Source organism: Syzygium oleosum, unplaced genomic scaffold, assembly GCF_021117445.2.
Source record: "Syzygium oleosum isolate NSW1041296 unplaced genomic scaffold, Sole_v2.1 Sole_v2.03, whole genome shotgun sequence".
Taxonomy (NCBI): Eukaryota; Viridiplantae; Streptophyta; class Magnoliopsida; order Myrtales; family Myrtaceae; genus Syzygium; species Syzygium oleosum.
In genome coordinates, this window is record NW_026607487.1 from 12,682,353 (window position 1) to 12,754,441 (window position 72,089).

General features: G+C 40.7%; 4 protein-coding genes across 9 annotated transcripts; 2 read left to right on the forward strand and 2 right to left on the reverse strand.

Annotated features, from left to right (window-relative positions):
• The first annotated feature begins 9,604 nt into the window (after positions 1–9,604).
• On the forward strand, positions 9,605–11,202 carry LOC115670849 (probable transmembrane ascorbate ferrireductase 3). Its single transcript, XM_030592216.2, has 4 exons — positions 9,605–9,876; positions 9,965–10,013; positions 10,458–10,657; positions 10,794–11,202. Exons 1-4 carry the CDS (start codon positions 9,718–9,720, stop codon positions 11,052–11,054), a joined length of 669 nt encoding a protein of 222 aa, XP_030448076.2. The 5' UTR covers positions 9,605–9,717; the 3' UTR covers positions 11,055–11,202.
• Positions 11,203–23,118: 11,916 nt separating this feature from the next.
• On the forward strand, positions 23,119–23,937 carry LOC130137739 (probable transmembrane ascorbate ferrireductase 3). The gene is made up of 2 exons (XM_056309719.1): positions 23,119–23,375; positions 23,512–23,937. The coding sequence occupies exons 1-2, from the start codon at positions 23,178–23,180 to the stop codon at positions 23,581–23,583; spliced, it is 270 nt and encodes an 89-aa protein (XP_056165694.1). The 5' UTR covers positions 23,119–23,177; the 3' UTR covers positions 23,584–23,937.
• A 282-nt stretch (positions 23,938–24,219) lies between these two features.
• Positions 24,220–30,466, reverse strand: LOC115670847 (protein OBERON 3). Of its 4 annotated transcripts, none has more exons than XM_056309716.1 (3): positions 28,141–30,466; positions 25,667–26,201; positions 24,220–24,710 (listed from the first exon to the last, which is right to left on the reverse strand). In XM_056309716.1, the coding sequence occupies exons 1-3, from the start codon at positions 29,996–29,998 to the stop codon at positions 24,560–24,562; spliced, it is 2,544 nt and encodes an 847-aa protein (XP_056165691.1). In that variant the 5' UTR covers positions 29,999–30,466; the 3' UTR covers positions 24,220–24,559. The 4 variants fall into 4 exon arrangements, with proteins under 4 accessions (XP_056165691.1, XP_056165693.1, XP_056165692.1 ...); XM_056309718.1 differs by having other exon boundaries at positions 24,220–24,690; positions 28,141–30,465; XM_056309717.1 differs by having other exon boundaries at positions 24,220–24,696; positions 28,141–30,465.
• Positions 30,467–42,413: 11,947 nt separating this feature from the next.
• Positions 42,414–46,462, reverse strand: LOC115670729 (zinc finger protein 4-like). Of its 3 annotated transcripts, XM_030592077.2 has the most exons (3): positions 45,963–46,459; positions 45,437–45,625; positions 42,414–43,617 (listed from the first exon to the last, which is right to left on the reverse strand). In XM_030592077.2, exon 3 carries the CDS (start codon positions 43,529–43,531, stop codon positions 42,812–42,814), a length of 720 nt encoding a protein of 239 aa, XP_030447937.1. In that variant the 5' UTR covers positions 43,532–43,617; positions 45,437–45,625; positions 45,963–46,459; the 3' UTR covers positions 42,414–42,811. The 3 variants fall into 3 exon arrangements, with proteins under 3 accessions (XP_030447937.1, XP_030447940.1, XP_030447936.1); XM_030592080.2 differs by lacking the exon at positions 45,437–45,625 and having other exon boundaries at positions 42,414–43,584; positions 45,963–46,462; XM_030592076.2 differs by lacking the exon at positions 45,437–45,625 and having other exon boundaries at positions 45,963–46,456.
• Between the last annotated feature and the right edge of the window lie 25,627 nt (positions 46,463–72,089).

The window sequence follows — 72,089 nt, forward strand, 5'->3', positions numbered from 1 at the left end:
TTGACCACTAAAAACGCCAAACTGGTACATTTGTGACAAATTTACCCTCTGTTAGTATCCGTTAAATTATATTAATATCACGAAAATCACAAATTGGTAAACTTGCGACAAACAGAGGGGTAAAACCCAAAACCGGTACACATGTTAATTACCACGTGTCATTAAACTTAGCAATTTGACAGTAAAATTTAATGGAAACTAACGAAGGGTAAATTTATCACAGGTGTACCAGTTTTGGGTTTTTGGTGGTCAAAAAATTAATTCTGGTGTAAAATTATCGCAGGTATACCAGTGTAGGGTTTTTGATGGTCAAAAAAATAGTTCGGGGTAAAATTATCACAGGTGTACCAGTTTAGGGTTTTTTGTGGTCAAAAACATAGTTTTGGGTAAATTTATCACAGGTGTACCAATTTGAGGTATTTCGTGGTATTAACCAAAAAAAAAAAAAAACCAAAGAGTTTGAGAGTAAGCATTACACAATCTCCAAGATCTTTTTTTTTTTTTAAAAGAGAATAGATTCTCCATTTTTCTACCCCATATCCTATTTTGAATTGTGGGTGCACTTCAATATGGACGGTTCTAAAGATCGTGCGACTCATAACGTCCAGATGTGTTCTTGAAGCGACAAGCATGTGGTGAATTATCTCTTCCCTCGGCCAAAAAAGTGTCTTGCTGAAGGCTTACCCTAATCCAATCATCTGTTTCTCTTTGAGGGCCAACAGCTTGTTATCTGGTTCGCTGATGGAAACATGAAGCTACCCATTTATGGTCTCCCTCGCCATGCCAGTGCATGTGAAGGAGGAGCCACAGCCACGAGTGCTTTTGACCTAGCGAGAAATGCTCGTGAAGATATTTATACCTGCTTGAAATCGTGGCCTTCGATCTCGACGAAAGATACTGTTCCCCCATTGTTTTGTGGCTTGCCAGTTTCGACAAATTTTCTTGGTGGTTATGGAACTTTTGAAAAAGGTTTTGGTCTCATTCATAGCGTGCACTAACCACTTATGTCACATGCGTTCTGGCTTAGCTGTTAAGCACGTTTTAACGGCATAATTTAAGTCCTACAGTCAAAGGTTTATGTCCCATTGAACCGGAAGAGAGGACCGCACGTATCTGAATATCGTAGGAGGAGGAAAGATCATCGTTAGTCAAAGGAAACTTTAGACAACATAAGATAGGGTATTATCAATACATATACCCACAGGGACTTACCTTAAATCTTAATCTTAATTAGCAAATGAATAATCACAATAACAAACCCAAAAGCCCATGCATGGAGTGACATGCACAAATCCACATGCATTGTATGTGAATGCGATGCTCCGCACGAGCTTATGATATATTCACTGAATTCGACACAAAAATAAAAAATTGGCTTAGAAGTTTGAACCCTAGCAATGTGTTGTTATTTTAAGGGATCCCCATCTGGCCAAAGACATGCATTCCTGTCAAAACCAGGTATATCTGGTCTCCCTCCTATCTGAAAAATAGAGAACAAAAAAATGTTAATTTTTTTTTTCATAAAAATACCAAATTTCGTCAAGATGTCGTGTGATACTATCGACTGTCTTACCAAAAAACAAGTAAATTGCCAAAATATATGTGTCAACATAGCCTCGAAATGAATCGATAGGTAATTATTGCGATAGCCCTAGTTTCGGCTAAACGGCGCTTGGAGTCCTCGCATTTTTAAAAGTTACTCTAACATGCTAGGAAGGTTCATCGGATAAAAGAATGTAAATTACGTGAATATCGACGTTGTCGATTTTTGGTCTAAATTATTGTATGTTTGAAAATTTGAAGATAGAATAGATTAGAGCTTGGGAACTTATAATGTGATTTGTCGTTTTACATTATACAAATGATTGAGCAGGTATATATATATAGAAATCACGAGCTTCCACCGAAACCCTAGCTGTGGAGCCATAGGGGAGAAGACAATACGATCCTTGTGGAATGTGGTAGGGCACACATCTATGTAGTTTCTATTTTATTCGACCGCTCAAGCCAAGAGTCAATTTATTAGATCATAGAGCACCCCCGTTGGCCCATTTCTCATCATTTATTCCCGACATCTCAAGCACATGAAGACAAATTCTAACTCATGAATTTCACCACCCCATCTCTCTCTCTCACTCTCACTCTCAAATTAGCTTGCCATTGAAACTCAAAAAAATTTTCTAAATTCAGGTCCAAAATATGAAATCATCGTACTTGCGCTTTCTCTGCAGACCACCACCCTTTGTCAAAAGTACCAATAATCACATGAAAATGCATCTAGATTTGAAATTCAATCCGATGTTCGAAAAGCCATTGGCACATGATATTTAGAGAAAAAGAAATTTGCGATTCCTATTCTCCCAATTTCCTTGACCCACCTGCTACGTCCCTCCAAAATGAGTGAAAAGAAACAAAAACAAAGAAGAAGACAGGTTGGTTAGGCTGAAATCTTACAAAACCCTATGGACGGACTCATCTTATAAAAAGTTTTATCAGGTCCACTGCCGGCGTAGAAATTAACTTTAACACTTACCATTGAATTAATGCGCGAAAGAGTTCGGCTATACAGCTAAGAATACAAACGGATATGTCGCTCATCCGACGGCGTTATGGTGACGGTCGACCCAACAACCGCTTTATAAAATGTGACATTGCCCCTTTAAGTACCAGAAGAAAACAGTGCATGGCTGTGAATATGGACAAGAGGGGGGCGGTTTGCACAGAAGGGGGACTTCGGGAGATGAGAAGGTTCCTTTATCTTTTGGAGGAAGTATAATATCTGCAGAGGAGGACATGGATACCTTAAATTGCTCAATCGGCAATGTACCATGGGGGGCCGTTTTGGGCCCATTTGGGAAAAGAAAAAGGGTGCATGCAATTGGAGGAGAAAGATAGGAATATATAAGAGTAGGCTCCACACGCTTAATGGCCCTTTGTTGACCTGACATGACGGTCCCTTTGTCACAGCTCATCCTCCTCTCTCCCCCCCCCCCCCCCTCAAATTCCAATTCTTTTGGCCTTGTGGGGCTCGACCATGATCTGGGGTTTGCGGTTTAGTTGGAGAAATCGGATGGAATCGATTGTGATTAGGGTTCATTAGTTCGACGAGTTCGAATCGATCGGAATTGGTTCTATGCGTTTGGATCGAAGTGTTCGTTTAGTTTTGCAGTTCGTCGAGGAAATGAAGGGTCGCGCGGATTTTCGAGTTTCGATCGAACGGTTTTCTTGCATCCGTTTTCTCTCGTACACGAGCTCTTAGAAATGGGACACCCCCACTCCGTGGAGGATGAAATGTCCATTTGTTGCTCACGTCAAGGTCCTTTTCTAAGCATTAAAGTCAGTGCGAAATTTCCTAATCGATCATTATTTTCGTTTGTATCGAGGACCATGCTAAACAACGACGCGGAAACACTTGTTACTTAATAGGGAATTGTTCTGTTTTTACGCGAGAAAATTTAGTGCGTTGAAAATTGTAGATTTGCTCTATCTTTCTAGCTTCAACAGCTACACTAAAATCTCTATGTTACAATCGAAAAAAGGCAGAAAAGAAAAATGTCATGATCAATGAAGAAGAGCGTGGCGTCTTCCATTTGCTTTGGCATGGGCTATACACAGTGGACTGGGCCACGTTTGGAGTGGACCAGAGCTGTAGCCCCTCGCTTTGTCAATTTGCTCATATGTCACAAACGGTCGCCCTCGTCAACCATCGAATAATGCTAAACGGTTAATATGACCACATCAATTACGTGTCAAAGATCTCGGAAATCAATCTTTTGTGCTCTCCAATATTCACTTAAAATGTATATTATAGAGGAATTGCACTGCAAAATCGAGACCCTTTTCGGAACATCTAAGTATGAGTGGGTTCTCCGTTCCAAACTCGACATATGTGCAACTACCAGGAGCCCCGATTTTAGGTTTGTGCGTCCCGCGTTGTAAAGACAATCGTGAAATTCTAGGAAGCGATCGCCTCCTTTAGATCTTGTTGCCAACAGTGAGGCTTTAGATGACGACAAGGAGACAAAGCTTGTGCTCATAGCTCCATTACCGGCTTTGGCTGTGAGAGAGAGAGAGAGAGAGATCATTGGCAATGCCTAAAAGAAAGACGCCGGGGTCGACGGTGGTGCGATGGAGGCTAGTGCTTGTAGCTGTGGGCGATGCTGATGAGAGGGCAAAGAGAAAGAGATTATGAATTTTTTTTGCATGGAGTAAATAATTTCTAGATTAAGTTTACATGTGTATTAATATAGTAATATGAACGCACACCACATATCCCTCTATTGATTTGATTTTAGCTTATCTTATTTTTTGCTAGAAAATATTAAAAAGGGGATTGATCGAGGTCTACGTGTGCACTCCATTTTAGATATCCATGGTGTCGATTTCATGTCAGTATGGATCACAATTATATTGGAATGGATATTATGTGGATAGGACATGTAGGATTGAATTGCACAAGATTGGACGTGTTTGGAGAGGTACAAATCCATCATTGTCAATCGTGCATCGACCCTGTGGGCACAAGGGGATCGAAAGTTCCATACGAGAGAATAATAAAAGCAAAGTACAAAATACACACGTACATGAATTTAATGTCCATCGGATAATTGAGAATCCATTTGTTACTCTCCTTCACATTAATTCTTTTATTGCAATAATTGATCGGATCTTTTCTCATTTTAGAGCACGTAGGCTATGATTTCTCAAATTTCCACTCTTCATATAGATAATTACAACATACAAATCTATTAGGGTTGACTTAGTGATAAAAAAAAAACCAGGACACATGCTTGTGGTAAGATTAGGACGCTCGACACAAGTTCGACTCGAAATACTACCTAGTCCAAACGATCTCATGTTTGAATCATCCATCCGTGCTAGGCTGCTAGCAAACATGCTTGAAATTCGATCAAGGAATACATTACAACGAATCATATCAAAAAAATGTGATCAAGGACAATGGTTATACAAATCAAGCAAAATTATAGAGAGGGAAAGGTGACATTAGATACAGCTTGAAATCACTAGAGACGAGTGTAGATTAAGCTAAGCGAACATGCTTCGCGTTGGACAAAGATCCTTGGGAACTACAAAAACGACGGCTCAAAAGCATGCCAACATCTTTACGTGCAAAACAAGTTTGTGCGTTCTCGGACGAAAGGAAAGTTCGTGTAGAATGATCCCAAGCATCGATTCACGGCCTTTTCTGGCGAACATCTCCTCGACGAGACGAACCCAAGTTTGCTGTTCATTTCCCTAAATTTCAACTCGTTGTCCCACACCCATGTCTTACATGCATGCTGGGATTGGTCTGTCACGAACTCGACTTAAGCAACAATGTACACCAACATATTAGGAATGGAAAAGTTTGTGCGTGATAAGCTCATTAAAGATCAGTGGGCCAAAGAGAAAAGGAAGAGAGAGAGGAGGATGAAGGGGTGGGTGATGATGAGATATGTCCCAAGAATCCATCACCAAACTACTTTGCTCGCGGACGGCTCGAAAATGAATGCTAAGCTGACAAGCACTACTAACTCCCATCATCAATCTATTCCTTTGTCCACACCAGATTTAAAAAAAAAAAACAATCTGAATTATTGGCCGAGCGATTAAATATTTGATTTGGATTATACCTATCACCCGTTCTTACTAATCTTAGGTTTGTACCCGCCATCTAATGGGTAGAGTCGTACTCGATGCACGTGATAGAGCGAATTTACGTGTATTCGCAAGGATTAATCGAGCCATAAGGTTTGAATATACGTATTATAAAAAAAAAGGAAAAGATAATAGTGCTCCAACGTAATAATAATGAAGGGCATGCGAATGATGACCAAACTAATTTCCTAAGGATAAAGTAATTGTTTCAGAAAAGGACATGCCCTGAGATCTCATCTCCCCATATATCATAATGATAGCCATCTTCGGGAAAATTACTAAAATAGTCATAAACTTATTATAATTATGCCAATTCAGTCATAAATTTATTTTTTTTGCCAATTCAGTTTTAAGCCTTTTATATTTATACCAATTCGGTCCATCCGACTACTTTCGGCCGGCCGGCGCTGACGTGAATGCCGGCCGATGCAAACGTGACAAATTTTTAAATATTTTTTTCGATTTTTTTTTACTTTTTTCTCTCTTTTTTTTTTTCTTATCTTCTTCCCTGATTGGTTCGGCAACCGACCAGAGGCTGAGGTCGGCCCTTGCTATCGCTGAGTGAGGTCAAGCCTCGCTATGGCCGGGCAAGCTCGACCTCGCCCACCGACGGCGAGGTCTCGCCAAATCTGGGCAGTCTTGCCGTCGGTGGGCGAGGTCAAGCTCACCCGGCCATGGCAAGGCTCGACCTCGCCCACCAATGGCAAGACCACCCAGATCCACCCTCGCCGTAGGTGGGCAAGGTCGAGCTCGCCCGGCCATGGCAAGGCTCAACCTCGCCTAGCAACGGCGAGGTCTCGCCAGATCCACCCTCGCCGTCACTGGGCGAGGTCAAGCCTCGCCCACTGACGGCGAGGCCGCCCATATCTAGCTCGACCTCACCGTCGCTGGGAGAGGTCGAGCTCGCCCGGCCACGGTGAGGCTCGACCTCGCCTTGCCAACCTCAGCCTCTGGCCGATCGTCGGTCGCCGGATTGGCCAGGGAAGGAAAAAAATAAAAATAAAAATTGAAAAAAATATTTACAAAATTGCCACGTTAGCGTTGGCCGGCGTCCACGTCAGCCCTAGCCAGCCAAAAGTAGCCGGATGGACTGAATTGGCACAAATGTAAAAGGTTTAGGACTGAATTTGCACAAAAAAAAATTTAGGATTAAATTAGCACAATTGCAATAGGTTTAGAACTATTTTGGTAATTTTCCCAGCCATCTCTTGCGGCCTTTCTTTTGTCCGCTATGCAAATCCTTTTAGGTTAATATTACGAAAAATCCTAAATTGGTGCACATGTAAGAACTTTACTAAAAATTAATTTTTTGACTACCAAAAACCCCTAAACTGGTACATCAATAATAAATATATCCTCTGTTAGTTTTCGTTAAATTTTACTGTCAAATTACTGAATTGGATGACACGTGAAAGTTGACATGTGTACCAATTTGCCCTCCATTTATCACAGATTTACTAATTTGTGATTTTTCGTGATATTAATCCAATTTATCGGAGGGTAAATTTGTCATAAGTGTACAAGTTTGAGGTTTTTGATGGTCAAAAAATTAGTTCAGGGTAAATTTATCACAAATATATTGATTTAGGGTTTTTCATGGTATTAACCCAACCTTTTTAATTTGATATAGATATTCAACTTGTTGCATCCTAAAATTGTAATATCCACTGTCGACCAAAAACAGAAGTTTTTTTTTGTTAAAACCACTTTCTTCTATTCGAAAATGTCTTCCGTGCGTAAAAAGTTGTGGTCTCCTCTATTCACTTAGGTTAATTCCTTTAGTTGTGAGTAATGATACTAGTTGAGGTCATTCACATTAAGAAAGATGTGAGGTACGTTAAATAGATTATAATGTTATATTTATAATGTGATCCCACATTTAGGGATATAGTTTTTGAAATAAAACTTATCCGTTGGGTTATGACCCACATTTTTTCTTTTAAGTGATGGTTATTCACATACGGTTTTTTTCACGTTTTGTACCCCTTCGATGACAACCGCCCTCTTCAATAACTGCCTTAATGGGAAGCGATTTATAAAGACGAACATTCATTCCGTGAGGGTAAACACAAGGTCTAACGCAAACCCTCTCATTCTGTAATACAACGTCAGTACACGAGGGGATTGGGTTAGTAGAGTGCGCCCATAATCGCTGTCGAATTAACGTCAAACTACCGTGGATTTCCAACGAACGTAAACTCGAACAATGATTAGAGGTCAGTTTATTTTCGATCTTATTTTCTGCATTTGATTCTAATTGTGCTTGAATTTTGTACTTCAATGCATGATTAGAATCCTTCAGTTATAACCTATTATATAAGACACGATTATCGCGCTAAATCTTATTTCGCAAAGATGATAAAATGAAGTTTTTGCAGTTACATTTTATATGTGTGTTTAATCTTGCTACCATTTTCGTCCATGTCTTATACATGAATATTCATTACTCGAATACATGGAAAAAATGAACTCAATATTTATTTACATCTGAAACAATTTCACCGGGTCGTGTTACTGCCCCGGTCGATTTGCATATATGCAAAGCGGGTGTGTGATAGAGGACGGTGGGATGAGCAATTACAATCTTTCCATTCCAATAGGAAACTCTTTTGGAAAACCACTTTCTAGAAGCTAAAGAAGCAGCTCCTTTCCTATCTATTTGATGACTAAATGGGTTCGCAGATGCCGCGAACGGGGCGTCTTACAATGCATGGATTGCAAGACATCCTGTCCGTGAAAACTGGCTTGTAAGACATCTTGTTCTGACCGCACTCATTTAAAACACTGCATGCCTAGTACCTTAATTTCCAAATCTCTCTCTTTCCTCTCTACTGATGACCAAATGGGTTAGCACGGTTGGCACGCCTCACTGATGACAATCGCTCGCTCATTGCCACCATCACCGCCGTCGTCACGTTGTTCATCTCTCTCTCTCTCTCCCCCTCCCAAGAAGATGAAGCGGAGTCTTTTGAGAACGATAGGGGTAATTGGTTCACGTTTGTCAAGTGCATGGAGTCTTTTGAATCAAAATCAATTATAGGGTTATCTTGATCAACTGGAACTTCCCCTAAATATGTAAGAGATGCCTAAAGGGCATTTTCTGTCAAAACTTGTGAATTTTGACTTCGAAACCTCTGTGGTGGCACACGCAACAGTACAGAGAGCCCACTCGATCAACAAGACCCACAAGCCACAAGCAATGACCTGTGTCAGTTCAGGTCCTCAAGTTCTTGGGTCAATTAGCCTAACTAGAAATGAGGAGGTTTGAAGCTGATACCAGGCCCAATATCTAGCACATTAGAACTTGATTCCGCCGTGCCTTTCTCACCCGGAACCCCTGTCCAAACACGAGTTCATCATGGCTGCCGCCTTTCTTCAACATAAATTGAGAGAGCTGACAGTTACATCAAGTATGTTTAGTTTTCACGCTATATCAGTTTCAGGCAAATGATCGAAACCGCAACACCCGTCAACTGCAGCTAAGTTCGTACGCTTCTCGATAAATTAAACCGAAACCAAACCCGAGCTTACCCTATCCTAATGATTTCAGGAAGCAGAACCTAATAGGGTGCTAGTCTAATTTCGATATCGGACTGATCATGTGTGCCTCATTGATCAGAAGGTGCATTTCCCTTCTGTTAAATCACAAAGGAACGAAGCACAGTCGGGAAGCTAAGTGTGGGCTCAGTTCAGGCACGTAAAGAAGACAGAGAAACAAAAAGATGACGTGAAGTGAACTGGAGGATCTGGTTCTTTCTTGTGGCATCGAAACATAGTACTAACTGAGAAGTACTATACTAGTTTTTGTTGATTCGGATACAGAGCTTTTTGTTCCCATTTGGGTGCTTTACCAAAGCCGAAAGTTTCCCACGATTGTATACCAATCCCCATAACAAAGCAAAACCAAGATCAAGCTTCTTCCTCCTTCATATTGCTATAAAGAAGTCATGCGCATTACATCATACCAATATCCGTCAGTGAAAAAAGAAAACAAAGGGGGGAGATTGCAAACAACAGGAGCCGAAAACTTCCCGAGTCTTTAGCTTATCACGTTCCGCGATGTACACAGACAGACCTCAGTACTATGATTCGGCCTCTCGCTTAACAGTGGTGGCACACTTCTGTGGGGTCGTCTCCATCGTTCTCTTGCTCGTCTGGTTGCTCCACTATCGCGAGGGCATAGATTATTATTCCGGCGATGCGTTCCGAGTTTTCAATGTATGAATTAATTCTTGGGGATCTTGTTATTATAATTTGCATTCGACAATTGTAAAGTCTTTTGTTCTTTATTTTTTTCTTGTGGCAGGTTCACCCATTCCTTATGGTATTTGGGTTTATTTTCTTCAGCGGTGAAGGTACAACGTTTTTTGTGATGTCAATGCATTTCCTAGATTATAGGGGCTCTAATTTGCGCTTATCGGTTAGTCATACTGACAAGAACAAAAACAGAATGCATTTTCCAGTATTTGGTCTTTGGTTTTGCAATGCAAGTGCGTGCACTTCTTAAGCATTACTATTCTTCTAGCAAATGTCATTAGCAATAGTCATTTCAAGACAATGTAATCACTCAAGAGTCCACTTCGGTCATCTTTTAATGACAGAAATGGAAAGATTACAAGAACATCGTATCCATAGTTTTCGAGAGGTCTTTTTCCCATCACAATTGAACATTTCAAAGATTTTTCTACGACCCGTGTCGGTTCATAAATACCTACGAAAAGCGAAATCGCTTGCTGCAATCTACGAAACTCAAGTTCCCGTTTTCATTTGATTCTTTTTGCGGGGCTCCGTGAAAGCAGCGATGATGGCGTACAAGACAATATTCGCGACGAGGGATGTTCAGAAGTTCATGCACATGTTGCTCCATCTCATCGCGTTTGCCCTCGGAGTCGTAGGCATTTGCGCGGTTTTCAAGTACCACAACATGCAGCAAGTCGAGGACATGAACAGCCTCCACTCATGGATCGGCATCGGCACCATCTCCTTGTTCGGATGTCAGGTGAGCGATCGGTTACACACCCCGATAATTCACACAGTATCACAAACTCCTGCAGGAGACTATATATCCGCGCCTCGCGGCCTAATGTCACTGTTATTAACACGATATGCGAACATGACTCTATTTGTATGTACAGTGGCTATTTGGTTTCTTCACCTACATGATCAGAGGCGCATCGACGTCGACCAAAAAGAGAATTATGCCGTGGCACATAACTGGAGGGAGAGTCGTCCTGTTCATGGCGGTATGCTCGGCCTTGACCGGGTTGATGCAGAAGGCTACTTTCTTAAAACTCGAGCACGAGAGAGAAGCGCGCTTCCTCAATTTCACCGCCGTCTTCATCCTCCTCTTCGGAGTCTTCGTCGATCTCTCCGTCTCTCTCGCTCATTACGTATGATTCTTGTACCAATGTTCGATTCGATATGCACCTTCTTTTTCTTGAATCATTTGCTTTTTGTTTCTCCACTGTTGAAAGCGTGATTTAATTAATACTGATTGATGTACTAGTGTCTCTTATCATAATTTATTGGTTATTTTGGTTTCTATTTCAAGACCCAGCTGCTTTTGTCAGGTACAATTACTTGGTCTCTTTCTCTGTCACATTAGCATCAGGATTAAACTGGGATTTAAATGTGAAAGATACTGTTCATGCGCTTGCACAGTCGGTTTCCTTTGGATAAAATTTAGGAAAACCGCAATTTTTCGACGTGTAGTGAAGGATTGCCATTTTATATAGACGATGTACACTAAGTGGGTCGCGGTTCGATGAGTGACAAAGAATATGGTTGCACTATTTAAATACACATATCATCCATCCAAAAATAATAATCATGATTTACGATCATATAAATCGTTTTTTTTTACGTCAACAATGAATCTGATAATGATCCACGTATACGCTAACAACGGGAAAATTACCAAAAAAGTCCTAAACCTTTTGCAATTGTGCCAATTCAGTCCTAAACCTTTTTTTTTGCCATTTCATTCTTAAACCTTTTACAATTGTACCAATTCAGTCCATCCGGCCACTTTTGGCCGGCCGGCTAACATGGCATTATTTTAATATTTTTTTTCCTTTTTTTTTTTCCTTCTTCCCCCTGGCCGGTCCGGCCAGGGGGAGGCTCGCCGGCGAGGTCACCTCGCCGGCCATGGCGAGGCCGACCTCGCCGGCCATGAGCGAGGTCGATCTCACCCGGCCATGGCGAGGTCAACCTCGCCGGCAATGGGCAACGGCGAGGCCTCGCCCAGATCTGGCGAGACCTCGCCCGGCCATGGCGAGGTCGAGCTCGCCAGCCATGGGCGAGGCCGAGCTCGCCCGGCGACGGCGAGGCCTCGCCCGGATCTGGCGAGACCTCGCCGTCACACGGCGAGCTCGACCTCACCGAGGCGACGGCGAGGTCTCGCCGAGTCCGGGCGAGGCCTCGCCGTCGCCGGCGAGCTCGGCCTCACCCATGGCCGGCGAGCTCGGCCTCGCCATGGCCGGGCGAGGTCGAGCTCGCCCAGCGACGGCAGGGTCTCGCCAGATTTGGGCGAGGCCTCGCCGTCACCCATGGCTGGCGAGCTCGACCTCGCCATGGCTGGGCGAGGTCGGCCTCGCCCATGGCCGGCGAGGTCTACCTCGCCATGGCCGGCGAGGTGACCTCGCCGGCAAGCCTCCCCCTAGTCCGTCCAGCCAGGGGGAAGAAGGAAAAAAAAAAGGGGGGAAAATATTTAAATAATGCCACGTCAGCCGCCGGCGCCGACCGGCGTCCACGTCAGCTCCGGCCGGCCAAAAGTGGCCGGATGGACTGAATTGGCACAATTGTAAAAGGTTTAGGACTGAAATGGCAAAAAAAAAAAGGTATAAGACTGAATTAGCACAATTGCAAAAGGTTTAGGACTTTTTTGGTAATTTTCCCCGCTAACAACTATCGTTTCACCCCGAACTTGGGGTGACCCAAGCGGTGGGAGAAAAATGAACTTATGACCACCATGAATTTGGATTACCAAGCTCATTAAGGCTCCGATTGTTTCGCGAAAAATGTTACGTTCGTGGAAAATGTTTTTCCGGAAGTCATTTTCCTGGAAAATGACACAATTTTTCAGTATTCGGCTGAAATCTGAAAAAGTTTTGGAAAATATTTTTAAATTTTCCCGAAAGTCATTAAAAATATTTTTCTTTTTCTTTTTTCTTTTTTTCTTTTTGTTTTCCTTTTTCAATTTTCCGTGGTAGGCGACCGGCCAGCTCGAGCTCGCCAGATTCCGGCAAGGTCAAGCCTCGCCGGCCTGTGACGAGGCTCCGGCTCGCCTAATCCGGCACGGGCGAGCTCGCCCAAGGACGGTCGGGCGAGCTTGGGCCTTGCCAGATCTAGCGAGCTGGGTGAGGCTCGAGATCGCCAGAGCCTCGCCCGAGGTCGCCAGAGCCTCGCCGACGTCTAGCGACCTTGGGAGAGGCTTGAGCCTCACCCAGCTCGTCGGATCTGGCGAGGCCCGAGCTCAGGCAAGGCCAACAACAATACCTATTTTCTAATCCTGGGGGGGGGAGGGTCAAGGAAGGAAGGAACGAGAATCAACTTATCGGGGGATATTTCTCATTCAATACCTATTTTCTGTTGAATTTGTCCAACTCTCCGCACAACAATTTTCCTAGAAATTCTTAGTCATTTGTGCTCGACAATTGCAAGCACTCATGCCTGCCCACATCCCATACAAACTCATTTGGTTTAGCCGTGACGACTTGAATATATTCTCAGTACCCATATTTTAAAACTAGGTGGGGCAACTTCCCTAAAAATTGATGTAACCTTCTGCAATTTTGGAGGTGTTGCGACTGCATGGTATTTGCCAAACACTTTATAAAAGTCGCGGTACTCATTTTCACGGTTAAAAATACGGCAGGAAAATTGTGCCAAATAGTCTCGTAGTCTAGCTAATTGGGTCATCTTTTTTTTATTATTACAAAAAATAGTTCACAAATCTAGTCCTATCGTCCAGAACTAGAAGTCCACCTCTGCAACAGAGACTGGTCCGGTCAACTTACATTCTCCCAGCAAATGTCATTAGCAATAGTCATTTCAAGACAATGTAATCACTCAGAATCCACTTCGGTCATCTTGCAATGACAGAAATGGAAAGATTACAAGAACATCGTATCCATAGTTTTTGAGAGGCTTTTTTTCCCCCATCACAATTGAACATTGCAAAGATATTTTACGGCCCGTGTCGGGTTCATATATTGTTGGAAGCGAGTGTCGGGAGAATCGACTAACCTGTTCGATGCACTCCAAACACAATTTCCAGGATCGTACGTTAAATCACCAGCAAATGATGAACGAATCTACTACACGTTGGTGCGAATACAATCACAAGGAAAGTATTCTTGTTCCACAGCGTTAATGCCGATTGTCTTCTCAAAGTAGATACGGAATCCTAATGTGTCGAGAGAGAGACAGAGTTCTGAATTTCTCTTGTATGTTGTTCATTTCCCGAAGAAGTTATCTTAACTTCCATTAAGAAACTCTCCTCGCACCTCTTCAAAAGGTGTCTCTCAGACGCACCTCTTCAAAAGGTGTCTCTCAGACGCACCTCTTATTAGAGCAAATGGTGTCCCTTGGACACACACATCATGGGCGGACCGACGAAATATAACATCTCCCACTCGCACATGATGGGCTTGATGATTGTTGACACCTAAATTTTAGCGATCATTTAGTCGTAATTTGTATAGAAAATTAGGGATTAAATTTTTAACCCATAAACAAAAATATTTAAATTGCATAAACATATAGTTTAGGTCCATTTAATTTAATTGCATTTTTTGCATCAGATTGGCAGTGGCGAATGAGCTTAAAATTTCATCGAACGAGACTCGGCTCGCTCGGAAGGCAAGGGCCGGGAATTACAAGTCAAACGGGCTCGGTTATTTTAATTTGAGTTTAATTCAGCCCATTATGCTTAATTAAATAAAAGCCCAAGTTAAATCAGCCTATTTAAATTAAATTAAACCTAAGCCCAAGCCTAAGCCCATTAGGACTAAAGAGCCTATCTAATTGACCTAGATTAGTGTTATATATACATCATTAGGTCAGGATTTTAGGGGACTCTTTTTGGTCTGACCACACACGAGAAACATAGAGAGATATCATTAAGAAGAAAGGAGAGAAGAAGCTGTTCCTTCCTTGGCGTTTCGCTTGGCGCTTCAACCTGCAACTCGAGCCACTCGTGCCCTGCTCGCTGCTCTTTGCCTGTGACGCTCTCTTGCCGTGCTCAGACTTACACCGCGTCTGCTGCCATTGATCGCTTGCCCCCGCCGTGACGTTTGCTGCTGTTCCAGACGTCCCTCCGAGCGAAGTCTGACGATCCAGTCCAATCTTAGACCAAGAGTTCCAGGCGGCCATCAGCTTAGCAATTCTCGGAAAGCATCAACCCTTCCCGAAAGTGAATCTTGGCTGCCACCATCATGCCTCTGACGTTTACTTAGCCTTGCTTCCTTGCTCAGTGGGTCCAACGAAGTCAACAGAATTCGTTGGATCCAATTTGAGTTGTCTGCAGGTTTCTTTGGTCTTGCTGGGAAGTCCCATAAATTTCCTTGCCAGTTATTGTAATTCCCTCAGACGACGAAGCCAGGAAGTAGCAGCCCCGCGCCTAACTGTGCTGAGATTCCCGTGAGCATCCCTCATCGTGAGCGTCCACATTGCGGGCCAGCTTTGACTGTGAACCACCATCGAGACGAGCTGCTTGTGATCCATTGTCGGTCATCCCGATCCGCAATCCCGATTCGCGAGTTCAAATTTGGAAATATCCCGAAATTAGGTAAGAATGTTATCCAATATTTCCAGAATATTTGGTTTCTTAATTTTCGGATATTTGAATATTTCGTGAATATTGCGTGGATAGCTAGATATCTTAGGATAATTTTGTGGTATCCGCAATATTCGAAAACACTTAAAATTAGGAATTTTGCCTAATTTAGCAACGTATCTGGACGACTATCCGACCTTATCCCTAAGGTTCGATACGCGGCGATACGGAAAATTATTATCCTATCCATAACCACTTGGGTACGATAACGATTTTTATCCGCTTTCCAAATTTGAATAATCGGCTTTCCGTCGATATCTATAACCCTATAGATATGACCGATAGTTTGATTTTTGTGCCTAATCCGAGTTTGAAACAAATATGGCGGATCGCGTGGACGTTTTGAATGTGGTTGCTATCCTTGTTTATTCAATTGCTTTCCTTTTTCAAATAAACAGAAAATTCAAAAAAATATTAATTAGATTTGAATTAGAGTTTTTGCATGTCTAGGAATCCTAAATGTATCTAGAAGATAGAGTAGTTATTTAATTTAAATTAGGACTTGAGATGATCTATTTCCTAGTTTAAATTAAGTAATATTCTAATCTTAATAGATTATTTAGGTTATTCATTATTTCGAATTTTAACAAAAATCCTAAAAAGAAATCATGCTAGGGTAGATTAAGTCATCATAGTTTGCATGTTAATTTAGGCATTTTTATTATTCCGAATTTAAATTGAGAAAATACCAAAAATAATCATTCGTCTTGTCATCAGAAATAGGTCACGTCGTCGCACGACATATAGTTTGCATGCTAGGTTGCATTAATCGCATGTCATTTTCGCATGTCATTGCATATAGGCTAGATTTCATTTAAATAAGTGAAAATCCAAAAAAAAAAAGAAATTGAGTGAATTGCTTGTTAATTAGAAATCATATTAAGGTGTCAATGTGATTTTCTAGCTAACAATGCAAATGCTTACGTTGCTTCCAGGTAAGTAATTCTTCCAAACTTGCAATTTATTTAATGCTTTCTGGGTGTTAAATTGGTGGTTTGCGCACTCGCATGAACACCTCACATGTTAGTAACTAAGTTGAAATGGATCCAAACCGCTCGCCAAAACATTTTTGAAAAGAAAAGGTACCGAAAGGGCGTTAGACCGGATCTAGCGTAATCAAGTCCCCGGGCTTAGAATCTCTGGTTCGTAGGAATAAAACATATCTCCCTATGTTTTATTTAGGTTTCTAATCAACCTACCATAAATTGATTAGTGGCGACTCCAAGCATAAAAAATTTTGCATGTTAAAAACTTAAACTCTAAGTTGCGAATTGGTAGGGCTTGGGAGGGCCCGAGTTAGGCTTAGTCTTAATAATCCATTAGCCTGAGAGAAATTTTAGGTCACGACAATGATGCTCTATCAAGAACATAAGGCATTCAACATTCATCTACCTTAGAAACAATTCTTACTGGCAAGAAAGCCGTGCGACCAGTGAGTACACCTACACTTGGGAGCTCTAATTATGCACCTATTAGGGACAACATAATGGCTACAACCCCAAAAATAAATAAACAATTGATGTCTCACAGTGGCCCAGACATATTTTGTTACATCAGTTCAAGTATACATATCCCTTAAAGGCTATACTTGACTATTCTCCAGAGCAGCATGTATTTACAATTATTTCCGAAGCCATCAAAGGCGAAATAATTGGTCGACCGGTAAACACATGTGATAGATGTAAAACAACAATAGTCTTCCTTCGCACTCATGTCCCTCTCCATTTCAAAACAACTGCTTTCCTAGACACATCCCATAAAGCCATATCTATTCATGACCGCCGGTAACATGCTAAAGTAGCAACATTGATCTTCTATTTTGAAAACATAGTCAGAAGTAACATAGGGCACAAAGTAAGGTAAATTATAAATTACCTTAAGGACTCACACGATGAGTAAATAGGGATAATTGTACTCATCTCCCTTATTGGTCGAATAAAGCACATGTAGTATGAATTACATGCTATAGTGGATTTCTCTGTCTATAAGAGCGTATGTCATTTATTAATCATATCCACTATACGGATCTTAGCCTAAACATGGTCACGTGCTTCTCACGTACTCATGTTTAGCCCGAGTGCTATATCAGCTCGCTTTCCACAGCGCCCAATTTAGTACTCGCATCCGGCTACCTTCAGGCATACATGATTATAGGACTATCATGTTCGGTCTTATTACATACGAATAACAGACCTCATCTTGATTCCAATCAAGGCGACATTAAATCGTTTTATGTACTAAACTGCTCTTCCAGCATTTATAGTACATATCGTCTCATCTCAACCCGCTTACTATAGCGTTTGAGGTGATTGCTCGTGTGAGTGAGCCAATCATTACCTGGTGACATACCTTTCAACGATATATGTGTATTCGAGTACACATCATAGCATACATCAAACTTCCGACAGTACTAGCGTAAGGAACAGTTACCATTTCTTTCTTTTCTTCTGAAGTCTTAGGACACATTTTAGTACTCAGGCCTTCGCCTTGCATGACAGGGGTATCAATGGGATTACAGTGCTGCATATTGAAGAGTTCAAGAATCTTTATTATATAAGACTCTTGTGACATAGCAAGGAGTTTCTTTGATCGATCTCTTTCAATCTTAACTCCCAATATATATGTAGCATCTTCCATGTTCTTCATTTCAAAATTAGAAGACAACCATTCTTTTATGGTTATAACCAAACCCTTGTCATTCCCAGCCAACAGAATATCGTCCACATAAAGAGATAAAATCATAAATTTATCCTCGGACCGTTTGATATACACACAGTGATCCTCTTCGATCATCGTGAACCCAAAAGAAGTTATGGCTCGATGAAAACGAAAATACCACTGTCTAGACGATTGCTTAAGGCCATAAATTGAGCGATGAAGTTTGCAAACTTTACGCTCTTGACCTTCAGCAATGAAACCTATCGGTTGCTTCATATAGATTTCTTCATCTAGTTCTCCATTGAGAAATGCTGTCTTTACATCCATTTGATGTAATTCTAGGTCCAAATGTGCAACAATGGCTAGGATAAGGTGTATGGAGGCAAACCTTACAACTGATGAAAAAGTTTCCTCATAGTCTACACCCTCTTGTTGAGTATAGCCTTTTGCCACAAGGCGAGCCTTATACTTTTCAATGGATCCATCCGCCCTTCGCTTAATCTTGAAAATCCATTTGTTTCCAATAGCCTTGCGATCGGGTGGCAGATCAATCAAGTCCCAGACGTGGTTTGTCCTCATAGACTCCATTTCGTCTTCCAAAGCTTTTTTCCATTCTTCCTTGTCAGGGGATGAGAGAGCCTCTTGAACTGTCTTAGGCTCTGCATCGTCTTGTGGAGCAATCATAAAAGCTTTCCCTTCAATCTCAAAACGACGACGGGGAATACTTTTACGACTACTTTTACGCAACTGAACTTCTTGTGAATTCAATTCGTCAGGCGATGCAACACTCCCACTAGGTCTTGTATGTTGAGGTAAATCTGTATTTCTCTCAATAACATTAGTGGGTGTGTTATCGGGATCTTCCATCTCATGTAATTGGAAGTCCTTATCGATCTCACCTTTACTAGGAAAATCGTTCTCCAAGAACGTAACATCTCGTGACTCCATTTCAGTCACACTTCCATCAGCTTGTTCACCTATGAACACGTACCCTTTGGAGTGTTCAGAGTATCTAATAAAGATACACTTCTTCCCTCTAGGGCCTAATTTGCCATATTTATGAGAAGAATCGTGAACATATGCTGCACACCCCCAAGGTCGTAGATAACTTAAGTCTGGTTTCCTACCAGTCCACAATTCATAAAGGGTGGAAGTGACTGACTTAGAGGGGACACGGTTAAGTATATAAGCAGTAGTCAATAACGCATCTCCCCAATATGAGACAGGTAGATTTGCCTGTGCTATCATAGACCTAACCATTTCCAATAGGGTTCTATTCCTTCTCTCTGCAACCCCATTTTGTTGCGGAGTACCAGGAATAGTCAATTGTCTTACAATTCCCTTTTCATCACAAAGAGCCTTGAATTGCTCAGATAGATACTCACGTCCGCGATCGGTTCTCAATGCCTTTATTGTGTTGTTCAACTGATTCTCTACCAAAGCTATAAACCGCCTAAAGCAATCCAATGCTTCGGACTTATGAGAGATCAGAAAAATATAACCGAAACGCGTGAAGTCATCTATAAAAGTGATGAAATATGAGGCTCCATGCCTCGCCTTCACATTTAAAGGACCACAAATATCAGAATGTATAAGTTGCAATGGAAGTTTAGCTCTGGTTCCTTTACCAAATGGTTTTCTAGTTATTTTTTCCGCTAGACAATGTTCACATACGGATAGTTCAACATTAGCGAGTGACCCCAAAAGGCCTTCTCTAGCTAATCGTTTCATTCTATGTAACCCAATGTGACCCAGCCTAGCATGCCAAGTACTTGCATCAATCTCCACATTACTAGAAGATGCAATTAAAGAAAAACAACCATCAACATTAACTTTGTACACATCATAGTCAATGTCTAACGCCATAAAACCATTCAATACATAACCAGAACCGTAATAAACTATTCCAAACAAAATGTCAACACAATCACCATGAAAATTAAATACATAACCTAAGCTAAGAAGAACAACTACAGAGATCAAGTTTCGCCGAATATCTAGAGCATAGAAGACATCATGTAGGAATAGGTTTTGACCACCATGAAATGTTAATTTACATGTGCCGATACCCTTCACTTCAACTCTTGAGTTATTTCCAACATATATCCATCTTCTTCCAGGCTGTATCCGACGATACTCCACAAATGCTCCTCGGTCTCTAGCTACGTGGTCTGTTGCTCCTGAGTCTACAGTCCACATTGGATGAGATTCAGCAAGCATTATAGTGCTAGAAACAAAAGCATTACTCAAAGTAATGGAGTAATGTGGTACCTTTTTCGGCTCAGTGCATTCACGAGCGAAGTGGCCCAGTTTGCCACAATTGTAGCACATCATCTTGGCCTTGTCCTTCTTCCCACCGCGCTTCTTGCGTCGGAAGGTCTTGGCTCTCTTGGGTGCTTGATCAGTCTCTTTTCCTTTGTTGTTGAATTTATGGTTCCTCTTGCGCTTAAAGCCCGAAGCTTTCTGCGAACCTGATTCAACAACATAAGCATGGGTAGAGGATTTTGCAGCCTCTAGGCGCTCATCTTCTAATTCCAAATGACGCGCAATATCACCAAAAGTGACGATATTTTCATTGTGCGTCATATTGATTTTCATGTGTTCCCAGCTGTCAGGAAGAGACCTTATAACAGCCTGAACTTGCTGTTCATCAGTTAGGGAATGACCTGCCGACTTCAACTCACGTACCATGTTTGACATCTCCCGAAGATGTTGCCTCATTGTTAAATTTGGGCGCTTCCGGTACGTGTCAAACTTGATGGTGAGCCTCCTCAACTTAGTGGCAGACGTACCCCCAAACTTATCTTTCAATGCAACCCACATTGCTTGAGCTTTGTCATAACTTTCAAACTCACACATGAGATCATCTTGCATACAGCTCAGCAACGTGATGCGAGCAATGCTATTTTTTTTTTCCAAGCTTGAAAAGCTTCTTGATCTCTTTTGTGTTGAGCAAAAGTTCCATGCTCAGGTTCATCCATGATGTGGTTGAGGGTTTCCAAAACCTCTTGTTCCTCAAGGATATATTGAACTTTTCGATGCCAAATATCATAATTGTCACTGTTTAGCTTCTCACCCTTATTGAGGTCAGCCACAATGGTCTTGGATGCCGAAGCCATAATCACTGTCTACTACACATTGACATAATAAACGCAGAATCAATACTAGCACATTTTCTACATAAACACACATATTTTAATTTGCAGCAAAGACAAACTAAATTAATGATAATTCAACAAAAGACACCAAAACGAAAGTTCACGACGTTCCCAATCAGCTTCGGCGTACGATTGTTCTACTATCATTAACTTGATTAATTTGTGCAAATTTTAAGTTCTAGGTGAGAATTTCTTCTAATTCTACCAACCTACGAACTCCCACTAGACTAGATAATTCACAAAAAAATATCTAAAACAATGATCACATCCTTTCTAGCAATCATATAGCATGGCATGATGTAAATCAACAAATAGAACATTCATGCAACAGATATTAATCAACAGCAGAATTCATGACGTAAGGATCTTCAGCCATTGTTTTAATACGCTCAAAATTAGGAAATTGCAAGCACGTCAAACCATATAAACATGCCATCAATGAATCATGCTCTACATAATATTTATGTGGTCATTTACATGTTAGCCAGCTTCTGTATTTCCAAAACTATAGGGAAATACAAGTAAAAATGCAATAATACCCCAAAAATACACGTATTTAGGGTTCCGTATGCATTTTCATACCTTTAAAAGCTTCAAATACATAAAATAAATATATCACAATGTAGAGAATTTCATTACGAACACAACGGTACCAACCACAGCCCGATCGGACCTACCACGCGCCCACACGCGCCGCCTAAGTGCGAGGCGCGTGTGGCGCACGCGCTTGCTCTATACGGTCTTCTAAGCCGGTCCGACCGGTCCAACCGGTTCGACCGTTGACCGGTCCGACCGGTTGACCGTTGACCGGTCACGGATCGGGTCGCCGGGTCTGGTCACCGTCCGGGTCGGGGTCGTGGTCGGGTCACCTTCCGGGTCGGGTCACCTTCCGGGTCGGGTCGGTCGCCGGTTGGGTCAGGTCGCCGGCCGACAAGATGACATCATCAATGACGTCATTGATGACGTCAGCAAGCGCCGGTTGGCGACGTGCGCGTGGCCTTCACGCGCTGGCAGTGCCAGCGCTTTGGGCGCGTGGGAGCCACGCGCCACGGATTCTGGCCGCGCGTGGCGGCGCGTCCAGTGGTTTCCGGCGGCGCTCGACCCACCGTTCGGCTCGTCTCGACGAGTTCTTCAATTATATACAATAAAAAATAATTTCCACCGTAAATAATTTTTCGAAAATCATCCGAGCAGAACGGTCGCCCGTAACGTTCAAACCCGTTCTTCGTTTGAATTCATGTTCGTCGATTCATCTTGCAATTCCCGAGCAATGAACATGCAGGCAGTATGAAGTTCATCATCATGATCTCTATATCAAACAGCAAGCGGAAAAAATCAACAGGAAAAACAAGGCAGAGATCATAACCGAAGCTCTGATACCAATGTTGGAAGCGAGTGTCGGGAGAATCGACTAACCTGTTCGATGCACTCCAAACACAATTTCCAGGATCGTACGTTAAATCACCAGCAAATGATGAACGAATCTACTACACGTTGGTCCGAATACAATCACAAGGAAAGTATTCTTGTTCCACAGCGTTAATGCCGATTGTCTTCTCAAAGTAGATACGGAATCCTAATGTGTCGAGAGAGAGAAAGTTCTGAATTTCTATTGTATGTTGTTCATTTCCCGAAGAAGTTATCTTAACTTCCATTAAGAAACTCTCCTCGCACCTCTTCAAAAGGTGTCTCTCAGACGCACTTCTTATTAGAGCAAATGGTGTCCCTTGGACACACACATTATGGGCGGACCGACGAAATATAACATATATACCTATGAAAAGCGAAATCGGCTTGTCGCAATCCGCGAAGCTCAAGTTCCCGTTTTCATTTGATTCTTTTCGCGGGGCTTCGTGAAAGCAGAGATGATGGCGAATAAGACAGTAGTCGGGACGAGGGATGTTCAGAAGTTCATGCACATGTTGCTCCATCTCATCGCGTTTGTCCTTGGAGTCGTAGGCATTTGCGCGGTTTTCAAGTACCACAACATGCAGCAAGTCGAAGACATGAACAGCCTCCACTCATGGATCGGCATCGGCACCATCTCCTTGTTCGGATTTCAGGTGAGCGATCGGCGACACACCCCGATGATTCACACGGTATCACAAACTCCTGCAGGAGACTATATATCAGCGCCTCGCGGCCTAATATCACTGTTATTAACACGATATGCGAACATGACTCTATTTGTATGTACAGTGGCTATTTGGTTTCTTCACCTACATGATCGGAGGCGCATCGACGTCGACCAAAATGAGAATTATGCCGTGACACATAAATGGAGGGAGAGTCATCCTGTTCATGGCGATATGCTCGGCCTTGACCGGGTTGATGCAGAAAGCTACTTTCTTAAAACTCGAGCACAAGAGAGAAGCGCGCTTCCTCAATTTCACCGTCATCTTCATCCTCCTCTTCGGAGTCTTCATCGATCTCTCCGTCTCTCTCTCACTCGTTTCGTATGATTCTTGTGCCGATGTACGATTCGAGTGCTCTATACATATATATGCACCTTCTTTTTCTTGAATCATTTGCTTTTTGTTTCCCCACTGTTGAAAGCGTGATTTAATTAATTACTGATTGATGTACTAGTGTCTCTTATCATAATTTATTGGTTATTTCGGTTTCTATTTCAAGACCCAGCTGCTTTTTTCAGGTACGATCACTTGGTCTCTCTCTCTGTCACATTAGCATCAGGATTAAACTGGGATTTAAATGGAAAAGATACTGGGCATGCAGTTGCACAGTTGGATGCCTTAGGATAAAATTTAGCGAGACCGCAATTTTTCGACTTATAGTAAAGGATTGCCATTTTATATAGACGATGTGCATTAAGTGGGTCGCCATTAGACGAGTGACAAAGAATCAAGTTGCACTATTTAAATACACACATCACCCATCCAATGATAATAATCATGATTCACGATAGTATAAATCGTTTTTTTCACATCAACAGTGAATTTGATAATAATCCGCGTATACGCTAACAACTATCATTTCACTGCAAACTTGGGGTGACCAAAGTTGTGGGAGAAAAATGAACTTGTGACCATCATGAATTTGGATTACCAAGCTCATTAAAATTAAACATCCAAGCAGCTAATTCCTTGAAGCAAAAACCAAACAGGCTTTGAGATATTTCATGTTGTTAGTTCAGACTTGATAGGAGGATATAAAAGAAAAGACAAAGGAGCACACTTACACAGGCGAATCTGCCGTTGAATTTCTGCATCCTGCTTTTGGCCACTATTCAATATATTTTGCACTTTGCATTCGTTCTAGCTTCCCCGAATATCTTTGAGAGAACCTCCCCCCCCCCCCCCTTTCTTTTCTGGGTTTGTCTTGTTGTCCAGATCATCTCAAATCTGTAATGCGACTTTCCTGTGCCTGCCATCAACACCCTGTAAGATGACATTTAAATAGTAATCCACAGTGTCGTTGTCGCAATAAACAATCTTTACGATCTACATCTAATGATGCAATATGGACGCAAATGTCAAAGGAAGATTCGAATCCATCGCAAAAACAATGTTAGGCAAATTATTCTTTGCGCACAACCTTTGACCCTTTCATGGTTCTGTTTTTCCATAATGTCTGTGGCTGTATTCAGTGCTCGCCTTATTTTATTTCGACACCAGAAAACGACAGAATATGATTCCCCTGTTCCTTCTTCGGAGAAAATGAATTGTTTCCTCGTGATTTTAGTTACCTTTATTGGCTCAGAAGAGCAAAGACCAATATAAACCCAGAGTACTTCTTGGTGGACGACTCAGAGCTTTGCCCTTGAACTGATACGGCCATCTTCATCCACCCTCACCATTGCAAAGAGAATTCCATTCTAGACTCTGTAAACTACTTGGAGGAACACCATCATGAATAACCGCATTTCTTTCTCTCCATCGGCGATCCAAGTCGCCAAAGTAACTTAAATGAACGAAATTTGAAAGTTGAGGACCTTAAATGAGCGATCGAAAAGTACGAAATATTTGAACTGTCTAATGTACTTTTCTAAAGATTATATTGAAAAACTTGTTGAGGTTCCAAGAAGTGGGAAAAAAAGGGTCTTCTTTTCTTTTTGTTATTTATGTAATTAGTATTTACTAGAAACTTTAATTAACCAATAGTACTTTTAAGACACTTGTTTGCGTGAGAAGAAAAAAACAGGACAGCTGATAGCATTTTCAGGCAAAAACCAACTTGATTTTTGCATCGAAACTTTGAACAGCCCAATCATCCCCTAAAAACAGATGCACATACAAGACTGATAAAATAACTTGTTTAGATACCTATGAAAGGAGAGAATTAGTAAAAATAATTCGGAAAAAAGGGGGAAAAAAGAAGGCCCAGAAAAAATTACACGAGCTGTTTCTTTGTAGCCTCCATTCTCTCCAACAAGCCAGCAATCTCAGCTTGCATCCTCATCTTCATTTTCTGGTAATCGCAGTGCGAATTCTCCAGAAACTTCAACTCCTCCAATTTCTTCTTCCGTCGTTCCTCGGTTTCTTGCAGGCACAGCTTCGCCAGCTTCTGCGCATACTCTTCCTCAAGCTTCTCCATCCTCATCTGGATCATCTGTTTGTACCCTTCCGCCTCGCTCCTCGCGTCGTCCGCCTTGCTTTGGAACATTTGCGCTTCTGCTTCTTTGATCCGTATTACACTCTCCAAGCTGTCGAACGAGTCTTTTCTCAATAGACTTCTCAACTCATCCTCGGCTGTCAATTCGCTCGTCAAGGATGGTTTTAGCTCCTTGAGCGAATTGCTTGGCGTCTCACTGGGAGCTAAAGGCCTCATGTAGGTGGATTGCAGGCGAAAGGCCGGGTCTCTTCGGGCACTTTCTCTCTGCAGCTTCGCAAATGCACTAGGCGCAGAAAAATCTGAAATCCCATCTATGTCTAATAGATGCATCAATCAGATATTACCATTAGAAAAAAGAAAAGAAAAGAAAAGAATCAGACCATGCGAAAGTACAAGAATTTAAATTTGTGAATGCGAAATGGACAAACAAGGAAGTAGGAATCAATTATCAAAAAGAAAACTTCCAATGCAAAGAAATTAGTCCTTGTTGAAGTATTATCCCACATCGATTGACAACGGGTCCTAAATGCTCTTTATATTCATGTGGTCTCCCTCCATCTAATAGCTTAAGCTTTTGGGTTGGACTTTCTAATATGGTATCAGAGCCAATGCTATTCCTTTCGCGAATGTACGTGGTAATAACACGTGAGTGGGGGTGTTGAAGTATTATCCCACATCAATTAACAACGTGTCCTAAATGCTCTTTATATTCATATGGTCTCCCTCCACCTAATAGCTTAAGGTTTTGGGTTGGACTTTCTAACAATCTTCGCTTAAGATGCACCGTGCCATTAAGAATTTACCTCACAACAAAATGCGAAGAACCTTACTTTTCCCATGCTGACATGGTGTTGGGTTTAGTATATAAGGTACAGAAAGAATCATTAAAAAAAGGGTATTGCATGTGTGAGTGGCTTGCATCTGTTGTAGGTGTACCCCAAGAACTCAGGATAGCTTTTCTGACTGCATCCCAATATCACTAAGAGAGTGCACGTTATATGAATTCCAACAATGGCCGTAATCTTGACGCACCGTGCTCATGCAGAAGGAGTCCAAGATTTTAACTATGGCAAACAAACGAGGCACTCAGTTTCTTCCAACTTCACTAAACTTTCTAAAACAAACAATACAAACTTGGCAACAAGCAAAAATTCTCTCTTCCCTCTTATCCTGGAGATATACCGGGAAAATACGTAGCAAGAGCTACCCAACTAACTGGAAAGTGGACACAATTAATAAATTGTTATTTCAGAGACAAGAAAATCAACATAAGAAGCAAGATGCCTCAGAAGTTTGAAATCTCAAATCAGTCCGAGTAAATTCTATCCTATGGCTACACACTATGGGCGAAGGAGCTTATTCAGTGTGAGAAGAGTCTTGCCTAGTCAATCTATTTGGTCAACTATGTGGTAGAAGTGTCTACGTGCAAAGAGCATGTTTGCGGATTCATTCACTTAATCTGGGTGTCTTCCTCCAATATATGTTGACTTGATACAAAGTGCTCCTTCCTTGGCTTTTCACTCAGCCAATTTCTGAGGTGTGAACAAAGATATCATTCTGTAACTACTTTCAGATTCTAAGAGAAGATTTTAGCGGCTCCCTATGTTGTCTTGATGAGGCCAAATCGGCTAAAATCCATTACCAAGGATAGAATCACAAATCCAGCTCTTGCAATACCTAGCTAAACCTTATAATATTTTCCAGTTTCCAGAAATGTAAAAGGATATCACTAATTTGATCCAACTGACTCTTTAAGCAATTTAACTGTTTCATGGGAGGCACATAATAAGCATGGGGTATTGGATATCCAGGTTTAGTCACCCGTTGCTTCGAAAGCATATATAACTACCTTGGTCTTCCATTCATCACAAGTGAAATGTTCCGAATGCACGTCCACCATTATTTTCAGCGCAACAGCTCTTATCACGTACCTCTCATCAGAATATAAGTTTCTCCCAGGCCAATCTTAGATTGCCAAAAGAATTTCTATTTTCCACCAATTATTCCACTGAAAAAGGTAAGGATGACAAACAACAATGTTTTTCACCTTTGGCATTGAAATCTGCCAGACAAAACTCAGCCACCACATACAGTTCATGGCATGTAACTCTAAAATCTATTAGTAAGCCTACACGATTAAATCTCACAAATGCCAAGAACAGTACACAAGCAGGTCCTGTGATCACAGACAAACGAACTAGAAGAGCAAAAAGTTCTGGGGCAAAAAGAGGAAAGAAGTGGAAAGTTGAAGCTTACATGTAAAGGACTCCTTAAGTATATTGCAGGCATCGGAAGGTAAAACTGCTTTGCTTTCAAGCGCCAAAAGCAACTCCTCCGCCTTCTCATGCAGCTTCTTGCCCTTACGGTCTTCGCTATTCCTGAAAATCTTCCTCACACAATCAAGCTCTTTCATCAGAGTTTCTAGACCCCAATCCTTCGCACAGAAGGAAAATACGTCCTTGACAAAACCATACATTTCTGAAGCATGATCACAGCCAATGCAGTGAAACTGCATCTCGGTAGTCCCCGAGGGTCCTTTCAAGCTCGGACCTGGCCTGATCAGATTTCTCCGAATGCCACAATCAGCATGACACCAATGAGAACACACATCACACCCCACCCAACTGCAAGTATTACTAGCACAATCAAACTTAAGACAAATGGGACACATACAAGAACTGCAAAAGCCCTTATTGCTTGAGCATATCTTGCATTCACAATCCTCAACAGGCAAGAAGCTCTTACAGTTCACATTTTTACACCTCAGAAACAAGAATATATCCACCAATTCACCAGCGGGAAGCCTATTCTTTCCAGATAAAAAGCTTCCGAGCCCTGTCCTCACTGCAACCAAAATTTCCAACTGATCTTTGTTGCACTTAGAGAGGGTCTCCTTGGTAAGGTCAGACCTTTTGTCCAGCCGTTTCTGCAGGCCAGCTAATTCTTCTACCCTCTCAGGTGCAGCGACCAAGGTTCTCAAGTACTCCTTCGTGGATTCCAACACTTCTTCAGATAACTCCTGCACAGTCTGAGCCATAATGGGAATAGAGTCCAATACAATTTCGCGTATTATCTTCTCCGGCCTCGAGAGCTTCCGTGCTCTATCCCCTATCATACATTCCAGATCTCTCAAATGATCTGAATTCCTCCCTCTCAAATCGCCGGAAACCGTATCTTTCCTTGGTCGAGCCGGCAATTCGGATGGGAAAAAAGAGTGGTTGTCGGAATTAGTAGGCCTATAGAAGCTGTTCGAAGCCCCCTGCATCACGAAATTACCTCCCCCTCCAGGATTAGACAAAGCAACACTCCCATCACCGAGAGGCTTAAACCGACTATGTACCGACCCGTTCGTCCCCTCCCCTCCATACCATATCTGGTCATCTCTACCAACAGAGCAGTCGTAGTTCTCCGTCGAATTACGGGTGAGCGAGCAGCTGGGGTTGTGCGAAAAAGGGTGCGAGTACGAGTAGGACATCGACGGGGCGGTGAAATCGTTGGAGTAGTAAGTGGTGTTCGTGTTGGTGGACCTGGTGGGTTTCGGCTGAGCAGGAGGAGGGTCAGCATTCTGCAAGGCGTTGGAAGCAGTGAGGGAGAGAGACACGTCGGGCAAAGCCAGAGAGAGGTTGAGAGTCTCGAGCTTCGTCTTCTTGTCCCTGTTTTCCCTCTCAATCTCCTCCTCGGCCTCCCTCTTGGAGAAATTCCACCTGCTGCTTCCACCACCGCTCAAGTTCATGAAATCCCTCTCCACGCAATTATCACCATCCCCACCGTCCTTGCTCGGATTCTCAGAGCCCGACGCGATCTCCTTCCCCTTGTAGCTCGCCTTTTCCGGCGAAATCTCGCGGGGAACGTCCTTCCCGAGAAAACCCAACTTGGAATTGTCGCACATGTAGCTGAAGGTCAGCTCCTGCTGCGAGCCCGAATTGCCGGTCCTAGAGTTCCTCGATTGGAACCCATCAAGACCCACCTTCGAGCTCTTGAAAAGATCCATCCCCTCTTCTCGAGAGCCCATTTTCGTATCTGGGTTTTCCTTGCTCTGCCCAAAGGCGATCTGCTGGGCGGCGGTGTAGCCGCTGCTGTGACCACCGTTAGAGAGATCTTTCTCTCCAAACATGGCCTCGGAAACGAGCAGAGCCAGAGGGAACGTACCAGGACGAGAGAGAGAGAGAGAGAGAGACGGAGGGAGGGGGGGCCAATTCGGAAAACCGGAAGCAAAATCGGAGGCTTGTCGGCTCAGATCATTTGCTGCGGGGGTTCCAGATTCTCTTCCTCGCACTCCACCGCACCGCAACGGCTGTATTTCTCTCCCCTTTTTCCCCGGTTTCAATCAACGCGAAACCATGCTCGCTCGCCTTTTCTCCTCTTTGCATCGCCTCCCAGATTACGGTAATGACCCTCGCGGGGGCGCGGAATTACGACGGTGGTGGCGGTGGTCCCATGGCTGCTCCTTCATGGAAGGAGCTTTTGTTTATTATAGGGTTGCAGGCGAAGGTACACAAAGAAAAAGATAAAGAAAGAAAGAAGGAAAATTGAAGGGAATGTCCTTGGCTTCATTGAAGCCATTGCTCACGGGTTCCATCCATCCATCCATCCATCGTTCGTTGAGAGTTCTGCATGTCGGGGGAAAAAACTCTGGAATTTCTTCTGGTCAAACTCCGCCGCGCGACAACGCGGTAACGGTCGGAGGAAGCAACGAGCCCGACGGTCGGAGGTTTCCACGAGAAGCTCGAGCAAAAGATCTCACGCACTCTGTTTTGACTGAGGAAGCGTGTGCATGCCACTTGCTTTTCTTTTTTTTAACTGCAACGGGACGGCCTAGTTAGGTAAATTCTAAGGATGATGAAAGAATCCGATGTAATCGAAATGAGTAGAGAGAAGTACCAAAAAAGTTCATGTACTTGTTGCGTCGGTACCGATTCGATCATGAACATTTTAATCAGGCCAATTTAGTCCTGAACATTTCCACATTGGTATCGGGTCAGTCCATCTGGCCAATTTAGGCCGGAATCGCTGACGTGGACACCGATCGTGCCACGTAGGACGGCCGACGATGACGTGGATATTTTTTTTTAAAAATAGTTCAATATTTCTTTTGAATTTTTCTTTTCTTTTCTTATTATTTTTTCCTTTTTTCTTTCTTTTTTTTTCCTTCAATTTTTCGCTGGCCCTCACCCAAGGCCTTCGAGGCCTCACCGGCTATGGGCAAGCAAGCCCTCGCCAGCCAAAATGAAGGGGAAAAAAGAAAAAAATTATATGAAAAGAAAAAACATAACAAAATATTCATATTATTCAAAATATTATTAAAAATATTCATGTCAGCGATTTCCGGCCTAAATTGGGTAAACAGACTAAATTGATACATATGTGAAAAGCTTTGAAACTAAATTAGCCTAATTGAAATGTTTAGGACTAACTTAGTATTAATGATTAGGTTTAGAATTTTTTTGGTACTTTTCCCAGATAAGTACATCGTACATTTTGTTCTAGTATTTACAAGATTCCGTGGACAAACGTGCTAGTTAAGTAACTAAATAAGAAATCTGTTTAATTTTCAAGACATTGGCCTTTCTTTCTATTTGCACGAGTGGATGCTTTGAAAATGAAAATCGATTTTTCTTTCCTAATTATGGGTAAAAATATTGTGACTTCTAGCTCCTACCGACGAGCATTAATGGCTCATGAGATGATGTCACGGGTCGACAATTTCTTGACCGTTGAATAATCCATGATGCACCTGGTAGGTTGTTCACACCAAGGCAGTGCACAAAAGGCGAACCCCACCTTTAGGGTTCCGTAGAGATATAATCGTTCTATCATAGAATTACTAGTACCAACCGTCTTAATATCACTCTCACAAACCAATTATATTTATCCATTCTGCATCACTCACTCTTCCCTTGATAACCCCAAGCTCCACTCACAAAGGTACAAGCGTACAGGATAATCATGATCCGTGACATTCTTCCCCACTCAATTCCACAACAACCTTGTTGCGGGCTGTTCTATCGCTTCCCTGCGTTCTTCAACTATTGATGTGCCATTCTGGATCACACATTGAATAGTCTTCAACCATTGATGCGGCACTTTGGATCATACATCAAATGGCAACACTCGCCCAACATAACATGCCACTTCACTGGTAGCTCTCAATCAAAGTCGTTCAGTACTTTCGGTCACTTGTGCTTTCCCTAACAAGTGTCGTATTTTCCGCCACCTGCACTTTTTGGCTGCACCATCCTTTGCCTACTCGATTTCTCATGATCTCAGTAAACCAATGGAGGTTTCTTTCCTTGTTGATAATGTGGTAGCAAACCCATATTGAAATTCGCCAAATTGATCTAGGAATGTTTCCCCATTCAAAAAGAATCGATTCTTTCCCATGCCCTCATTGCCATCCTAGAAGCTGGTCGAGAGTCACACTTTGTTCGAGCACACTTTGTTCGAGGCAATTCACTCTCCGCCCTCATAGGACCGGGGTAGACCACAAGTTTTCTCCGACTCAACTCACATACTGGAGGGAACCTAGTTTTGATACCATTTGTCACGGGCCGACAGATCCTTCGTTGTGTAATAGCCTGTGTGGACCAAAAGGTAGCTTTGTCTACATTTTCAATCTATTTAAAGATAGGCCATTCATGTGCTTGGAGCAAAAGATTCAAAAGGAATAACTTTAGTACGATGTAACCAAGGTAGTTGGTCAAGTAAAAATTGACAACGAGATTTCACGTTTTTTGATAATAAAAATTCCAGTCATTTTGCCATTCAACCAATCTATACAGGCAAGATCCCACAACTCTTATGACTAATACACGATATCTTTGCTATAATAAATGATATATTCGAATCCCATGAATCGACTAAATCTCACGTATGATTTATCCGGTAAGACTCCACTGACAGGTTACTGAATAGCGGGTATGAACTCTAGATTACTCTGAGTAAGAGATATTGTGATTTATATACAAAATTCACGAGAAGCAAAACAAAACACTTTCTCGGTCCTTCGAAAATTGGAACAAAGTATCTCATTTTGTTGTACTCAATGACCATCCAGATTAGGCAAATGCAGCTGGTCTCGAACCCATGAATTTCTAGATCGTGAGTAAGGGAAAGGTGTTGGCGAATGGAATGAAATTCATGGCAGGTAGTTGTACATGAGTGTCCATCGGTTCAGTCCAAGTTCATCATTGGAAGATTTTTTTGCCTATTGATTATTCTTGCTTTTGTTTCGGTAGACTTTAAAGTACTCCTGCTAGTGGAGCAGGACGCTCGTTGGTGAAGTGGGCATATTCTGACAACGACATTGCCGTGCAATCTTCCTTTTTATTATATATGCCATTGAGCAATTCGATTGTCCACCAAATTTTTTTTCTTTTAAGAATGTTTTTTAAGGTAAAAAATAAAAAAGCTTCTTGTCGGTTCAATGGTAAGCTCATTAATGCAATCAATAGAGAGAAGCTAAGATTTAACCAAGTTCTATAATTGAATTATGACATTTTGCCCTTTCTTTCATTTTCAAGAGAGTTGATATTATTATAATCATCACATGTGACTAGCGTTTTTTCTTTTAATCTCGGATTATTAGGAGCTTAAAATAACAACGGCTTTTGCTTCCGCTTAAACCTTTTAACCGGCTTGTAAAATAAGTACTCACGGATATTTGAAGATGGAAGAGAAAGAATCGAGACCCCCGAAAGCAAGGGACTGTTTTTGTTTAATATAACAATACAGACTATAGTTGATAATGTCATAATTAATACATGAGACTCGCGATTTTTATCATTATCCTTATATCATTAGGAGCTTAAGAAAGCAACCCTATTTTTCCAAATTGAAAATTTAGGGAGTGGAATAACATCCAGGACCTGTAAAGACAACAGAGGAGATTTTCCTATAATTTTCTCGAGAAAATTGTTAATTTTCCCCGGCAACAATATGCGGGTTGACCATTACCTTCAATATGTGGGGATGATTGTCCAAAAAGTCCTAAACCTTGTACAACAGTTAATTCAGTCATAAACCTTTCAATTGTACTAATTCGGTCTTAAACCTATTGACGATTTTGCCAATTTAGTCCTCAACCTTTCTTTATATTAATTTAGTCCGAAATATTTTGAAGATTTGACAGTCTAGTCCTAAATCTATTATTTGAATATTTGGCCGGAAGGACTACATTAGTAAATTGTCAAAAGGTTTACGATTAAATTGACAAATCATCAAAAGGTTTAGGACTAAATTGGCACAATTGAAAGTCTTAGGACTAAATTGACAAATCGTCAAAAGGTTTAAGACTAAATTGACATAATCAAAAAGTTTAGGACTGAATCGATATCCGTATAATAAATCTAGGACTTTTTGGGCAATTTTTCCAGCATTGGATTTGGTCTTCCGTCACATAAATAATTCTGCAATCACTCCATTTTCTAATGCCCATTTTGTACGCATTCGATTTTTCTATCTTGTCTTTGCAATGGACCATTCCCAATATTTTCTCAATAACGGGTCGTGATCGCGACACCGGAAGAGCCTTTTTCACATCGATTCCATCATCGGGTTTTTTTGGCTGGGCCAACGGAAGGAAACGAATGGAGGGCACTGATGTCTTTTCATTTTAGCTAGATTAGTCAAAGATAAGGATGATGCGAGGAACTTAGCATTCACACGAACGAAGGTAGGCGCTTTTAAAGTATAAAATAATGTGTCGAATTTTGATATTGGTAAAGAAGATTGATCCATGGACAGGTGTGTCGTGTCTTAATCTAAATTATTGTTAAGATAATTGCAAAAACTATAGTTTAATCACGAGTTAATTACAGGGACGGAATTTTATCGGCATATTCCTCGAGACCTTATTAGTTTAAGAACAAGGATTAAATTAAGTGCATTTTACTTCTGGGTGGCTTAGGAAATAAACGAGCTATAAACCTACATATCGGCAAATTCAATGTACCTAGAATTTGGGATTTTGACCAACATTTTGAATTATTATAAGCTGTTCCGTGAGTTTTTTTTTTTTTGGGGTCAACGTTCTTTGAGTTGATAACTAGGGGATTAATTATCTGTTTTTTTTAAGGGAAAAAAGGGGCCAAGAAAATGTGAAGGATATCAAACCAGAATGTTACCTAATATAATTCCTCTATTGTTCATGCCTAGAGAAGTCCTCTTTTCCATTTTTAGACATTAGAGAAAATTTGGTCGCTAAGTCATGGAGAAAATAATTATGTGATAAGGGTACTTAGTTCTAGAGTCGGTAGGAACTTGAAACCTACCCCGCTAGGGCCGTTCCCAATTGTTTGATTCTAGAACCTACCCTATAAATCCTGAAACCAGAACTATCGATTCGATCCGGTTCCAGAGTCTACCCAAGAACCGGCTAATTCTTTGTTTTTTTTTTCATTTTTTTTATTTCTTGAGAGGACACACTTTCTTGTTAGTTTACCAAATGGCGAGAAGTATTATATCTCGTTATTTAGTAACAACTGAGAAAAATAATTATAGGTGATCATTTTCAGGTTTCCAGACCTGAAACTAGGAATTTACCCTCTAAGGGCCAATTCTTAGTCTTTGATAGGAACTTGGAACTTACCCTGTAGACTTTGGAGCCGACTCTGAAATTGGATCGAATGGACACACCTAGCTTGAGATGACTTGAAAAAGTGACAATTTTTCTTAATATTTTCAACTTTTGTTTTTAAATTAAGTGCTTTTAAATGTTGAAACACGTTATAAAAAACCTTAACCGTCGGAGATCGAATTATAGTCTAGTTCAAAAAGTGAAATTAAAAGTAATCTGAAAAATTTAAAAATATAAAGTCGTGGCAAAGCAAACACACACTAATTTTCTAATTTTTACCCAAATTTGTTCAATGCGTAAATAAGGATCCCAGTTGACCAAAAAATAAAATAAAATAAGGATGCCAAAATAACCACTAGGATGGTGTTGTACGAGTATGTCGTTCTCGATAACAAGCAACAGGCAACAGATCATCTTGGAATAAAGTCAAAGCAAACAAAAGTCTATATGATCGATATATCTTCTTTCGGGGTCTGACCTAGCTTCAGGCGAAAATAAAATCATTGAACCGGCTGACTTCTTATTAAAAGAGAAGTATCAAACCACCTGAAGTGAAATCGAGTACCAAATCTCCTCCATTAAACCCTATATGTGGGACCACCACTTCATAGCATGTCACGATAGATGCAAAACCCCGTATATCTTTTGAAACAAAATTGAGTTCTAGACCTTTTTTATTTGTATAATAAAGTGCCGAACATTCTTTTAAGATTACAAGTACTTTCAGTAGATAATACTAAAACTTCTCAAATATGACTGTATGTTGGTCTTAAAATTGTACCTTGGATATATGTACAAGACTTCATTGCACTTTTTAGTAAATCTTTCCGACTTGATTGTACTTTCGACAAGAGTTTAGGATTTAATTGAATTAATTGACATTTACTTTTTATTCTTGGTACCTTACCCCTTTTCGACTTGATACAAAAGCATGTCAAGTCATGCAACATAAGGTTTGTTTACAATTAAGTACCTGTAACAGTTTTAGTATGTGAAATTGATTGTTAAACTTTTATAAAGAGTTTGAGAAACATCATATTTGTAGCTTTTCCATAGAAACTAAAACTTCTGAACGGTTTTTAAAGAATTGTTCCACCGAGTTTCGAGGTGCTGCAACTTTAATATTACACGACATATAAATTACATCAGAGCTGCATCACGGCACAATTGCATCACAACCACATCTATCCCAAATTCTACTTAATATGCAACTACAAACTAGATAGTACGATTCGGTTCTCTAAAGATAATGTAGGCTTTCTATGTAGTTAGTGAGATTTTGAATTTATTCGGGCGGTTTCATCTTAATGATGTTTTGGTACTAAAACCTAAGAAAATAGTATCGCATTGCGAAACTACACTCCAACCGATCTAACACTGACCACATCACCACTTACGTAAATTAACATTTTTGACTCACCATTTATGCACAAGATATAGCTCTTTACTCCAAATGTAAGTACTTAATCATCACTCGTTAAGCCTAATCTTCGATATTATGAGGATTCTAAAAATCTTAAGGCAGTCTTGAGATCTTTTACCATCCGATTTAACTAATAAAATGACGGGAAGAAATGTAAAGACAAGAAGCAAACCACTCTTTGAAATGGTTACATTAACACATACCGAGCAATAAATCAAGAACAATGCTATATTAAGATGAGTCAGTTCACATAGTTAGTACACTAATTTGACATTGCAAAAGGAACCGCAGAGACCAAATCAGACCGATCGGTTCTAAGCAGCACCTGGGGGCACCGGTCCGGTTCCCGATTCCATATAATTGGAACAGGTAAATTTCGGTCCGGTTCCAATTCAAAGTGTGGGTAGGAGAGGACCGATTTTTTTAATTTTTAAAAAATCTGTAAAAAAAAAAAAACCCTAATCTATCTCTTATTTCACAAAGGAAAGTCCTTCAAGGTTGGAGTAACTACGTTTATTTATACACATGAGTAAGATGACAAGAATAAATCAAAACACAACAGTAATTTGCTCATTCTAACCAAATCTTGTCACAAATTGAAAAAGTCTCTGTAAAACCTACAATATTATATGTAACTCGCTGATTGTAAAAACGTCTTGATATTTAAGAACATCTTAAACATTAACGATAAATAAAAAATATTTGGCCCATCCGGGAACCGGTCCGGTTCAACTTATCACCCCTAGCAGACATTAGTTAGCTATTGCATACGACTCATTTTTTTTAATGCATGATTATTACAATCAGTCATACCGCTCAATACTTATTAGTTTTACAAACAGTCTTCGCTTAAACATACGTAGGGCAACTCATAAAATATCCATTTGACCGGTTGTTCTCGCCGAAAGAAAGCACGTGAACGTCCTGTCTAGGATCTTCGAGAATCGACTTGGACCGATTCTGCAAAAGCAAAAAAAAAATATGCACAGAAAGGACTTTTCGTACATGTTGAAGGACTCCAATTTTGGATTTGGCTGCCAAAAGTCAACTCACATTATTGCAGACTCATCCGTCGTCCTCCATTTTCTTGATCTGTAATTGTCCTTGAATTGCCTCGTGAACAGGTGTGTCGGAGATACGTGTCCGCAAAAACTCTTAGCTTTCCTCTTTTGTCACTATCTGCTAAATGCTGGGCGGAATCGATGGGGACTTGGAGGAGAAGTCCAATTCTTTTGGAGGATTATGTGATTTTCAGTTTTGTTTCGCCATGTTTGAACCTATGTGGAGTTTGGCATGTCAAATCTTGATGGTTTTTAGATATACTTAGGGGTTCTTTGAAATAACGGACAAGCTCGATGTGTTTGTTTCGATTTTTGAATGTAAAATCTTGATTTTAGAAGTAGATGAAATTGATTTTATCCGAATAGTGATTTTCAATCAAATTGAACTAAAACAGAGGAGGACCCATTTACGGCTTTGGTTCCATAAAACGCAGCCGAATTTTCCTTTCCGGTAAACCAGAAAATTCTCCCCAAAAGCACCGTGAATTCATGGGAATCGGATATCATAAGTATACTTTATGGCAAGAATTTAACTCGCTTCACATCCCTTGCAACACAGCCCCCTCAGGAAGCATACTCGGATGCTGCCTAGATCAACTCAACTTCTTGAAATGGTCAGTCATTACAACAGTAGTACAATATAGCCATTACAACAATTAACAAAAAGCAAACACCAAAAAAGAAAAGAAAAGAAAAGAAAACTTCGCCCAAAAGAGAGAACTCTCTTGGCTGAAGAACTTAAGTCCTTCCATCACTGACCATTGCCAGCATAATCGAATCATTTACTGGGCATAGCTAACGGTATAAGAAAATGACATGAATAGAAAATTAAACTGGAGACATATCATTTCAACCATTCTTGCAAGATTTCGGTCAATATTCACACGGTTGGAAACGAGTGAACCTATGAGATTGACTCTTTCCACTTTTTTTCTTTTCTTACAAGCGATAAAGTAGGAACCGGAGTGTTAGAGAATTAGTGAGATCAGATGATATTGGAAGGACGAAGGTGAAGAGCAAGTAGATGTTCAAAGCATACCCAAAGGGGACCACTATCATGGTGAGATTTGAGAACTTTGGAAAGGGCATCGATGATTATGTTCGCATATAAACATACTCGAACTAAGAAGTTGCATTGTTTCTTAAAATCACGGTTAGAAACCATGTCTTCCTTTACAATACCGAGCACAAGACCGAGCAAGAATGAGACGCGACTTGCGAGTTCGAGGGACAGGGGAAGCGTGCTTCCTGGTGATCCGACATCAAACGCCATTTAACTACTTTGCGAGAGGGAAACTGCGTTCCTTTTCATTCAATCGGCAGTACCCGCACAAACCGTTGGTCTCTAACATGATTAAGGAGTATAATTAGGACATGAATACGAGTTAAAAAACGAGATGATGCTCTCAAGTCAAGGGCGTATCCCTCCTCCTATTTCCACCAAGGATTGGCCCCCACTTCTTTCCCATTTCGTTGAGTGTGTCGTGTGAATGGAACATTGCTGTTTTGAACTTTTGACACTGTTTCTTTTGTGCCTCTCCGAGTCTCAGCTCCATTATGCATATTCCTAGGCATCGCGTGGAACTTTATTAGACATTCTTGGATCTTTAAAATATTAATTGTTTGTATCCTAACCCAATTTCCTCCAAAAATACTCTCGGGTTTCGAAAGGATCGCGTGGTATCGTGGTCGCTTGTTAGCCAAAAGCAAACCTTGAATGGTGAATTGACTCTATAAACTGGTATGTCAACCTTAAAACCTTAAATGGTCATCGACCGGTTGATTAATTAAGTTAACAAGACTCCTGAAACTTTGCGTCTCCAAAAGAGTAAGATGGTGGACATGAGTTTTACTACTTTTCGGAGTTAAATAACAAGTAACGTTTAGCAAAATATAACCTCATCGCAGCATGATAAGGAAAACTTCACATTGTTTTTTCACATTGTCGATGGGATGGATGCGAAAAATGACCTAATAAATTAGTTTTGCTAGACTTAATGAGTAGAGTTTATATTCCAAGATAAGTGAACACTAGTAAGATCCACATGGTATCGAAAGCCAGTTGCATGATCTGAAGCAACACCAAAGTGGGTCGGTTTCCATGTATGGACCCCAGTAGCAAAGCACGCAGTCCAAGTTAACAGCCAGAAACTCGGACGATTTGCAGCCTCTTGTCCTTTGGCCACAACAGTTTTTTCAAAGTTAAACATTGAAATACCAAAGGCAGTCCTTAGCTGATTCAAATTCTCTGATAAGAGTATTCGATTAGTACAGCAAGGGTCTACTCTTCTTAACCCTGAAGACTCTCTCACCTGTTTTACGATTTTCACCCTTATCATATTTGCCTGCACAATAACAACCTTTGACTTGTTAAATAGAATGATGACAGTCCCTTCTATGTGTCTCTCATTTTTTGGATTACTGTCTGTAAAAAAGTGGTGCCATGTCCCAAGAATGAAGATTGAAATCTGATTGTAACAGAAGATATAATAGAGTTGGTACATTCATAATGTTAAATGAACGATTAAACATGATCAGTTTCCCTTAATATTACTTCTCTCTTGAACTTGAGTCAAGTGAAATTTAGTCTGTATTTTCCCCAGAGTGTCCCATGAAGGTGAAAAGGAAATTTTTCCCGAAAGTCGGATTTGAGCTAGCTCAAGAAGGTCATGTGACTGTAAACCAACTGATCACTATTTAATAAAGTGACCGTGTGATGCATTAAACAGAGTCTACTTTTGAGTTGAAAATCTATGAATTCTTAATGGTGATACACGGTGGAACATGTGTTGAGGAAATTTCCTAATAGATTTTGAAGTTGACAAAACTATCCATGTTAATCTTGTAAATCTGATATGTACTCTGAAGCATTTTGATCCAGGTAAATATATTCTGGAAGTGGCAGCTTTAATACTTCAAGAGAATTTAACTTTCTGAACGCTCAGACTTTACGAGGTTTAGAAGGAAAATTTCAGACTCTACAAGTTTCAGAACGAGAAGTTTAAACTCTACTAAAATAGACACTCAGACTTTATCTTAAGATGTCAGAGATCTTCAGAATCTAATTTTGAAGGACTCAGACTTTACTGAAGACCTACGCTAACTTAAGTTCTGAATGTAAAGCAAGAACCAGAAATTCTTCAGATTCAGAATTTATTCAGAACAAAACATAACAGTTAGTGATTTGGTGTGGATTTCATAAAAGGAAAGTTTTGATTGACTCAATCTAAGGCTAATTGATTGACAATCAAACATTATGACAAGTATATCACAATGGATAAAGCTCTGCTTATGGAACCAAGATTCCGATTGTATGGGTGAGCAGATTTAGTGGGATTCAGATTTTGTCAACCAACGGCTACTCAATCCGTTTTATACAAATCTGTCCAAGATAAAGATTGGAAGATGATCCTCTGAAAACTGTCTAACGGCTAGTTTGGAAGTGGAGAAATATAAAAGGAGACCAATGAGGAGCAGAAGGTAGAGAACGACATCGAGAATCAACAAGTCCAAAGTCTGAGCGCATTCCGATTCTATTACTTGTGTTTTCTGAGCTAAATACTGAGATTTTGAGGAACATTCTGTAAAAGTGATTGTGTGATATAGAAAGTTCTATCATTCACCAAGTGATCTCACTCAAATCTTGTAATCCTTTTGATCACATAGTGGAATCCAGCCAGTAGGCTGTCAGCGTGGGAGAGTGGACGTAGGTTAGATCTAAGCCAAACCACTATAACTTCTTGTGTGCAGTTCTCTCTATCCCTAATCTCTCAGTATATTATTTACACTGCACACTAGCACATTCAGAATCTGAACATTGTTCAGACTTTACTGATTATAAATCGTTTCCGTTTTAAATTCTTCAAAATCACTCAAATCACCTATTCACCCCCTCCAGGTGATACCTGCTAGCTATAACAACATGTATATAAGATGTGTTCACAATTGTACATTCGTTCTACATCGTTTCTGATCAAGGGATTTTAAGTGCTTGGAAGTTGGAACAACTCGTGGCTGACACTCGTCGCATCAAGTGTTACGAATTTATCCTTGTTTTTCTATGCAGAAAGATTTGATGTTTAGTGATTGATTGATTGATTAGATGGTTATACCGGTGCTCTAGAATCCCTCAAACCATATGCTTTTATTGTCCGGAACTAATGAGTCACTACAAAATCCTCCTGGAACAAAATTGCTCCAGAAAAATACCTTCATTTCCTTGGAGACCACTGTTAAAAGGGCTTCAGTTTCTGGTGGCTCACGAAGCAAAACATCACACTTCCACCAACTTCAAAGTCGGAAAGTACCGAAATTAGCACGCGGTCTTTGGACTTGAAAGAAGAAATCCATGTGTCGCGTGTAAAGTCATCGATAAAGCTAACGTAGCAATGGGAACTAAAGAGAAGTTAGTTCAGGAGATCCCCAACAGTGGGGCAGGAAATAAATAAATGAAGCAAAGTACTGTTTTGAATAGCATTAGAAAAGGCTTAAACTTCTATTTAAGGACAAAAACACAAATGAAGTCTCAAAGCAAGTAACATTTCTAGGAGGCAGAATAGCGAATCTCGCAGCATTGACACTCATGGCCACAGAAATTTCCTGTCAAAGATCACTGAAAGGCTAAAGAAATGATCATCTCCTCTTCTACAGTTAGGACAGCAAATAAGAGTGCTGCAAATTAAATTATAGCAACTGGTAACATTGTCATTGCACGTCAGAGCCAAAGACGGCAAGAGAGAAGGCGAGACATCAAAACTTCGTACCTCGCAGCCATTTCTCATCAGATCTCACTGTACAAAGACAAACATCTGGCACGGCATAGCAATGGGTGTAGAAGAACTAAGAATTAACACCAGATGGGATTTGTTCCTAAAGTTTCAACGTAAGGTCGGGTGATGAAGTCTCAATCCGTGGCAATTTCGTCACCTGGACAAAGTTCACGTTCGAACCTTTGATTATGTAATCCACAGGCGGGCTAGGATCACTAGTGCAATCCCTCGTGTCCAATTGCCGGAAACTTCCTGGCCAAAACAGCGGCACCACTTCATCTTCTTCGACAAACATCGGCACTCCCAAATAGCCCTTCTCAAACTTCGCTCCACCTCTCAAAACCGCAGGCCGACTTTCTGGTGCCACGGCATTCTGGTGGTGCACCCCTGAGTGAGCTTCAACGCCAAGGGAACGAACCGCAGCACCGTGAAGCGGCAGAGATGCCAAGCTGGTATATCTGTTGGAGAACATTCCCATCCGCATGGCCCGCTTGGCCATCGTCCTCTCCCTCTTGTGAGCATTCTGGTGGCCACCGAGCGCCTGCGAGCTGTAAAACTTGCGCTTACAGTAATTGCAAGAGAACACCCGTGGGAGTTTAACCACGGAAGCTCGGTCAGTGGCTTCAGAGTTATTACTCTCTCCAACAGCATTTGCCTCGACAGGAGGATTACTGTGGCAGAAAAGGGTCAAGTTGAGTGACACATTGTCCTGATCCGAGAAAGTGGTGGAGGTAACTTTGGAGGGGTCGACAGAGATTTCCTGGGCGCTGAAATCCGAGGACTCGTTTTCCGTTCCTGAATCAGAGTTCCGTGGCAGCATGTCTGGATGAGACAGTTGAATTGTGGTCTGTGTCTCTGGTGATTAACGCACCGCTGAAAAAAGTAAAATGATTAGCTAGGTGTTACCTGCATGACCAGAGACCAGATTAGTTCTTCCATGAGGTTAAGGTACGAGTCAAAGAAATTCAGGAGCAAATGCCATGTTTATCTTCTCCATCACAGTTTAGGTCACTTTTTTGTGCCGGCAATGCTTAGAACTTCATATCAAGTAAACTGAAACTTGCGAGTCAACTGATAATTATTATGTGCACATCGAAAACAGAAACTAACAAGTTGGGGGTAAAATTGATCATTCAGGTTTTCTTACCAGAAGTACCTTTATATGTTGCATATGGCCAGCGATTTTCACATATTGAACGACTCCTCAATTTTATGAATTGCAGCTACTTGAATTCTAGAATCTCTGATACATAGTACTCTACTTGTTTATATGATCGGAAATGATGTCCACTATCATAAGCGAACTCCGTGAACTTTAAAACAATAGTTTGCTAAATATTGCATTTTAATCCATCAGCGATGATTTCAAAAACATTTTCCAGTGTCATGCCTTTCATGTCCACTATTTGTACTGTTAGATGCAGTAATTGATTTGGCAATCTGGGAAAACCACTATTCTAGTCCACATCTTGTATGGAAATCACCATGCTGGCACAGCAAAACAGAGATTTTATGTGTGGTGAGCAAAGAACGACGGTATATACTTTTTTCAGCAAAGCCAGATACTGCAGTTAGACCAACAAGCATTGCGAGTGAATATAATCAACAAGTTCCAACAAAAGATAGAAAAAATAACAAACAATTAGCATAATTGTCAAACCCAAGGAAAATGTGGGAAACAAAAGTGTTGAATTAGATTTTTTTACCAAGAACTCGTACATGGAGAATTGTGCTACATGCTACAGCTACCACATTAATGTTTCTAACTCCTCAAAGAAATCAGAGATTTACATTACTCAAGTTGATCTTTGCATCACCTCAAGATCTACACCAAGACTTAACCTCAAGAGATATAAATGAAGCTATCGCAAAAAGTGAAGTAGAAGCTCAACCAACGCCACAGAATAGCCCTCGCCACCATTTTCCTGATGTCCACACATACATGTATTTATGTGCATCACATCTTATAGTTTGGTGAAAAAAGTCGGGAGATATGGCTTGGCCTTGTGGTTGGTCTCATATTCAATTATATTTCCCTTTTTTCAGAGAAAAAAAGTCACTGGGTTTTCCAATGCACCATTGCAAATGGATGAATAGGACTTCCTAAAACTATCACCGCAAACAAACATATGAACGAAGCAGAAACCCAATATTTGGACCATCCAAAGGGGGGTGAACAGAATTGGGGGCTCCACTCTAGCTGGGCTTGCTCTTCCATATGATGGTTGAAGGTCTATACTTTTTGGTCTAAATCTTAGGTCTTTAAAGTAACAACCAACTTAACCAAAGTGGAGCAATTTAAAAACAAATAAACCATGAATGAAGACAACTTTTTGAATTACTCAAAGTAAACGATGTACTGCTGCAGAGAGAAACGAAGCGATCTCAAAGCACATCGCATCAGTAACCTAACACTGCAATTTAATTGCCAACTAATCTGGTATGATCATCTGAAAAAACAAGAATAGTAATTGTCTTCTAAATTTGCCTCGGTAATTGGAGAAACTGCAATTTCAACATAACCAAGTACTTTATCATCACCAATACATATAAAATATTGGAGTTCTCCTAAACAACCACGATCTAGACATTGAATACCTCATTGGAAAGAAAATCTGGCCTAGTCAGTCCTTGTTTTTATTTCTTTTTTTTGAAGCAAAACCTAGTCAGTTCTTGGCAGGCCATTTTTATTTCAAAAAGGGGAAAAAGGTCCTGAAAGATATACCTGAAAAAAAAAATTTCTCCTGGCACCTGTAAAGGTTAGAATGGTTCTCTGTAGTGAATTTTCCTAAAATGCACCGGGGTATCTCATTGTTGTACATCAAAATCATCTCTTTGATCAGTGATGGTAAGGGCTGAAGAACTTTGGGCATTCTGTTCTGATCTGAATGAATAATCCTACTTCAAAAATTCTCTGCAGTTGTTATCAGGTTCCCACAAGTTTTACTAACATCTAACAACTCAAGTCTTAAATCTTTAAATTGTGACAGAAAAAGAACTCAGAAAGAATAATTGGAGAAAAGCAAGCATCCCCGCAGCAGAAAGCAAGGGAGATCCAGATTTGATAAGCAAAAGTACATGCAAGTACCCTTTAACTGGAAAAACCAACAATTCCACCACAAGAAAGGAAGACATAGGAGGACAAGAGAATTAGGCTAAGCATGAAAATACACCCACGGAAGAGAAAAGAGAAAGAACCAAGGGCTATATCAGAGAGCAATTAAAAGATGGTAAAAGAATGAAAAGTGTACCTGCAGCGACAAACCATGGCATTCCTAGTTTTTCTTTGAGTTGGAGTCGATTCTTCAGGGTGAAAGAGCACTGGGAGAGAAAGAGAAGGCACCTTAAAAGAGAGACAGTGTCACCAATTCAGAAAGAACAAGGTATGCTTGTGGGTTTGTCTTAGTTTATACCACAAATGGAGTGGGTAGGGAAGGGATGGAGAATAAATGGAATTCCAACTATCATCAGTGTTTCGCTCAGCGTGGGTGTGAGAGAGGAGAGAGAGACAGAGAGGGAGGGGGGTGTATAAGAGCAATAATTATGGAGAGATGGGGAAAGTCAGGGGAGTTGTCAGAGAAAAAGCAGATGACACTCGAATAACCATTGGTTGATTTTTGGGCTCTCCAGTTCCTCAAGAGCTAAACAATGGTGGGTAGAGAGAGAAAGAGAAAGAGAGAGAGAAGAGGCACTAAGCGACAGAGAGTGGAGTTCTACTTCCGATAAGCAACAAACAAGAGTACTTGGCGTTGTTTGTTGTTTTAAACATGACCCACTCAAAAAAAGATAAGCATATAGTGTGTGTCTCTCTCTCTCCCTCTCCCTCTCCCCTCATTGTCTCCTTCCCACTTTAAAGAAAAGTATGTGGTCAGATTCTTTTCAACGTCGGGGTTTAGCCAAAAATCTGCTGTCAGATGGTCTCCCATGACTTCCCATCTCATGCTCATACAAATGCAGCTACTATGTTCTGCAGAATTTGTCCCTCCAACCATTTCTTTTCTCGTTTCTTTCCTTCGCTATGATCCCTCGTTTCCTGTACTTGCTGTCAATTCAGTGCACAGACCCCCACAGCTTTTATTTTTTCTTGTATCTTCACTTACTGATCCAATACATAGGTTTTTATCCTAACACTTGACAGAAGGTTATTACGGTTATGTTGCCGGCAACCGGATCAAGAGACATCCATGGATGGGGTCGCAGGCAAGAAATTTGCGCCCCCTCGCTCGAATGTCATGTGACTTCGAATTCAAGAAATGGCATTCGGTTACAAATCACGAAGCTTATACATAACCTTTTGAGATCATCCTGACTCTCAAAACTCGCCATTTTTGGACGTTTCTTGAGTCACATTTCAAGATGTAGCCTATTTTAGCTTTGCCAATCAGACCCAATTTGTTGTTCATCTGTATTATATCACTTCATTCTTGCTTTAGCCTGAACTAAGGTTTCTTTTGGGTTTGCATCGTTGAAACATTTGTTCTTGATGCTTGTACGACGGTTGTCCCTCTCACAAGATATTAGGAAGAAAAGTGAAAGTTTCTCTAAAGGATTTCGCGATAGAGATCAAGATCGAAATCTCAATCCTCGTTTCATAATCTTTTGAATATCCTTATCTTGTGATAGGTTTTGATTCCGACTATAACGTTTAGGCTAAGAAGAAGACGGGCAATCGGTTTTGCCATCTGCGGCAATATTGAATTTCGGCTACGAAAGAGACTCTTTCGTGAGTGGAGAGAATTTATGCGTGAGTGGTGGAGGAGCTATGGCGATGGCGACTTGATAAATTAACTGTATAAACGTGAGTTATTTTGATTGATTTGGTTTAGTATGGATACGGTTTTGGATCGCTTATAATGTATTAATGAAGGGCAATATTTTCCTCTATCCAGTGGTGGGTCGGAGGAAATTTCCCGCATCCATATTGCAATACAAATGATGAGAGTCACTCACTCACACAGACACACATATATGCAATTCTCCAATTAGAGATATGGCCAGAGGAGATTTAACTCCAACTTGGAACAAAGGACATGACCTTCAAATGCCAATAAGCCATCGATATATATTCAATGGGTCCGGTTCACAACCATATACAGGCCACATAAGCCTGATTCGATTTGTCATTATGTATGTATACACTCAGTTTTCGAGGAAAAACAAGCAACTTACTCCTAGTTGCAATTAAATCAACATAATCAAATCAAATGAATGATTATACATTGCAAAATAATGGAGAATCGAATGGGAAAATCAATCAAAATGCATGACCCTCTCTCCACGGACAGCTTCGTCCCACCCACTTTCCTCCTAATTTTATATAAAAGGGGAAATCTCAAATCCGATACTCTCTAATTAATCAAATCAGAAATCAAACTGTCCCAAACAATCAGCATGTGCAGGTCGACACGTGTCGGCCGGCGAGGCATGTGGCGGGGGTGGTCCCCCTATCATAATCTCAACTCGTGTTGCCTTTTTCTTGCTGGAGGTGTGTAGATTATGCTATGCTGCGATGCTGAACAAATAAAATAAAATAAAATAATAATTATAAGTTTAAAAAAGTACATGGAAAATCCAATAAGATCTGATTCTGAAAAGAGAGGCTCTTGGGCTTTCATGCCTTTTTGTTTTGTCGCTTTCTTACCTCTTTTTGGGGCCCCTTTTATTTTGATTATTGTTTTGATGACTTTCTTTTGATTGATTGATGCTGCTTGTCTTCTTTTTATTATCAAAGTGAGATTTTGGCAATCCGGGGGATGAATTATTTGCTTTCTAACTTTTATCCCTTATGCTGTAAAATGACGTTAATCTTACTGAAATTAAATTCGCAGCAAACAATTTTATATTCAGTAATCTATGATATTTGTTTTGAGTGTTCGATATAACCCAGATGAGGCGCCTAAGGTCCCGTGACCTCAGGTGTCAATTAAGATCGCGTGAGCCCAGGTGACAATCTCAGACAACCGTCGCCTAAGGTTGTGGGATCTCCAATTGGCGATCGCCGGCCTCCGTCCAACTCCTTTGTGCAAACCGCGGGGAAAATGTACAGTACAAGGGTGGACTAAAAAAAATTATTAAAGTCCTTTGGAGAGCTTTGTAGATGCAATTGCATTTCCCCAAAATTTTCCAAAAATTTTGTCAAACACCATTTGCATTTGCCCAATGGCCTTTAAGGCCCCAAAGGGCTTTGGCAAAGTCGAGCCAAACGCCCCCGTAATTGGGGACTAGAAAAAGTCAAGAGTATTTAAATTACTCGAGTGTGGTTGTAATCTTTGTTGATTACTTAATCTATAATGGAATATTGTGTTACTCTCCCCATGGAGTAGGTCCCATCAATTAAACTTTATGTTTGATTTATTCCTTTGTTATATTTATTGTATTTTTTTATCGCCTATTTTTAGAAACTATTAGTATTGGAGTCAGGCTTAGTTGACTTGAAGCGAATCGATGTCAACAGAAGAAAGAAAAGTAACAATCAACTTGAGTGAAAAGAAATATTTTGGTTTCTAGAGGATACATATTGACGATCTAGAGAAATCTGCACAAACGGAAGAAGCTAGAATCGGCGAAGCAAACTGATTGGGATTTGCTGGATAGACAAGTTGTGGGTGTTATTCGGTTGATATTGACTCTTAACGTCGTGTTTAACATAGAAATAAAGAAGATCACTGTGGGACTGATGAATGCTTTGTCCAACACGTACGAGAAGATCTTTGCAATTAAAAAGGTTTAATTGATGTGATATTTATTTCACATAAAGATGGGTGAATGTGTGTCGGCTGCTGAACATATTAATGAATTCAATGTGATTGTTAGTCAATTGAGTTCGGTTAAATTGACTTTGATAATGTGGTATGTGTTTTAATTCTATTGTCCTAATTGTCTGATAGTTGAAATGCTACTATTATTGTTGTTAGTAATTCCTCTAGGTCAATGAGCTTGACGTTTGACGAGGTTGGCAATTTGATTTTGAGTGATGACATTTGTAAGAGAGAATATGGTGAATTTATACCTGCTAGTTTAGTAGGTGAAGCTAGAGGAAAAACTAGTACTCGTATTAGCAAATGTTCTATGAACTTGAATAGAATAAGTCAATCTACGACCAATGATGTTGTTTGTGGGAATTGTGATAAGAGTGGGCATCTTGGAAGAGATCGCCTTCAGCTGAGTGAGCTATGTTCCGAAAATTGGAGAAGAACCTAATTTCCTTGAGTTCCCTAAATTCAACTGAGTGTTAGTATGCTTTAGAAGACGGAGTTTGAGGATCGTTTAAGGTGCCATGGTATGAGAGAAGTCAAACGCGTGGCATGTACGAGCTTTAAGGGGGGAAGATTACAGATTTTGCTGCAAAGATATCAGATGCATTTATTCGAGACTCATAATTGCGGCATATGCATTTAGGGCACATTGGCAAGAGAAGTTTGAAGGTTATGAGTGTAAGTAATATGCTATGTGTGTACATAGGTGCTGTGACTAGTGCCGTGACTTAGGCAAATAGCAAAAAGTGCACTTCAATACGACTACCAGAGAAACCACGAAAGTTGCAAAGTTGATTCACTTGTATGTTTGCAAGCTGTCATGATTTATTTCGAGGAATAGTGCAAGATTTATGCTAACAATTCGTTGATGACTACTCGAGAAAGACCTGGTGTTTATGCAAAGGCAAAATTTTAATACTATTTCCAGCATTAGGCATTTGAAAGCTTTGATGGTAAATGAGACTGGTAAGACGATAGCATGGAGTTCTATTCGAAGCTATTAAACGAATTATGCATGAATAAAGGCATAATGGGACACTGCACTAACGTCAGTGAACCACAACGAGTTGTAAAGTTGATAAGCAGAACATTATTAATAAGGGTGATCATGGTTCTATGATAGAATCGAGAACCGAGAACTGGTCTAGTAAACTAGTGGGTTTGGTCTAGTTCTTGGTTCCATATTTCTAGGAATATGTAATATACGGTTCGGATCCTGAGTACGAACCTGACCAATAATTTCATTAATGAAATACCTAGCTGCTGTTGTAGCATGTTGAATCCCTTTAATATACTCCTTTTGATTGTCTGTTCATATTGGTTGGGTATTAGTCCTTAAGAACTATCACTTTTCTATGTCAGGAGACTACCTATATCTTGCATGCTCAATCAACCTTTTGAAGTATAGAATCGGTATTCTATATGCATGCCATTGTTGAAAGTTGTAGGCCATTGACACATTTCGAATGTTTTGCCGGAGTGTCAAAGAAAATTGCCAGCTTCAAGAATATCATTTTATCTATAGTAGGACAGGGATTATAGTATTGGGATTCAAGAATATTGGATTTTCTAAACTGCTGAGGGCAATATTTCTCGAACTGGTAATTCAGATGCAAATGCTTAATAGATGTCACTGTCAATTGCTCATGCAACAATGCAGGCCAAGGTGGCATTTATTTGATGCTGTAGCGCCAAACCAGATTCATTTGTGCTTGTTTGGAGAAAATGAAACAAAAAGGAAAAAGAGAATTAAACAGAAAAAATTGGAAGGTTCCTGGGTAGACCCTAGGACAGACCCTAGAACCGATTAACAAGGTAGGTTCCAAATTCAAAAAACTAAGGAACTGATTTCGATAGGGTAGGTTCCAAGTGAAACATGGAATGACCTTGGAATCGCTCACTCCTAATTATTGGAGCAACCTATAAAATGCTCTCTTGTACCAATGTGGCTAGAAAATTCCAAATGGGTGGGCATAGTACAACGAGCAACCTAGTGAATGGATATCGGATATTTAACTCGTGAGGAAGCATGGTCAGGTGACGTTGCTGGTTATTCTATAATTAGAATATTTGATTGCCCATATTATGTTCAAGCAAGTGATGGTAAGCTTAATGGAGGGCAAGAAAGTGCATATTCCTAAATTATGCACAAGGTAACTGGGCCATTGGTTTCAGTGCTCGGAATTATACTCACATGTTGTCAGCGAAGAAGTTACACTTGGCATGTCTCCAACACTTCTAGGTAGGCGTGATTGTGATAGTGTTTATACAGATTTTGACAGTATTTAGCTCAAGGTGGACTTGCAGGCAGAAACTCTTGAGGTAGTGGGTCCTAGCATGGTAATTAACACGGATGTGCTTGTAGAGAGGTGGAGCATTTCGAGCCAACAATTATTGTAGTTTCTAAGCTTGATAAGGTGCGTGTTTGATCTCTTAATAGATATAGATGTGAAGGTGATTTTGCTATATTTGTGGTTGAGGAGCTTGTGTCTAAAAATCCTTATAGAGTAGCTAAAGGTGCAAGTGGAATTAGTGTTTTGATGAGGTCAACAGTTATGATGAAGTTAAAATGAAACTTAGACTTAGAAGATGTCTGTGACATTTGAAGAGCCCATGTGGGTTTGTGAAAGAGTAGAGCGATGGACTCCACAGAAGCGATTGTGACTTGACTCCAACATCAAGCTAAGGTGCAAACTGTTGAGAATGTATCTCAAGTTTGAGCTTAGAAAGGTACTCGATCCAAGGAGGCTTCTTAATTGGAGTTCGATCTTAGCCTAAGTAGGTATCCTTTTTCTAATCCAATTTTTTTTCTATATAAAAAAGGGGGAATTCTTCGTGAGAAGCATCTAAGAGATTTTTTTTTTTTTCATGAATTACACCTTCAGGTAATCCAAGAAGAGCTTTTAGCCGTGACAATCAATTGTGTGGTGTGCTCGTGAATTACTTCATGAGTGTTTGTGTTGGGACACGGTTTATACTCTCCAGCAACAGGAAGGTAGCACCTCCTAAAAGCCAGACGGCTTTTATATTTTGGACCCTTATTTTATTAGTAGTTTGGGTTTAGGCCCATGAATAGTTACAGAATATAAATAGTCTCTTTCTCTTGTAATTGATAAATATAACGGAAAAGTGCGATGTACTAATTATAGTGGAATCCTCTACTGAACGTAGCCCTAGTTTAATGGTGAACCAGAATAAAAATCTTGTGTCTTGAATTCTTTTTCTTGCTTTTACTCTCCATTACCTTGTGGTTGTATTCCGAATCCTAGCAGTTTGAAATCACGAAAATTTTGTCTTAAAATTTTGTGTAATTTCTTCATGAAAGTAAGAAATTATTTCGCCAGAAAATGTGAGAGCCGAATACTGTGTAAGATATTAGTTATAATTGAGAGTTGGGAAACATTTAAATAACTCAAGTGTGGTTGTAATCTCATCTTCAATGGAATCTTGCGCTGCTCTCTCCGGGGTTTAGGTTCCATCGATGGAACCACGTAAATTTAAAGTCTGTTTCATTTCTTTTTTTTAATTTATTTTATTATTCGATCGCTTATCTTTCGTAACAAAAAAATATCTTAATCCTACTCTACAAACGACAAACACCTAAGAGTGAAAAAGGTCCAGAATTACAGAATGACTGTATGTTGCGCAGGTTCCATCTTGATCCGTGGAGAGACACTTAGCAACACCTTTAAGAGTTGATCTAAACTAACTAATTGTGTCGGTTGCGATGATCAACTGTAACATCAAGAACCACGTGTCTATTGTTCGTGATATCACTAGTTACCGAGGATGAAATAACTCATGATTTCATTTGTCGAATTCATGGATAGGTCAACAATAGACCCCTTCAGATTTCCGTCGCAATCTTCTATCCCATTTGACGCAACATAGTTGCGTTGCAGTGAAGGAGAGGGTTTGTTAAATCTTACTTACCCATAATTTCAAGAGAAACAATTGACGAAGAAAAGAAGTTGGAGTTGCTCAGTTGATGGCACTATCCATTCTCTATTATTGAGTAAGATCGTCTAATCTTCTATCATTGAGAGAACTGGAGACCAAATCTGCATGCGCTTGCATGATGATAGTCGGATCTTTTGTGGACCTCGACAGTGAATGCTGCCCTTGGGCCCATCTCTGATGTAAATGTTATTGGGGTGGACAATTGGGTCTGATATAAGATATGCTGCTTTTGCTTAGATACCATGTTGCTCTAATGCTATTCGATTTTCAGTGACGTCTAGACTTCTTCTTTAGCGTGCTGGGTTTCGGGCTCGGCTCATTGCACCACTCTCACTATCGTAATGCGAGTGTCGGTATTATCAGTTGTTAGCACAAGGAGATCTCTTTGGCCATATGACGGTACCAAAATTTAGATGTTCATTCATGTACTATGACATCGTATTATGAAAGTGTTGCCCTAAGCGACTTATGGCGAAAGCTATTGTGTTGCCGTGACACCGTATTCGACAAGGTTCTGGAGATTCTTTGGCACACGTAAGCGGGATGAGGGAGACTCACCTCAGCTAGAATGGGAAACCCTAAAGAGAGCACTTTCAGAGCCTCCAAGGTTAGCACCTCAACGTCAAGAAAACATACGCCATTGAGGGAGTCAAGACTAACGGAAATGAGGGTAAAAATGTGACTCGTGAGAGCACGGCTGGGAATGAACATGAAAATGCCGAGTCCAAATGGACAATGAGAAAATGCAGAAAAGGCGACAAATGAACATGCAAAATTGCAGTCTGCTAATGTAGTTCGCGTCGGGTTGCCCCATTGAGAACGGCGTTCCTCCAATCGTGTCTTGAGAAGGCTAGACCTATCAAAATGGGTCATAAACCATTTCTTAACCCGTATTTAATAGGCTGGGTTTTTATATAATATATTCAGTAATTGGATCATAGATGTGTTTCAAATGGTAAAGCCCAAAATAATATGAGTGTTAAATGGGTCAACAACTTACTTAAATCTAACCCACTCCTATGATTCTCTCTTACCCTCATTCGATCTTGTACTTTCTCACTTCAAGCTCTCACCTCAATTTGCATATATGTTTCCTAAATTTGATTAAATATGGAAGTGTTTCCATAATATGGGTCGGGTCATATATAAGTTGGGCCGGGTATGGGTTGCTAGATTTGCATTGCATAGAAATGGGTCAAAAAGAGTTAAATAGGTCAACTTGAGTATGACTATTTTCAACCCGGCCCACCCATTTAATGAGTCTACGAGGAGCGTAGGTTTGAGTTCGATTCCCATATGAGGATACCGATGAAACCCAACGATGAAGGTGTGGTTTAACGTTTAGATACTAAATGTATCAATGCTTTTAAAATTCAGTGGACATTAAGTGAAATTTATTCAAGTTATTTTTATTACGTATAAGAATAAAAAACTACATGGGGCTTCTAATTAAGACTGGCTTGCTTGTGTATAAGATTATGTGGGGTATGAAGTACAAATCCTAGTTTAGTGCAATATATATTGCAACTTATTGGAAACACACGTGCTAAGCAAATTTATTTAGCAAAAGACAAAAAGGAAAATGAAAATAATTTTTTTGCAAAAATCATTCAATTTGAAATTTGAGATAATCCAAAACTACATATGGTAAATCTTGAATCGATCAATCAGGTTCAAGTATAAGGATCAAAGTTCCTCTTTTCCTCTTTATAAATAGAAAGCTACCCATTTATTTCGATATGTTAGGATGTGGCTCATACTCCCCGTCAACAGGAATGCACGAAGATCTCGCTAGGCGCCAAAAGACTTTTATAGTTTGGGCTTATATTTTATTGGTATTTTAGGCTTGGGCCCTACATAACTGCTACCTATATATAATCTTTTCCTCATGTAATTGAGAGCTACAACAAATAAGTGGAAGATGCTAATTATAGTGAAATCATTTGCTAGATGTAGCCCTAGTTTAAGGGTGAACCATGATAAATCTTTTGTCTCGATTTCTCTTTCTCACATTTATTCTCTACTTCGTTGTGTTTATGCGCCTGTTCCTAACACGATACCTCTCATAGACTACAAAATTGTTGTTTCTTGGAGAGTAAAGCTTAAAACCGTTGTTTCCAGGAAATCAAAACTTTTTTTCAAAATGCAAAGCTCCGTCGGATTCAGATCATCAAGGCCCCATCCGTCCTCGACTCGAAATCAAGCCATCAAGGCATGCGCCTAAATTCATGGTATCCAAAATTCATTATCGAAATCAATACAATTAACCAAACATTTTCTGATCTAAATCCGGATAGAAAATTTTACTTCCATACAAACGCATGCGAAAGATATGCGAACTAACAGTGTTATTGACTAGCATGCTTTGTAAAATTTTCATTCTAGTGAAGGGAGCCATGATGTAGAAACACGCACCTATGGACAGCCCAAGGCTCGATGTCATTCCAACATATCTTGGTTGGAACAAGGCACGCACGCTAACCTACCTCAATCTTATCAAAAGCTTCCACGCTTCATCGGAATCTACCGACTCATGTGATTAGATGTAAAGGGCACATGTTCACGGGTTTCGATCCTTCAAATGTCTGTACTTCCCTTCTTAGTTCCCTCATATCTTTTCCCCTCTTCAAATTTAATTTCCCGGTTCGCAATGATTGTCCTCAATTTATTAAGGTCCTAAACCGCGTATATCACAAGTGATACATTAAGAATAAATCGTGAAAATATCAGTTTAAAAAGGAGGAGTAAAACTCACTCCAGACAAACTCTGAATTTACCGGCGCGCCACCAAAAAGGGGTTTGATTGTTGGACTTCTAGGGAATCCAACAAGAGATTATGCTTGGCACCAATAGGGGACTGATCATGAGTGCAAGTGCAATACATGTCCTAAGAAGTTCTTGCGAAAATAAACAGCATCGTTATTTGCTCACTTCCAACCTGATTTGCACCAACAAGAATTTGCTTATTAACCTCTATGAGCTGAAAGGTAAGCTGATAGAAGAATATTTCACGTAAGTGGCTTCCCAAAATCCGAGCACCATCTCAACAAATTTCTTTTTTTTATTTGGTCAGATCATCTCAACAAATTTCAGGAAATAAGAAAAGGGTAGCAATCATTGTTTACCAGTTGGATCATTGGTATTGGGTCAAGAGATAACCTCACCAAATGAGGGAAGCTTGCACTCCTACAAGGAACTCTCCGGCCTGTCCTCATCCTATGGGGCACGCTCCACGGATGCATTCATTATTTTAACGTGCTGGTACCCACATGTCTCGCACTCCCATTCTCTCTATATCTTTATCTTTCCCAGGAAGAAAGAATACCCTTTGGAAGTTTTACATCCAGGCGATCCCAGATGAGAACCGAGATCGAGCCTTTTAAAGACCTGCTCAGGTCCAAATTTTTTTTAAGTGGTAGATCATGCCATAAAACCTTTCCACGGGATGCAATGCAGTGACTTCTTTTTTTTTCAAAAAAGAAAAGGAAGAAAAAACATCATCATTTCTTTCTTGCTCCCACATAACAACATTGTGTTTTATAGTTTGGTCCACAAAACTCCAACTTGTTCAAGAGAGAGCCGTGAGCTTCGGCTCGTCACTCTTTCTTCCTTTTCAGACTTGAACAAGGGTCACCACATGGCGATGGTAACCATTCACACCCTTCAAAGGGCAAACGTGTTGACCAGAAAGAAGCCTATGTGAAGCTAGCACAATTTGCGACATCATCAAGAGAGATACTTTGGGCCAACAATGGTAATCATCATAGTCATCAAAAGTGTGCCAGGGGACCCCAATGCATATTTTACCATATCTGTCCGAGGACAATGAAAAGACATGGTTCTAACTTGTGATCTAGGCCTTTGAAATTTGATCAATGGAAGATATTATAGTTATGTGCTAAGATTTGCTTCTCTCTTAATTTAGGTTATCTTTTCCTTTCGCCGCCGTCAATCAGTATAGAAGATGACAGGCAAAAGTTCAATTGTGTAATTTTTAACACATTATAGGACGATTTCGATTCACATCATGTAATATTCCACAGAGTCTTCACCAGTGGCGCAGTACAATCTTGCATATAGAACCATGGAATCGGATTTTCCAATGGCAAGAACAAATTTGAGCCGCCGCTAGAATCTCGTGATCACGTAACTAATTTTGAAAAAGTGTACCTAAAGAATAATATCAACATTTATTGTAGACTATGTACAAATTTTAGGAGTTCTAATCCATTTATCAATTTTATATTACACAATAACAAAAATCGTGCTAGAATAATATTAAATCGCGTCTTCGTTTAACAACTAATTAGAGCTTTCACAGGAATCAGGGGTGTTTTGACGTAGCGTTCAGCGAATAATTCAAGCAAAACCTTACTTAGAGAAAGAAATCCCGAAATTCAATATTGATGATAATGTTCTGTTCTTCAAAAAGAACCCTAAAACAAGCTTATATATATCTCTAAAACAAACCCTACTAGGATTATAAAACATAAAATATCAAAATTACAAAACTACCCTTAAAATTAAAACCCATAAAAAATATTAAAATAATAGAAAAATCCATATAAACGATCCCAAATCGTTAAAATCCATCGTTAGTCACAGCCAAAAGCGGTGAGTTTTGTTCAGACCGCCGTTTCGCTTCAAACGACCGAATTTGAGCCCGATCCGATGTCGTCAACCGGGTCTGCCGGTTCTAGTCGCATCACCATTTCGCCTTCCGTTTGAACTTCTGCCTATCCAACCGGTCCAGAAACGCACCACTAATAGATTCTGCATCATTCTTCTCCACTTGAAAAGAATTCGTCCTCAAATTAAAATCAGGATCTGGATATAACGACTCGGCGGACTCATGAAACGGTGATAAATCAGCAACATTGAAAGTGTTAGATATGCTCATACTATGTGGAAGGTCTATAACATAAGCATTATCGTTGATCTTCTTGCTGACAGTGTAATGCCCATACTTCTTTTGCTGCAATTTGCTATAAGATCCAACTGGTAATCGCTCTTTACGAAGAAAAATCATGACCTGATCACCTGCCACAAACACCTACTTTCGCCTGTGCTTATCTGCATACTTCTGATTAGCTTCATCTAGCTTCTATTGGACTTCATGATGCATTTCCACAATATGTTTAACCATATGATCCGCTGCTACACTCTTATCCGCTTGCTTAGGCAACCGTACTAAATCCAGAGTATGCTGAGGCGCCTTTGTATAAACAACAGAAAAAGGCGACCTGCCAATAGAACTATGAACTGCATTATTATAAGCAAACTCTGCCTATGATAAAGCAACATCCCACTGCTTTGGCTTATCTCCACAAATGCTTCGAATCAAGTTTCCCAGAGTTCTATTAACCACCTCTGTTTGCCCATCAGTCTGCGGGTGAGCTGTGCTACTGAAATTCAAAGATGAATCAAACAGTTTCCACAAAGTCCGCAAAAAATGCCCTAGAAATTTGATGTCCCTATCAGAGGTAATAGACTTAGGAACACCATGCAAACGAACCACCTCCTTAAAGAATAACCTGGCCACACTTACTGCATCAGAAGTCTTTCTACAAGGAATGAAGTGTGCCATCTTGGAAAATCTGTCAACTACAACAAAAACAGAATCCACACCTCTTTGTGTTCGTGGCAAACCAAGCACAAAATCCATGGACAGATCTTCCCATATATTGTCAGGAACAAGTAACGGCATATACAAACCTGTATTCTTAGATTTCCCCTTAGCAGTCTGGCAAACATAACACTTTTGTACATACCTGCTGACATCTCTACGTAACTGGGGCCAGTAAAATCGCTCCCGGACTGCAGCAATAGTTTTATCACAACCCAGGTGTGCAGCTAATCCTCCATCATGTAAATCACAAATTACCTTCTCTCGTAATGATGTTCGAGGAAGGCAAAGCTGGTTGCTACGCATCAAATAGCCATCCTGCACATAAAATTCTTGCACAGGTTGACCAGCAGCACATGACTTCCAAATTTGCCCAAAGTTATCATCATCTGCATAACAGCCTTTCAACTGCTCAAACCCCAAGATGTCTTGGCTTAATGTAATCAACAAGCCAGCTTTCTTACTCAATGCATCTGCTACGATGTTATGCACACCTGACTTGTGCTGTAATCTGAAAGGAAATTTTTGCAAAAATTGACACCATTGCGCATGCATATCTTTGCTAATCCTCTTCTGACTATTTAGATACTTCAAAACTTCATGATCAGAATAAAGAACGAATTCTTTCCCAATCAAATAATACTCCCAGGTCTTTAAAGCCCTTATGACAGAATAGAATTCTTTGTCATAAATGCTCCACTTCTGCCTCGCCTCGCTAAACTTCTCACTTAAATAACAAATTGGTATGCGCTCTTGAGACAAAACAGCTCCTATACCCACTCCACTGGCATCACAGTCCACTTCAAACAGTTTATCAAAATCAGGTAAGGCAAGAACAGGTGCAGTACATAACTTTTCCTTCAGAATAGCAAAACTATTCTCTGCTTCCTCTCCCTATAGAAATTTTCCTTTCTTCATATATTCAGTAATCAGGGCTACGACAGCACTGAAATTCTTAATAAATCACCGATAGGAAGTAGCCAACCCACGAAAACTCCTAACGTCAGAAACTGTTTTAGGAGTCGGCCACTCCCTGATTGCTCTTACCTTCGCCTCATCTACCTCTATTCCTTCAGCAGTAATAATAAACCCCAAGAATAACAGCTTATTAGTTAAAAAACTGGACTTATTAAGATTAACATACAACTTATTAATCTGCAAAGCTGTTAACACCTCCCTTAAGTGCATCAGATGATCCTCCTCAGTCTTACTATAAATCAGGATATCATCAAAATAAACTCAAACGAATTTGCCAATAAAAGATTTCAAAACCTGATTCATAAGTCTCATGAAAGTACTTGGAGCACTGGAAAGTCCGAAAGGCATTACCAACCATTCGTACAACCCCTCCTTTGTTTTGAAAGCTGTCTTTCACTCATCTCCAAGCCGAATCCGAATCTGATGATACCCATTCTTCAAATCCAACTTCGAGAACCACTTAGCACCGTGCAATCTATCCAACATGTCATCCAATCTCGGAATTGGAAACTTGTAACTCACGGTTATTTTATTAATTGCCCTGCTATCTACACACATCCGCCAACTCCCATCTTTCTTAGGAGTTAACAAGGTCGGAACAGCGCATAGGCTCATGCTATTATGAATGTGCCCCTTTCGCAACAACTCCTCCACCTTCTCTTTTAGAATCTCGCTCTCTTTAGGACTCATCCTGTAGTGCGGTAAATTAGGCAGACTAGCACCAGGAATTAAGTCTATATGGTGCTGAATATCGCGCATAGGCGGCAACCCATCTGGTATCTCCACAGGCATCAGCTCACTAGACTCTTTCAATAAAGGCTTAACTTATTCGGGCTGCTCCTCCACTTGTAATTCAGCCTCTGACTCGAATGCCTGTTTCACTATTAACGCGTGAATTTGTCGAGTCTCCTTAATCTCAGCTTCAAATTTTCTTGTAAGGGTAAGGAAATTATTTTCAGCAGCTTGTTTTCCTTTATTCTTCAATGGCAGCAACGTGTATTTCACTCCATCCTTCACGAGGTTATACCGATTGCTCCTTCCCGAATGCTGCACATCTACATCAAATTGCCACGGCCTCCCAAACAACACGTGACATACATCCATATCTATCACATCACAATACAGTTCATCATGATATTTTCCAATGGAGAATGGAATTTTACATCGCTCAGTCACTTGAATGCTTTCCACTCCAAATTTAATCCACCCTAACGTATAGGGATTAGAATGCTTCTCCACGGGTATTCCCAGCTTCTTCACTGCCTCTTTCCCAATGATATTCTCCATGCTCCCACTATCAATAACCACAGTAAATATTTTTCCCAGAATAGTGCACCTAGTTTGGAATAACTGATGGCGCTGCAAATCATCTTCCTGTTTTGGGGCCAACATCATCCTGCGCACCACACAATTTACTTCCCCTTCTTCATCTTCAAAATCGTCTTCTTCACCATCTGGCTCACAGCAATACTTATCTTTTTCCTCATCTCTTGCTGCCATGTTTACGATTTTTCTCTGAGGTCATTCATTAGATCGGTGTCCAGGTTGATTACACCTGTAACACTTTATCGCGGCTGGTTTAGCATAAGGGTTAGGGTTCGCAGTTTTCTGTGCTTGCGTTCCCTTATCCCTCGGCTCATTCATAGGACGCCTTTCTAATGCCTTATCTTCTTGATTTCGCCCTCGGTTGTTGCGGTTGTTGAAGCCGCTCTTCTCTATCAAACTGCTTGAACTGAAACCTCGATAATTTTCGTATGTTCTTTTTCCCTTGTCTTGCTGCATCAATTCTGCCTTCATCGCCATATTCTTCACTTCAGTTAAATTTCGCAGAAACTGCACCCCAATTTTATCTCGAATAAAGGGTTTCAAACCATCGAAATATCTGGCCACCTGCTGTCCCTCCGTCTCCAATAGATTATTCCGCTCCGCAAATCTCATAAATTCGGCCGTATACTTATGTACAGTTCGATTGCCTTGCTGGCAACATTGGCACTGCTGGAACATAATCTATTCATAGTCGGGTGGAAGGAACTCCTGTTTCAGCAGCCTCCTCATCCTAGTCCAAGTTCGAACTCTCTCTTTCCCTTCTCGCTCTCTCTTATTCTGCAATCTCTCCCACCATGTAGACACACCCTCTTTTAATCTACAGGCTACTAATTGCACCCTTTTCTCACCAGGGGTCTCCATATAATCGAAAAATCTATCTATATCAGCAATCTAATGCAGAAATTCTTCTATGCCCAGACTTCCATTAAAATAAGGAATGTCGACTTTCAATTTAAAGTCGTTACCTTCACGATCGTCGTAACGTCGTCTTCTATCTCTCCTATCATATCCTCTTTGAAATCCTCCATGACGATGTCCGCCGCCATAATCAGCACGTTCCTCATCAAAATAATCGTTTTCTTCTTCTTCCGAACTCTCTGAAAACAGAGGATTATTCTGCCTGCGGACAGGAACATGTCTATCAATAGGATCACCACGAGCAAGATCTGCACCCGGTCTTCTGCCGTTTCGCCGATTCCGGTTCACATCAACGCCGAGACCTTCGAATCAATCTGTTAACTTGTCAAATCGTTCTTCGAAACGACGAAGACTTTGATCGATTCGTTGATCCAAGCGTTCCATTAAACGCTGCTCCAAACGTTGCAGCGCGTCGTCCCCAAGGATTGGGGCTCCAGTCTCCTGATCATCGTCACGAAGACCACCGCCAGTCGCCATAGGCTCTGATACCACCTGACGTAGCGTTCAGCGAATAATTCAAGCAAAACCTTGCTTAGAGAAAGAAATACCGAAATTCAATATTGATGATAATGTTTTGTTCTTCAAAAAGAACCCTAAAACAAGCTTATATATCCCTAAACCAAACCCTACTAGGATTATAAAGCATATAATATCAAAATTACAAAACTGCCCTTAAAATTAAAACTGATAAAAAAATATTAAAATAATAGAAAAATCAATGTAAACAATCCCGAATCGCTAAAATCTATCGTTAGTCACAGCCAAAGGCAGTGAGTTTTGTTCAGACCGCCGTTTCGCTTCAAACGACCGAATTTGAGCCCGATCCGATGTCATCAACCAGGTCCGCCGGTTCTAGTCACATTACCGTTTCGCCTTCCGTTTGAACTTTTGCCTGTCCAACCGGTCCAGAAACGCGCCACTAATAGATTCTACATCATGTTTCCACGTAACTTTACATGGTATCGTGGCGAAGGTTTTTATTAAAATCTCTCACCACATATCAGCACCCATATAATGATCAATTTCTTCAATTGTATTCTTTATCTTTAATCTTTGTCTACATATGCTTCATGCTTTGGAGCTTCTTGCAACATCAGATTGAAATTAATTATTGTGTAGATGATCCTCACATCACATGGTCTTCGTATCCAAGATTTCATCGACAAACCTATCTAGCAAGATCATGTCACAGGACCTCGTTAGGTGCTGATGCCATGATCAAAAGAACTCAAAGAACCTTCACCAACTTTCATGGTAATCTCTGCTGGACTGGAATCGCATGAACCATCCCATCAAAGAACAGATTCCTCGATTTTTTTGCGATTCTTCTCTTCTTGTTCCTGCCTTTGACAAGAAAAGCTTGGCACTGAATGGAGATCACGAAGATAATGTATCTCGATTTGGTAATCTGCCTTCGCTTTAAAAATGGTTAGAAAGAAATCGCATTATAGCATTCTCTTATTCCTGAATCTCCCTACTTTAATGCTTACAAAAGAGATCTTCGAGTATGATATTACTTTAATTGTTGACCTACATGCGTATTTTGTTAAGATAATAGTTCATTTGAGATTTGTATGAACAAATCAAGAACCGCCGTATGAAGGTCATCATAGCTAGCAAGTGAATAAGATAATAGATTTAACGTAAATCCCGCCTGCCATTATCCTTTGCACTTAGCAATATATATTCCGACAACCATGTGGCATGGCTAGGCCAAGTCTAACAATTTGAACGGCAGGCAAGTTTGAGAAGATGGCATTTTGGGACAATTATATAATTAACCGAATGTATACATTTAGTAAAGTAGACAACAAAAATATGTAGTGTGTTATATTATATTATCTATACCGAATACAAAGTCGACTTTTGAATTCGATGTCCGCCGTCGAAATATTCAATATGCTCTTGACATATAATATAATCTTAATGAGTAAGGGTGGCGCTCGCAGTGCATGTTCTGTTCTAGTATATGTAAAGCCAAAATGATTTTGTAATCTCTCCGTTGCTACACTACTTTACACTTTTGTTTTTCATGTTTTTACGTGGCGCATGCTGATTCTATTTATATTCGAGGGCAAATTGGAGATGTTTTTTTGTAAATGTCTTCGTATATTTTCCTTGACCGCAAACGATTATTTTTCGCGTGGAATTGAAGAAAATATCTTCTTGGTCCCGTGATATTATCGGTATTCTCTTTGGCCAGTGGGTATTATTCGTTTTCTTTACGTTCAAACTGAGGTGACATGTTCCTATTAGGATGTTGCAGATCTCCAAGAAGTCAAAGATCCTATTGCCTTCCAGAATAATGCAGCAATTCTGGTCCACCTCTCGCAGTCGAGGTCAAAACTCAAACTAATAACACTCCATAATTGCCGTCCAACAATTTCGAGGGACCAACCGCAGTCCTTAGATCAGTCAAAACCCACTTTAGGTATTTTGATTATAGAGTCTGTTACTAGGTCACACAGTGGAGAAACGATTTCAAGCTGCAAATGACATATCGTCTCTACTTGGATTGCTATGATCTCATATCTTCGATTATGAAATTAACAAAGCACGGCTCATCAATTATCATGATCTCCCTTTCATAAGATAGAGCTCTTTTCTTGGGTCCACAATCTCCGACTTGTTGAAAAAGTTGATCAGCCAAGGCCGGACCTTTCTGCTTGATTTGCCCACAAAGTCATGAGAAAAAGTAATACTTTTGGTCTTCACCTGATCAATCAAGTGCGCCATTGTTTATTGGTGTTGGGATGCTTTTGACCAAGAGGAAAGCTATAAAAAGGTATCCACGTTGCTAGATCGTATGTTATCTTCTTTTGATCGAATGATAGTCTATTCTCTTTTACGCGCTACATTAAGTTAATAGTCGAATGATTTGATTAAAAGTTCGCATTGATCTAACTCTAAGAGATTACGGTTTTTGAGATGTAAACTCATAGTCACTTTACATTCAATGAAAGATATAACTTGATATATTCTAGCGGATCGGATATATAGAACATACCAAAATGCCAGCAAAAAATTTGCAAGCAAGTTCAAGAAAGCTTTCTTTGAAAGCCAGGGAAGATGAAAAATAGGAGAAGGAAGGAATAGCATCCGTTGCTTTAATTGTCACACCCACCATCTCCATTTCATTCACGATGGCCATCCTCAAAGGATAAGCTAACAGGGCCAACTCCATTTCCTACACTTCCTTATTGGATCTCTATAGCCACTATGCCCGTCGGCTGCCATCCTCCACCGTTGCCGCTGCAACCGCCCCTCCCCTTGTCTCTCTCCTCGCACTCTCTCAGATAGGAGGTCGACGGTTGTCGCCAACCTAAACTCGAGTTACTGTAATTGTGTGTGTAAACTATGCTTTCGAATATTAAGGGCAGAGTTGAAATCAAAGATAGAGTGCGCTGCAGTCGTATAAAAGCTCACCCTTTTCGCGATCATATGTCGAAAACATGCAGATCATTTATCCCGAAGGAAATTGTCTGGAAAAAGAAGTGCAAAGTCACCCAAATCCACGACAGACGTTGTACCTTATCATTTTCCTTTTCTCTTGACAATCCCTCGAAGACTTTTTGGGCATATAATTGGACTTTTCGTACGTAGAACTTTCATGCTCATGCAAACGTGGATATCACCAATGCCTATCGGTCCCGTAACATCGCATCACATGCAACGACCAAAAGAAGAAAAACATGTAAAACTGAATACGAGTCCGTATTAAAATCTGAACCGATTTCAAAACCCCAGACGGGTTCTTTTTATATTTTCATTTTAAATCAGGTTTCATTTGAAACCCTGCGAATTTTATATGAAATACATTAGTTCAAATATAGAAATATGAGTAACCAATAACCTGAGTAACCAATTGTATCGAGAAGAACATGAAAGTATTGAATAGTATGAGATTGATGAGGTTCAGATTTTGGGATAACTGCACCTATCGTTCTTAGGTTTTCCAAAGTGAATATCGAATCAATCTCGCTAACCGAACCAGATGGGTGGGGACGAGTCAAGAACCTAATCTCATCATTGCACATATCTCCAGGAACGAGAGTGACGATACGTTCTATCGATAACTATTTCAAGTCATCATCCAAGAAAGAATTATAAATTTGAAGAAATGAGGATTACAGTTAGCCCTAATCTAATTGGCGAACAGGTATACGTTGCGGGTTTGGGCTTCTTATCCAACCCACCCATATGATAAATACATACGTATGCGTCCATACACACATAGGCGGGCATGATAAGCTGCAAGGCGTATGATCAGATCTTATTTCGGGGCAAAAACAACAGTAGACTATATGTCTAATCATAGCGAGCACATAAATTACGTCGACAGGGCCAGATGAACAAATTTAACATGACCGAGGGAACAACACATAGCTAGAGACACCTTTTAAACGTCGCCACGTACGTAGCACTTATCGTCGACTAAAAGTTCGATTCTACATTTAATAAATCGCGGGCGGCGTACGAAATTATACCCTAATCGCTGCCATATTCTCGTTATCAAAACTCGAAGATATATGCGGTACGGTTCCTCTCGTTCGAACAGTCGCGCGAGCAAGTGGATGGCAAAGGAAATGATGTTAAAAGAGAGAGGGCCGGGTCGAGTGGGCATAAATGATTACGATTCCTTGTATATACTTCGAAGGAGAGGGGAGGCATATATTCAAATGCACTGGGGCCTAGGCGGGGTTAGGAGTTGACCCCATGAAAAAACAAAGGATTGTGGGTGATTGTGAAAAGATTACGCCAAGATTCGATTGAGATTGTGTTTGAAATTTCGAGATTATTCACGACTTTTAAAAAGGTGGGGATATTTTTTTTTTTCTCTTCTATTTTTTGTACACGATATTTGGTCACGGGAGTTGAAACAGTGGCCCCTCTGCCGTGTGGAAGGAGAGTTCGCAAGCTGCCACACGACGAGCATGACACCGGATTTCAAAGATCATTTGAGGATTTCAAAGATCATTTGAGATTTTGCTATCTCGTTGAACGCTTGTGTGAGATTGAAATTAATAGAATATTCGTGAAATCGCGCCGGATTTTCAATTCGTGAACTCAAAATTATCTGTTCGAATATCATAAATTACTTGCATGTTACTTTGAGTTAGGTCATCTGTACAGGACAGGAGTTCGAACGTAACTGATTCGTAAGACTTGTGGGGATTCGGTAGGCTTCCGGTGACTTGACTTTTATGCCCATTTCATTATATTATTGAAAAAAACAAGATTTATAGTTAATTGTGATATGAGTATGTTGGTTCTTAACAAGTTCTTTTCTATTATTTTCAACTTCAATTGTCTTTTTCCATATTATGGCCAAAATTATGGATGCTAGCTATTATTTTTTGGCTTAAAGTCGTCCTATTACTTGACCGAAAAAAACATCCTAGTCCTTACTTCGTCAACTAGAAAAACAAGAATTTCGACCAAAAAAAAAACTAGAAAAACAAGAATTTCATTTTCAAATCGTATAGCATAACTACCTAATTTTGTATATTACCTCCCAATTTTCAAGTCTTATGGCAAAGCCACCTTATCTTATATATGTTCACTCTCAATGATAAAAGAAGTCGTGTCCTAGCTGTAACTTTTTTTTTTTTTATTAAAGTCTGGAACAACTTAATCTTTCGATTCTACTGATATCTACAAACGCGTGCCAACCCTTCGATTACGAAAATCCGAAAGCATCAAAGCATTTTGTAAAAGTCGAATGAGCAAGCACACTTGGCCGAGAAAGGCTTGGTGGCTTGCTCAGCCTGTCAAGCTCGAGGCCAAACGGGCAGCACTCAGAAAATCTTACGTGTTAGAATATTTAAATAATAAATTACTTCTTCATTTAATAATTTAAATATTTAGAACAGTTAACAGTGATCCCACAAAATCTCATATGGTATTAAAGGTGGAGATCCCAAGTTCAAATCTTTACGGGCTTCATTTGTCTGTCCAATTAAATATATCCACACTTAATACTATGCAAAAAGACTAGACTAATACAATTGGTAGTAATCCCGCAAAATCTCACACTACGTAGAACTAGCACAATAGCTCCATGCGGTCCATCCATTCGAGCCAAGTCTAATGCACAGCGATGTCATAATCGAACGATATCACTCTAACTAAAGACAAACACAACTAGATCAGGTAATCAATAGTGCCCGAGGAGATCGCCAAGATTAGGGTTTAGGGTTTTCCCTAACTCCAATCTCAAATTGAAACCGGTTGTCCCCGTTCTAAACATTTTCGAGCCAACTCGGTAAAAATTCTGGTAGGGGGAGGGGGGGTAAAAACTAGGGAAAATGATATAAACAGTCCTTAAACTTTGACTCAATGTGTAATTTAGTTCCCGAACTACATTTAACATTTTTATATAGTTTAGGGACTAAATTCAACGTGTACCAAAAGTTCAGGAACTACATTGAATAAATCAAAAATTTAAGGACCTTATTGAAAATTAAGTTAAAAGTTAATGTATTATATTAAAGGGAAAAAGCCACCAAAAACCTCAAACTTTCCCACCTGTGACACATTTACTCCGAACTTTTTTTTGTGACACTAAAAACCCCAAACTTTGCTGTTTGTGACACATTTACCCCAATGCATTTAGTCCATGGGCATTTTCGTTTTTTTTGCATTTTCTTTTTTTTTCCTTTTTTTTTCCTTTCCGGCGAGGGGGGCCCTCGCCGGCGTCGAGCGAGGGCGGCACTCGCCCGATCTGGCGAGGGCTACCCTCGCCAACGTCGGCGAGGGTCGCCCTTGCACTGGGCTGCGAGGGCGGCCCTCGCCGCGTCGGGCGAGGGTCGCCCTCGCTGGGCGAGCGAGGGCGACCTTCGCCCTACGCCGGCGAGGGTCGCCCTTGCTCGCCCGGGCGAGGGCGACCCTCGCCGATCGCGCGGCGACCCTCGCCGGCGTCGGCGAGGTCGCCCTCGCCGGATCCGGCGAGGCCGCCCTCGCCGGCGTCAGCGAGGCGCCTCGCTCACCCAGGTGAGGGCGACCCTCGCCGGACGCCGGTGAGGGCGACCCTCGCCGGACGCCGGCGAGGGTCTCCCTCGCCAGATCGGGCGACCCTCGCCGGAAAGGCCAAAAAAAGGAAAAAAAAAGAAAAAGCAAAAAAGACGAAAATGCCCATGGACTAAATGCATTGGGGTAAATGTGTCACAAATAGCAAAGTTTGGAGTTTTTGGTGTCACAAAAAAAAGTTCGAGGTAAATGTGCCACGGGTGAAAAAGTTTGAGGTTTTTGGTGGCTTTTTCCCTATATTAAATAAACTAAAAATTGAGCGATAGGAGTTGTTCGTATTATTATCCCAAAAAAATAAAAGTTGAAGAGGCAGAGAGAATCACATAGTGTTCTTTCATGTACTTGATAAGATGGAGAGAGAGAGAGTCCAATGAAGATGGGTGGGGGACCAGGGAAGGAGGCAAGGCAAGAGAGCAGTGGATTTTGTGGGAGGAGGGGGAGGGGGAGGGGGAGGGGTAGGGGCCATGTGAGGAGGAGTGATGGCAGGACATAGGATGATGATGACGATGATGATCGTTTACTGAACACACATGAACGAACCAACCCAGGGCTGGGTAAAAACCCCTTCTTTCTTCTTTCTTAACAAAAGCGATGGCTCCCTTTGACTTAGCCAACGCCACACATGGCCGACACACCCGATCGACCCTCACTTTGTGTGGCCTAGGGCCGATTTTGGAAAGACAAAAGGTCAAAAAAAAAAGAGTTGCCGTCGGTTTGGGCCGTTCCCGCCGCGACGTGACGATACGCTATCCATCGTCCCCTCGATTCGCATCCGTCCGAACACACCGTTCGACGACCGATGACGGTGTTTACCGAAAAAGACACGTGGCCCCGATCGATCGGGCGGATATCGGGTCTACTCGTCTCGCGGGGCTGTGCTGTCGGGACGAAAAAGAGGTAAAAGCATGCTCTCGAGACGGCCCGTCTTCCCTCGTGCTCGTGTTGCCGTGTGAAACGATCTCGGCGGGTCGACCTGATTCTGATGTGAAACTATCGCACGGCCATGCCCCCGTTCGAAGACGACACGACGTGAGCGATCGCATATGTCTCTGACGATTCGAGATTTTTTTTCCTTTTCTCTTTTGCATTCAGTAATTAACATGGGCACAAGTAATAAAAGGAGAGGTCATTCCAAACATGTTGTTTAATATATAGTCTAACAAATTTAATTACACACACCACTTTTTCTTCTCTTTTTTTTTTTGCTTTTGTGCGGACAAAGTCTCGTGTCCTTGGAACGGTTGCTTGAATGAAGAAAGGGGGCAAATGGTCCCCACGCAATCTTCTCCTTATTCCATCAAAAGATATCAACGCTCCTTTTTTCCAAATGAAGCACCCCCTCCCCAACATCTTCCACTATTTACACATCTCGCTTCGCCAAGATCTTTGGACCCCCCCCGCCCCTATTGAGATCCAACCTACCCAGCGTACCAGCAGATGAAGAGAAGAGGCTGATTTGTTGCTTGTCTAGTTGCTGCCCGCTACAGTTTTGAGACTTGAATGCACTCATATTTACTTACCTCCAAGCGACTCGGGGCTTGAGGAGGAAGGCGATGAAATTTGTTTTTGAATTGGCGCGATGTTTGACATTCGTGGAAAATATTGTCTTCACGATCGGTGGTGTCCGAATGATATCGAGTCGCGTGCTCGTGACAATTAAAGTCGCCATCGGTGATCAAATGGGATCTAGCGGATCTCAGGGATAGATCGTTGAACTTTAATTTGGATCACTCACCGCATTAAATTCTTATGGATTTGTGATCTATCCATTTCCACGGGAGCTTGCCCTTGAGGGCCACCTGATTGGGAAATTGTCGGCCCACGCATAATTCGAGAAAAGAGGCATTTAATGAACTAGAAGGACCATCTTCTCGACAATTCGATCAAGGTTCATCATTTAAAATCGCATTTATCTTTATGAGATCCTTTATGTTTAGAAACTCATGACTTACAACATTTTTGGTCGATTAACGAACGGAACGTTTCTCTTTTCGAGAAAAAAAAAATTTAGGGTGTGGCTTAGGAACTCGACCTCGTGGAAAGGCCAAAGTGGGCATGAAATGAAACCAAAATTCAAGCGGGCGATAGGCAATTCGGAAAATTGGTTGACTGGGCACGGGGGGTTGTGTCAGTTCATATGAGAATGAGATCCACGCATTTGTCGCGACGTCCTTTTCGCAGAGATCTCCGATAGCGATGTTCATCATGGCTTCTCTATCTTTCTCTCTCGTAATTAGATTTCCAATTTGACGATTTTGTCTCGAACAGCCTTGACAATTGCTTGCCAACATTTGTGTGTACATGTCGCGCGATAATTCCTTAATATTTGGAGCCGCAGAAAAGTTCAAACATCGAACATCCTAAGCACTGACCATGTGGTCTCGCTGGTAAATGGATTGAAGGGATGTAAATGCTAATATCACAGATGCAAAATTCGATTATTACATTCTATGCAAGAGACAGAGTAAAAGTCAGAGAACAAAAAGAGTTAGAGATGACATAAATAAAAAAAAAATGACACAAATTAGCATAGCAAAGAACAGTAATTTCTTTTTCTTCCATGACTTATACGGTTATACTTATCCTGACTAGTAATTTTTTATTTAAACTTTAAATTCTCTTAAAATACATAAAAAAAAACCAAGAAGAATTACTGCAAAAAACGAAGAAATTGCTAAAGCATACTTCATATTGTCAGAAAGTAAAAAAATAAAAAAAAAACAACATTTGCCAAGTCCCGTGGAGTACATGAAACGATTGATGTGTGACATCGAGAGTGTTCAACA

Bases quoted from the DNA above. Each gene is read 5' to 3' on its own strand.
- LOC130137739 (XM_056309719.1), top strand. From the start codon at position 23,178: ATGATGGCGAATAAGACAGTAGTCGGGACGAGGGATGTTCAGAAGTTC. The intron at 23,376-23,511 runs GTGAGCGATCGG...TTGTATGTACAG, and splicing joins TCTCCTTGTTCGGATTTCAG to TGGCTATTTGGTTTCTTCAC.
- LOC115670729 (XM_030592080.2), bottom strand. From the start codon at position 43,531: ATGCTGCCACGGAACTCTGATTCAGGAACGGAAAACGAGTCCTCGGAT.
- LOC115670847 (XM_056309716.1), bottom strand. From the start codon at position 29,998: ATGTTTGGAGAGAAAGATCTCTCTAACGGTGGTCACAGCAGCGGCTAC. The intron at 26,202-28,140 runs GTAAGCTTCAAC...TGCATCTATTAG, and splicing joins ACTTAAGGAGTCCTTTACAT to ACATAGATGGGATTTCAGAT. The intron at 24,711-25,666 runs GTAATTTTTTCT...GTCATCTTACAG, and splicing joins GCTACAAAGAAACAGCTCGT to GGTGTTGATGGCAGGCACAG.
- LOC115670849 (XM_030592216.2), top strand. From the start codon at position 9,718: ATGTACACAGACAGACCTCAGTACTATGATTCGGCCTCTCGCTTAACA. The intron at 10,014-10,457 runs GTACAACGTTTT...CCGTGAAAGCAG, and splicing joins TATTTTCTTCAGCGGTGAAG to CGATGATGGCGTACAAGACA. The intron at 10,658-10,793 runs GTGAGCGATCGG...TTGTATGTACAG, and splicing joins TCTCCTTGTTCGGATGTCAG to TGGCTATTTGGTTTCTTCAC.